The following is a 66,662-nucleotide window of genomic DNA, read 5'->3' as shown; positions in this document are numbered from 1 at the left end:
CAAAGAAAACGTCCATTTTCCAGACTTGGTTATTATTTAAAAATAAAATTGTCTAAAACAAATACCCAATAATCTAACTACTGTGGAATAAAATGAAGATCGATTGTAGACTTTCCTCCAGACACAATTATTTCAAGAATAAAAAAACAATAAAACCCAACCCCCAACAACGAATCTGAGAACCAACAATCCTCCAAATTAAGACCAAGTACAAAAGCACATGTTTAGAGCGTTGCCTCTATTCCAGACCCAGTCATTTACAAATTAATTCAAACAATCTTAAAAACATAATACTTTGTCATATTCTTATTCCTGTTGAATAACATTATTATTATGCTTAGACCTTCGTCTAGACCTAGCTATTTATAAGATAAACAAATATTTTAAAAAATCAAAGCTGAGACCAATCTTTAAAATTAAACCCAGTTAAAATGCTTGGGTTTAGAGAGTTGTCTTTACCCCACATCCAGTTCTCTTAAAATACAAATTAAGCAAAAGATTAATCTAAAAACTTAGACACCAGCATCTCCCAAACTAAAAAACCCTGTGATAAGGCATACCGTAAGTTGGTATACAACTTGTTTTTGTTTGATGGAAGTGAAATAAATAAAATTGAATTGAATTGAAATGAATACCACAAAAACGTCAAATTAATAAAAGGTTTAAATATTCAGATCTGAATGGTACGCGCCTTAAAAACCCAAAATAACAACAACAACAACAACGTTATTCTACATCAATGATATTTTGGCGTCTTTGTTAATATAGTTTGTCTGTTTTTATCGTTTCTAATAATTTCCTATTTTGAAATAACTGCATGGGTCTAGAGCAAAGACTACACCATATTTAAAGACTGGGCGTTGTGCGCCTGTAATCCAAGCTATGTGGGGAAGTTACAATTTGATGCAGAGGTTCGAGCCCTGGTCACGTCTTTCGGATGGTGACGTTAAAGGTCGGTCCCAGACGTAAATAATCATATCTGATTGAGACACGTCTGACAAAACTCAAACACACACACACACACCCACACACGTTTGCCCCCTGCAAAGATTAAACCTCAAGATGTTGATGGACCTGAATCCACCGACGGGACAGCCTAACTCCGTAACTCTGGTACGGGTGTGGGAGGGGGCTCTTCTTTCTTTGCCTGTCTCTCTTTCAGTCATTTCAAATCAGTTTTTTTCCTATCTTATCACTTCTTGATCACATAAATCCTCTCTCTCTCTCTCTCTTTACTTAACGGGTCAATATAACCCCAGAAAATATATCTTAGGCCACTGAGATTGTTGGAATTGTAACTAATTAAAAAAAATGCTGAATATATTACAAATGGTGCTTGGTACACTGAAAATTTAAAGTACCGAAGAACTTGTTAAAACTTTATCCCCTCTTGCTAGAATGATTTTCTTTCATATAATATCTCATAGATCGTCGATCAACAACCTTATCGTTTACGGGAAGTAATCCCCATATTGTGTGCTGATATCTTATTCCTCAGTTTTTTTGTTTTATATGTATTTAAAGGTTTTGTGTTTTTTTCATAAAAAAAAGGAATGAATATACGAGAAATAATAATAATAATAAACAAGTGGAATGCCTCTGACCTGCATCACGCGATTCAACATAGCAGCAGTGCTGACTTTGAAAACTACTATAACTCGCACAAGATGTTAAGTGATACTTGGTTACTCTTATTTCCACGTTTTATGAACTAGACCAATACACTTACAGAGATAGGATGGTAATTCAACAAATACCCCCAATGTGGCCAAAATTCATTGACCTCACATGACCTTTGACCTTGATCATGTGACCTGAAACTTGCACAGGATATTCAGTGATACTTTATTACTCTTATGTCCAAGTTTCAAAAGTCAGATCAATAAACTTGCAAAGTTATGATGGTAATTCAACAGATACCCCATTATGACCAAAGTTCATTGACCTTTGACCTTGGTAATGTGACCTAAAATGCACACAGGATGTTCAGTGATACTTGATCACTCTTATGTCCAAGTTTTATGAACTAGACCAACATACTTTAAAAGTTATGATGGTAATTCAACAACAAAAAATCCCAATTCGGCCAAAGTTCATTGACTCTAAATGACCTTTGAACTTGACCATGTGACCTGAAACTTGCCCAGGATGTTCAGTGATACATGATTACTATTATGTCAAGTTTCATGAATCAGATCCAAAACCTTTTTAAGTTTTGATTGTAATTCATCAGATACCCCCAAATCGGCCAAAGTTCATTGACCCTAAATGACCTTTGACCTTGGTCATGTGACGTAAAACTCATGCAGGATATTTGGTGATACTTGATTAACCTTATGTCCAGGTTTAATGAACTAGGTCTTTATATATATATTTTTTAAGTTATGATGATATTTCAAAATCTTAACCTCAGGTTAAGATTTTGATGTTGATTTCCCCAACATGGTCTAGGTTCATTGACCCTAAATGACTTTTGACCTTGGTCATGTGACGTGAAACTTTAATAGGATCTTAAGTAATACTTGATTAACCTTATGGCCAAGTTTCATGAACTAGGTTCTTATACTTTCTAAGTTATGATGTCATTTCAAAAACTTAACCTTAGGTTAAGATTTGATGTTGACGCCGCCGCCGCCGTCGGAAAAGCAGCGCCTATAGTCTTACTCTGCTATGCAGGTGAGACAAAAAGAAGTAATAAAAATAATACTAAATAAAATTGTTATCCTACTTCTCATACAGTGGGTGGCAAAAATAGCCAATCATGACTTATAGCCAAATAAAAACATGGAATGGAATGGTTATCCCCTCTTGTTAGAATGTTTTTCTTTTATATAATATATCATAGATCGTCAATCAACAACTTTATCGTTTTCGGGAAGTAATCCCCCTATTGTTTACTGATATCTTATTTCTTAGTTTTTTTCATATGTATTTTAATGTTTTGTTATTTAGGTGTTTTCATAGAAAAAAGGAAGGAATATACAAGAAATTTTTTTTTAGAGGACAAGTCCACCCCAACAAAAACTTGATATGAATAAAAAGAGAAAAATTCAACAAGCATAACACTGAAAATTTCATCAAAATCGGATGTAAAATAAGAAAGTTATGGCATTTTAATGTTTCGCTTTATTTCACAAAACAGTTATATGCACATCTCGGTCGGTATGCAAATAAGGAACTGATGACATCACTCACTCACTATTTCTTTTGTATTTTCTTAAATGAAATATGAAATATTTTTATTTTCTCGTCATTGTCATGTGAAATGAAGTTTCATTCCTCCCTGCAACACGTGGAAATTTATCATTTTAACATTTTGTGCTTTAGGCAAGGAGGTCCGAATCGTCAAATTCGTAAAAATTGAAATAATGTATAATTCAAACAATGAAAACCAAAAGAAAGAGTGAGTAAGTGACATCATCGACTCTCTCATTTGGATGTAGCTGGCTCGTTCATATAACTATTTTGTTAAAAATAAACAAAACTTTGAAATGTCATAACATTCTTATTTTACATCCGATTTTGATGAAATCTTCAGCATTGTGCTTGTCTGATTTTTCTCTATTGATTCAAATCAACATTTTTCTGAATAGGTCTTTGTTTTGTTGTTGTTGTTGTGTTTTTAATGACTTTTATAACTGGGTCTGACAGAAAGACTACCCTACATTTTCATGTTATTCAACATAAATAGGATCGTGGGTCTTTGTTTTTTCATAATTGTTATAATTTTTGAAATAAATGGGTCTGGAAAAAAGACTTTGGACTTATATTATACTTTTTTAATTAACCGGGTCTGGAAAAAAGATTTCGCATTTTTGTGCCAAAAACGCATTACTATAAAGTTTCAACTTTTAGTAACCGGGTCTGGAGCAAAGACTATGCTTGATTTTCAATTTACCATTAGCGTCTGGAGAAAAGACTAAGCTCGATTCTCATTTTTATTCCACTGGAATATCATTAATGTATCTCATTTGGGACTAAAATTATAATTTTTGAAATAACCGGGTCTGGAAAAAAGACTTTGGATTTATATCATGATTTTTGAAACAAACGGGTCTGGAATAAAGACTTTTGGCTCATATGATTTTTTTTAAACAACCGGGTCTGGAATAAAGACTTTTGATTTATATTATAATTCTTTAAACAACAAGGTTTGTAAAAAGACTTTGGATTTATATTATAATTTTTGAAACAACCGGGTCTGGAAAAAGACTTTGGACTTATATAATCATTTTTTAAACAACCGGGTCTAGAATAAAGACTTTTGGATCATTTGATTATTTTTGAAACAACCGGGTCTGGAATAAAGACTTTGGGCTCATATTATTATTTTTGAAACAACCGGGTCTGGAATAAAGACTTTTGATTTATATTATAATTCTTTAAACAACCGGGTCTGGAATAAAGACTTTGGGCTCATATTATAATTTTTGAAACAACCGGGTCTGGAGAAAAGACTTTGGACTTATATAATCATTTTTTAAACAATCGGGTCTAGAATAAAGACTTTTGGATCATTTGATTATTTTTTAAACAACCGGGTCTGGAATAAAGACTTTGGGCTCATATTATTATTTTTGAAACAACCGGGTCTGGAATAAAGACTTTGGATTTATATTATAATTTTTTAAACAACCGGGTCTGGAATAAAGACTTTGGGCTCATATTATTATTTTTGAAACAACCGGGACTGGAATAAAGACTTTTGATTTATATTATAATTTTGAAACAACCGGGTCTGGAATAAAGACTTTGGGCTCATATTATTATTTTTGAAACAACCGGGTCTGGAATAAAGACTTTGGATTTATATTATAATTTTGAAACAACCGGGTCTGGAATAAAGACTTTGGATTTATATTATAATTTTTCAAAAAACCGGGTTTGGAATAAAGACTTTGGACTTATATTATTATTTTCTAAACAACCGGGTCTGGAATAAAGACTATTTATTTATATTATAATTTTTGAAACAACAGGGTCTGGAATAAAGACTTTTGATTTATATTGTAATTTTTGAAACAACAGGGTCTGGAAAAAACTTTGGATTTATATTATAATTTTTGTAACAACCGGGTCTGGAATAAAGACTTTGGGCTTATATTGTTATTTTTTAAACAACCGGGTCTGGAATAAAGACTTTGGGCTCATATTATTATTTTCGAAACAACCGGGTCTGGAATAAAGACTTTGGGCTCATATTATTATTTTCGAAACAACCGGGTCTTGAATAAAGACTTTGGGCTCATATTATTTTCGAAACAACCGGGTCTGGAATAAAGACTTTGGATTCATATTATAATTTTGAAACAACCGGGTCTGGAATAAAGACTTTGGGCTCATATTATAATTTTGAAACAACCGGGTCTGGAATAAAGACTTTGGGCTCATATTATTATTTTTGAAACAACCGGGTCTGGAATAAAGACTTTGGATTTATATTATAATTTTGAAAAAAACGAGTTTGGAATAAAGACTTTGGACTTATATTATAATTTGTTAATTAACCGGGTCAGGAAATGAGACTTTGCACGTTTGTGCTAAATGAACGCATTACTTTACGATTTTAGCTTAGAACGGATTTGCCAAAAATCCCTTCAAATTTATTACATTTGTGGGTAAAGTCATTATTACATTTGTGGGCGATCAAAAATTATTACATTTGTGGGTAAAGTGCATTATTACATTTGTGGGTGAAATTATTACATTTGTGGGTAAAGTGTTATTACATTTGTGGGCGTTATTACATTTGTGGGTAAAGTGTTATTACATTTGTGGGCGTTATTACATTTGTGGGCGATTATTACATTTGTGGGTGTAACAGTCCCCCCTAAATTTGTTGTTGAAGACCTTTTTTTTTTTTTTTTTGCTTATCAATTGATTTTCCTACGTCCCCCCCTAAAATGTTTGGGTTGAGACCCTTTTTTTTTTTTTTTGGTTGTCCCCTCCTAAAATTTTTGGCTTCCGCCGCCAATGTTTGTCGGCTCAGATGATAAATGCTATGAAGAATGATTATCTGCAAAGATCAGAAAGAACATAGAGAATAACGGGAAAAGGGTAGAAATAGAAAAGGAGGAGGAAAAAAAACACATTAAAAAACAGAAGAAGAAAGGGAGAAGATCTTGAAGAACAGGGAAAAACAGAAAGAAAGGAATTAAAGAAAGGTAGAAAATAAAGATAAGAAGATGAAGGTGACAATGAGGAAGAGAAAGAGACAAAGAAAGAAAGGACGGAAGTAGAGGGGGATTAAAAAGCAAATGAAAGAAGAAAAGAGAAGAAAAAGCGAAAGAAAAAGAAAGAATGAAAAAATGAGAGAAAGAAAGAAAGAAAGAAGGCCTAGTTATGTTTGTCTCTATTTCTTACGGCACCCCCACTCTCCCTCTCCCCTCTCTGCCCCCCCCCCTCTCTCTTTCTCTCTCTCTCACCATCCCCCTTTTATTGTATTTTGGATTCCCCTAGCCCCCTATGACCATGATTTTTTTTGTTGGGGGGGGTCATACTGTTGAAGCAAGAGCGTTAACATTGAAAATTTGAAAGGGTTAACAAGGTAACAAAAAAATTAATGTTCGTTTGGAAGGATACGCAGCGGAGGAGGAATCAACTACCCCCCCCCCCCCTTCCGCTGCGTATATGGCCTTACAAGCATTTTGGGCCCCCTGTAGCTTCGAAATTTCAATGGCACTTTGAAAAACTTGTATTTTTTAATGAATATTTTTACACAAATCGCCAAAAGTGTGCACGATATCCTCCAATTTCACTTTTTTTAAATGCAAAAGCCGCTCCCTGACAAGCTCGGTCGCTTCGTTGTTTTGCTTTTGAGTTTCCATTTTCTCCCTCATTTGCTTTAATCTTTTCAAATAAAAAATTATTGTTTCCATCAGTTATCTCGATTTAGCACTACCTATGATAAAAAAAATTAATGTGCCATCATAATTTACGGTCGACTGAACATCCATTGTCATTATTGTTGAATCAAAGACCACTTATCTTGACCCGTTCTTCATGTCTTGTGTCATTATTCTGTGAACTTAAGCTTCATGGTAAAATATATATATATATATATATATATATATATATATATATACCCGGATAGCGACAGTATACGCACCTTTATCTTGTAATCTCAATAATAGGTAATCGATCTCTTGTGTGCTATGAAATATGCTGGTATCGCCTGTCATATGGTCTTTACTCATCTAACACAATTACTGATACACAGGGAAAAGCAATACTGAAATGTAATACAGTAAGAAAAATAATAAAAAATACATACACATTACTACCAACGTGCCTCCCTTACTATTCGACGCCTGTCGGTTGACGGGTGTGGATGTGTTTTGCCGGTATTACCTTGATAATGTCATTGCTTCAAGTATCGAGACCTATGCTCTACCAGCTTACAGACAATTCAACAGAGTGACTTTTACTTTATCGTTCATGTTTTGGGTGTACCACAGTTGTATACTTGTATTATTAACCATATCTAGCCGCTTAAAGTGTGTTTGCTCTACTGCAATCCTTGCTGATGGAAATACTTTGGGGGTTGCAATGGGGCAAATCTGTGACGGATCCAACTGTACTGCGAAGATTCAACCAGGATCAAGTTTCAGAAGATTCCTCCAGAGCTACTCCAGAGCTACTTCAGAAATACCATAGACGCGATGATCATAATATAAACGAGGAGACGCAACAATAATTAGCAAAGATGCTAACATCCCATGGATAAGCATCATTCATTTTTATTTGCAAAATTATACTTTGGCTAATGACAAATCGTTTTAATGCAATGTGGACTTTTGATCGACTGGAAAATTGTAAATGGATTTTCGAGACCGAACTCCTCGAGTTGACTACTATCTTGACAAATCGATCTTGCTCTATGGACTTTATGTCCTGATCATATACATTCGAAACTTTCATCATAAATGACTGTCGTTATTTTTGGAACTTTTCTGTACTTCACGCTGGATAACATCCCTTTTCTGGCATCGCATTCCTTATTGAAAAATATTAATCTTATCACTGTTACTTCTGCCTCTATGTGATAAGAAACACGAAATTCTTGGATTTCAGAGATGTGTTATTGCTAGCTACCATACCATGCATACACTGACAGTTAGATGAGTATGAGGGCACAGAAATATGAGCTAAGTCATGAAACACTCCTGAATTAATCTTCAAATTGACATTTCAAAGGATATGATTGCAGATTGCGGTATCTCTTTCTTTCAATGTCTGTGGTATTTTGATCATGCCTTTTATTTTCAAATTTACAATTCTGCGATGACAGGAATATCAAGCGTTCCCATTTAAACAAAATAACACCACTAGGTTGCCCAGGGTAGGCTGAAATAAATCAATAAAAGTCTAGACCACTTTATGCACCTGTCGCTGTTTACATCGTTATGCAGATGAGAAGCATATACATTTGCCTCGCAAAATGCCGAGATTTTCTTAACAATCAATTACCATTTTCACTCTCACTCGATTGACATGACAATTGCCAGCGCATTGCTGTGCCTTTCTATTCGAGTTATTGGAAGTCACAGCTGACAAGAACAATGACGAAAATATTTGAAGTGATTCTAAGGCTTTTGTCTCGGCATTTCGCCTTTCTGCGGATATATCAGGCATACCTGCAACGCTCGAAGAGGACAATATCCACTGAAAACCTTTTAGCGCCCAGAGATTGTGATTCAGAAACGTTTGATCTCAAACGAAGGAGACACACTGACTGTGTGATTAAGACAAGAGAATATCACTCAGCAGAGGTATATTGTCACAATTCTAACAAGAGGAAAAAATCAGTGGGACTACAGAGTGCTTTTATTTTAAAAGGAGACAGTGAATTTCAGATGGAGGAGTCACTTATGAATTCAAAGTTTAGGATCATAACGCACCAGCATGCGTCAAGGACAACATACCACTGTGTCACGGATAACAACAATGATACTGTGTCAGTGAGGCCAAGGGATCTTCTTACGGATGACTTTCATGTGGAAGGTTTGATTGGCAGTGGCGGGTTTGGATCAGTGTTTGTCGGGAAGTACTGCGGTCAACGAGTGGCCGTCAAGGTACTGCGCCCACGAAGGACAAATGCCGCAGCGATGCTTCAGAGCTTTCGCGCGGAAGTCAATGCCCTGTACTTAAAGCACGAGAACATCGTCAACGTGCTAGCCACAAGTGCCGTCGAAGACTTCGACGCTGGTGCTTTTATCATCATGGAGTACGCGGGGAAGCGGAACCTTCAACAACTGATCAACGAAACTTCAGAGAGGTTGCCGCTGGCACGCCGTTCGAATTTCGCTCTTCACATTATCCGTGCCTTGCAATATACCCATGCACATAACATTGCTCACTTGGACGTCAAGCCAGCGAATGTCATTGTCGATGATTACGATGTTTGTCGCTTATGTGATTATGGATGTTCTCAACAAGTCTTTGGCTCGAATGGCAAAGGTCTCAGAAGCCCTACAAATCGATCCTACCTAACTGGTACCTGCGGATATCGTGCACCGGAGCTGTTGTGTGGTGACGCGCCTACGACCAAAGCCGATATCTATTCGTTTGGGATCACACTTTGGCAGATGTTAACGCGAGAGACGCCGTACGCAGGGGAGAATCATCATGTTGTCATCTTCGGGGTCGTCGCCAAGGACATGCGACCAAAGTTCCCCGACAACGAGAACGAGATAGAAAACGACTGGTATCGCCGTCTTATCACGAAGGCTTGGCCGAAACAACCCGAAGACCGACCGACTGCGAGGGAGATCATGAGAGAGCTGGAGATGCGTCTCGGTGTCGATGACGTCGCTTGAACGACAGTACCAACGACCGAACTCCCATCTAACTGCTGACAATCACTGTCAGCTAATTGATGGTTGAAGTTTGGGAATTTCAGAGCAAGATTTTATTTCGCACCTGACACCATTGACCTGCCTTCTTTGGCCAGTGGCAGTCACGTTGGATGACATTCCATTGACCTCATCGATGCCGTCAACCTCGAGTTGGTTCTGCAAAATATAATTTGTTGTATATGATTGCAGACCATGCTGACCTCGAGGTCAGCTTTTTTAATACAAATAATGTATGCTCAATTATTGCAATTTCTTTGTTACATTGTACTTTGATGACATAATAAGGTCTCCATGATAGTCTGATTTTGTTAACTTAATTTGTTTTTAATAATATTACACGTTGTTTGATTTAAATCCTCCTGTAATAATTTTTATATTGTATTGTAATTGACTGCCATTGTTGAAATACTCTCTATATGGAGTCATTGTTATCGTCGATCTTTATGGCAACTTTATGCTGACTAAAGCACGTGCCTTGGGATCTTTCATAGATCCACGAAATCATACAAGAAGTACTTGGTACATAAAAGGCAAGTCCGGTTGTATCTATTTCATAGATTTGATGAAGATGAATAAAGTTATGACGTCACAATAAGGTTAGTTTGATCAATAATTTGTAATGAGTAGGTGTTCCAAGTAATGATGAGAGTGAGGAATGATACGAACTGCCTCACATAGATTTCAATATCCTCAAGGGATGATCATTGAATTATCAAAGGAATTCGATCCACTCATGCAATTAAGTTTGAAATGTAATATTGTAATCTTATAATTTTTACATATTTATGATTTAACTGCATGGTAGATACTTTTCATAAGTGTTGGGCAGGGACCCACGAGAATGACTATATCAACAGTCTATATCAGTCGGAAAAATAGTAATATAATGGACACAGTTCACACGCAATTCAAGTCTTAGCAATATGAATGCAGTCTTCCTACCGTACTAAAAAAGTACATTATCTCTCGAGTATTTGTAAATGGTATCGTCTTCCATATGGGCTATCGGTTGCTTAGTTATGTTTTAAAATTTGCAGACGCAATGATTGGCTCTTTCGCAAATAGCATTTTGTGCATTATAATCCAAATGGTATTCCACTGGGGAGCCTGACTGCTTATTCTTCTATTAAAAATCTAATGCTCCCCAAATTAATCCTACTTACCTTTTTATGCTTAGTAAAATATTTTTTGCATCAATTGAGCTTTTTATTACAAATCAATTTGTTATCATATTTATTTGAACTTTTGGATGGGCCTATAGCCAGATCATAGAGCTAGTAATAGCTCTATGGCCAGATTAAGTGGATGGCGTCAATCTATGCAATAGTTGAATAATTTCCACTAAATTCCACCACTTATCGAAGAAAATGAATTAAAATATGATACTATAAAATAATGATATGACCAGAACTAACTATGCACAATTAAAACGAGTTTCAATGAGAACAAGAAATTATCAGCTATCTGCTTGAATTTGGGTTACTGAGCTAGTTCCCAAGGTCTTGTGTAAACAAATCAATTTATCGATTTGCATAATATCGAGTGAAGCAATCAATCATTGTTTTTAATAATTTGCAATATATCTTTTATCATGAAGTGTTGTTTTCAAAGACGCCTACACAGTCGTTACTCGTTTGTATACCATATGTGTATATCTTTTTAAACAGAAAATGAAAGAAAAAAATCGAAAAAAAACAAACATTGTGATCATATTTTTGTAACCGTTAATCATGTCATGATTGTTCTAATGTTTAAGTTTGAAGGGGAAAAGAAAATTCTCGTTTTAACATGGTTCAAATCTCGACATAATCATGAGAATAGCTAGAGGAGAAGGTATGGATATGGAAGTATTAGATGGTCGTTTGCATGTTAATCTATAGGACAAGTATAACAGGAATCCTAATTCATTAATTGGCATCTTTTTGCGAGGCACATATAAACTTTTACATAATTAGGATAAAGTACATAGAAGTCTGATATTCTCATAACTCACTCTTTTTCATTATTTCTCAGACTTGATCTTATGAACTTCAAGTTTTATCTCGGATAGGCTCTCCCGCTTGACCGAACATTGTCGTAGTTCACGCTTTAATTTTTACTCCCCGGTTGCTCATACTGTCACAATCACCTCAAGTCCACGTACTTTACTACTCAAAATAAATCATTGAAAAGGTTCACACTTGAAGGAATAAAGTTTCAATAATAATTGTGGACTTTTATCAAATTGTGAGTGAATGTTTATAATTTCAACTCTTGACTTCAGTCATCAGTCCTGCTTGATTGATCATTGGGTCACTCTAAAAAAAGCGAATATTATACTCTTTTCCGTTCCAAATTTAATCAAAATTTACTCCCACTACATTTCAGACACACTTTATTTTTTTTTCATTAAAGATTAACTCTGAATTCGTTAACATCTAAAAGAAACACTGGTTGACTTCACACATTACGTTCTTAATGTCGTCATTGTGTAGGGAGCTGGGAGGCGGGTGAAGGTGTTAAGCGACGAGTTTCTTTTATTCACACAGGTTCAACTTAAAAACCATTAAAAAATACCCTTTTTGATATTATCAGTTCTGTTGAAAATTATAGGCTCTTATGCCTACCACAGTCAAACAAGAAGTTGTTCCCTCACATCAGCTCAATATCGAAAGCAATTAAGCCACCAGTAAGAATATTCTTGCTGAACTTCAATTTCTGTGTTCAGTTTTTATATATTTTTTTATCATTGATACTTCTATCAGTCACTGACCGATTTTGACTATGCGTATAAAGTAATTTTGAATACAATCGTGAATGCAATACAAAATTGAAATAAGCAGCAACAAAAACGCTGGCTAATCGGTATTTTCATCACAAACTCGTTAGTTTACGTTAGCACGGTATTTCATATTCAAACTGGTATTTAACTTGGTTCTTTCTAATCAATGTACATTGTTTTGCAGTGTGTTAATCATGTTAATACAAACAAACTGCCCATTACTTGTCTATCCTATTTACCTCGTGCCATTATTCAACCCATGTTTCGGGTCATGTTGGACACCATAATTATGGATGGTATTGTTCATTTGTAATTGCAGGGGTAGTCACTCTTGACTCTGCCATATCATTTAACAGCAGATGTTCATACCATGTTCATAACAGACATTAAATTCAATCTGTATGGACACACCCAGTCTATATACAGTACTATATACGTGAACTGATCGAAAGAATGAACACATTCATAATAATGTAGACGCAACTTTTATATGTAACCTCTAAAACGGATCGTTGCTGGTAGTATAAGGTTCTGGTTCGAGTGTTTTTCAGAGAAACTCTGTCAGAGTAGCTTGTCTGTCGATAATGATTTGAAAAAAGAAGAGGGCATATTAAAATCGGCCTGGGCGTGGGAGCATATTGTATGAAACAGAATATAGGCACCATTACGTGGGCGAGTACGAAGGCTACACAAATCGATCTGCTCTGAATGGAAAAAAATGATTGTATAAAACTGAACGGTTTTTGGTGTAAAGTTGCAATTATAGTAACTCCATTCTGACGAAAAAAGATTATTAATATTAACAAACACCATTAATGGTACGTGCTATATTTGCGAGGTTTTATATCCACTGCCTTCGAGTTGAATATTGTTAATTGCAATTTTAATGCGGCCTGCATATAGGCCTTCATGTAGGACTTCAGTACTTCTACGGAGCGGCCTGGGGTTGTAATGCCTCAAAAATATTGGGAACAGCATTTAGGGGATTTCCGTTTGATCATAATTATTATCAACAAAACTATTGAAACCATGCATAGCACCATTACCAATCATTACCGTTCAGTTACACATTTCAAAAGATATAATTATACAGATAACCGTGCATATATAAAAGTAACAAGTAATCAATATTTTTTATTTCATTGTTTCCAAGTGCATTTTCTGACGGGGAAAAGGAAATAAGGCCCATTTGGCTTTCCATAGAAGGTATTGATAACTCGCAATTCTTTGTGAAGACGGGACCCGAGCACTGACCTATACGGATATCAGAACTGGGCCCGTTGCAGAAAGAGTTGCAATCAATCGCAATTCTAAAAATCATGCGCAACTTGTATTTCAACCAATCAACAGCGCACATTTGGGACTTGCGATTGATTCTTTGACTTGCGTTTAAACGCAACTCTTTCAGCAACGGACCCCAGATCGGTCAGTATGCTCTGGTCAAACACCTGTCTTCTTCATATGTCAACAAAATCATGGTTATGATTAATTGATTATTATAATAATTTTATATTTGTAAGTTGCCTGGTTAATGTCCTATAATTCCCAAATTGATGCAACATTGTCAAAACAATCTTAAGGAAACTAAATTTGTATACGTAAACTGGAATATCATCGTTTGATTAAAATGAAGGATATTTGATAATGAATCGAATTTGGCAAAATATTCCGAGACATGATTAACGGGCGTATTAACTCTTTTAAATGAATCTGAAAAAAAAAAAGTTGTACTTTCTTATCATGTTTGTCTATTTCATATGTAATTAAATGTAATCTTCTATAATGTTTTGTATGTTTCTATTATGTATATTGCTGGTTTTTGTTACACGAATGAATTTATTAAATCGAATACCATTTTCTATTAAACATTTGTCATTCTATCCATTTTTTCATATAATTACCTGGGCAGCAAAGTAACATACGGAATGTGAATACTAAGATACAAGTGTGTTATGAGAGAGAAAGACAGATATTTGGTATAACAATAATATCAAGAATGATTACGTGTGACAAACCTTTACGGAAAACGTAGGTAGACCTAAAAATGATTATCAGTTAATTACTGAAATCCCAGCTGGACAATAAAAACGGTATTTCAGATAATTTCTCTTACTCTAAAACATTTCTTACAATCAATGAAAAAAAATAGGCGCGGGGAGGTCTGTCATCTTAGGGGGGGCAATTTTGTCAAAGTTTGGAGATGGGACTGAGATGGAACAAAATCTATAATGTCCCGTTTTTCAAATTTTGTATAAAACTTATTCCAAAAAAATTCCAATGCTACTTATATTAAAGTTGGGCAGTATTACAGGGGACAGAGGGCGACAGCAGTGCGGTGTTCTCTCTCTATTTTTATTTATTTTTTGGGGGGATGTATTTTACTAAACAAAACCAAGGGAAGAAGGGTTTAAAACATGGAACAATGTTATTTCCCTTTTGTTATAATTTCATCATTCAGATTTGGATTAAAACTCGCCAATATTGGTTGTCATGCTTTATCATGATACATTTATACTAATAAAACCCGACTACAGGGGACTGTTGCAGAAAGAATTGTGATTTCAAACGCCAGTCCAGGAGTTAACTGCATTGTAGACGATGAACGAAGAGGTCTAGAGGAGGTATGTATTAGAACGTAAAGAAATGAGATCTGTGAGATATTTTGGGGATTGGCCATTGAGTATTGTAAAGGTGAGAATGAGAACTCTGAAAGAGATACGGTGATGTATGGGGAGCCAATGAAGAGAATACAGAATTGGAGTTTGTTCAAGATACTTCTAGACGTAAATGCATATATTTACCGTCTTTTTGACAATGCAGTATGCTCCTCTTGGTTTTCCAAGGATATTGAGCAAATTTCCCTAAAGAAAAATTATGACATTGGTAGATCCCATATACTTGAGATTGATCTGATCAATCGTAACTCTTTGTAAGAAGGGGGCCATTGGCCTAGATACCCACTGGAGCCACCTCCATTCCTGACACACCCTGTAGTACATGGGGCAGTTCAATAAAGATGTTCGTAAGCTGAGAGCGACTTTAAGAACGATTGGTGATCCTTTCTTGCCCTAAATGGTATACACCAAACGTTAATTGGCGATGGTTTACCTCGTAAGAAAGGATAGCCAGTCGTTTTTCAAGTCGCTCTTTAACTTACGAACAGCTTTATGAAACGGCCCCCAGGGTCGGAACCATCAACCATTGGGGGAGCAGGAGCGAATGCCCTCTGATTTTTCAAGTTGTGGGAGCAGCAGTAAAGAAGGGGAAAAATGGTAATAAAAATTAAGAAAATAAGAACTAGATGGATCATGTATCTTTGCAGTCTTCCAAAATTATTCAATTTAGTTAATGACGTCCTTGAGGCCCTCCTGCCCAGTATCAAAATAGCCTGGCACCGCCCCCTGATTATTTTAATTCAATTCATCCATATCATGTTTTCATTTTTAACAGCCTACATACCATCATAAAACAATTAAATGCGATTATTAAGTCTAAATATAGCCCCCAAATAATATGGGGCTTTACATGTGGTACAATGATATTTGTGCTGGCGCCATTCACATTTCGTTAACATAGGTACTTTAGTATACAATGCATAAAAAGGGTTAAATTTCGTTCTAAATGTATATACCATATTTATTTAGCTCCTTGTCTATAGTAAAGTTATTTTCTTTTTAATAATTAAGTTTATGATCTGATGACCAATAAAAAATTGTGGGTGTAGATATATACATGAATATCAAGAAAATAAACACACAAAAGTGTATTTTCTCACGACCTTTCCACGGCCCTGCCCTCATTGGAGAAAACAGCAGCTGTGTTGTCTTTTGGTAAGTACTGTATTGATTCTTTTCTCACCAACCATGTCAACAATCCATGAGAATTTCAGAAATAACGAACCAGAAAAAATTGATATGCATATTTTTACAAGGATTATATATATGACATTTATTTTTGCGGAATTATGGGGTGTTGCAAGAAAATATTTTCAATCAATCACAAATATTCTGTTGCACTTTTACTGTTGATTGATCTATTTAGCAAATCAGATTACACTCCGTGTTTCATGGAGCAGATAAGCAATCAATCGCAAATTTGCAATTAATTGCACGACATATGCTAGATTTCGGGAACAAAAATAGACTTGCAATCGATCGCAAGGTTCTTGCAACACCCCATTAGTATATTAGTCTCCTTGTAATACATGAATATGATCCAAACGTGTTGAATTATGAGAATTGCAAAATATTAATATGCAAGAATTAGAAAGCAATATAATTTATTCGAGTTTTAATCAAATCTGGCCTTTTCTGAGATTATGAATTTCTTCTTCTCTTCTCGAGAAGGTTGAAAAGGAATGTCTTTTCTTCTTAAAAAAAACAATAAAAGGATTACTCGGCCGATGTCACAGGGACGGCACTAGGATTATTCGATTACGAAGGGAGTGGACAAGACAGTCATGTTTTTATGAATTGGAGAACTGGGGTAATATGAAAACAATAATAGGCATTTATATTGCGCCATCTATCTAAAAATAATCTATTCTGCGGCGCATTATTATCATTATTACCCCAGATTTAGCCCGAGCTGCCTTCCAGCACTCAAGAGCATTTAAGAAATTGATCCTACTGGGTACCCATTTACCTCACCTGTGTAGAGTGCAGCACAATATGGGTAAATTCCTTGCTGAAGGAAAACATGCCATGGTGGGATTCGAAAGACATCACATTATATAGAGTTACATGACCCAGAAATCTCCTTTTTTCCCTACCCCCCTTTCAATACTTGATATATCATAGAGAGGGCAGTCGCTCCCCTGCCAAGACAAACTTACACCAAGTGTTGGAGCAAATCTTACTAACAGGTCAAAATAATGCCTTGTTTTTGTGTTTGAGAAAAACAAATGGATAAGATTAGAGGTTTACGATGTTTTGCATTTCTGGAATGGAATGACTCACAATAACACTCCTAACTTTCCTCTTATTTTTTCCATAACTTTCGGTTACATGCTTCTTTATACTTTGCTATTATATACAATATAACTAGTTTCAAGGATTTCATTCCCCTCTAATTCAAATACGACTAAAATCTTTTCCAAAGACTTTGGCAATCACATCATCAACTCTTTTTTAATATTCTGTAAAATACAGGTTGATTTGTACATTAGATACTTGGATAAAAGAGAAAGACACCAAAGATTTTCCTGTTTTAAGATCTTTAATTCAGGATCTTACTTTCATTTGGAGTTATTTGAAGTACAATCATAACAGTAATAATCTACAATCTATTATAAAACATTAGAAAGATGGTAAAGCTTCAATATTGCAAAAATTATAATCAAAACACAGAAATCGTGTGAGATAAGAAATTAATAAGAAAGCTGACAAATAGACATCAAATCAAACGTTCATGACGATTTGGGAAAGACAAATTATAAAACAAATTCATAGAAAAGAAGAAGTCATGGAAACCACAGGCTGAATTAAAATATACTGTAATTTGTAGGAAAAATTCTATGTATAATAATCGAGCTTTGCAATTAAGCGATAAAAGAGCATCTAACGACGAATGAATTTGGTCAAGATGAAATGAGCATATTAATTCATTAATTCGGAAATACTTTGGGTGGTGTTCTGAGAACTAATACTTGGTTTAACCCTAGTCTAAGCTAGAATTTTCAAACCACACTCCTATGGTATGCTGGACTTCATCATATTTCTTCTATATTTGTGGCAATCATAATATATCAATTCACCAAAATATATTTGTCTATTCTTCCCATTTTAAGACTAAATTAATCTTCTGAAAAAATTTGCAGCAGGATAAGATTTTTTTTTAAATGTTGAATGACAACCGACACTCCATAAAATTGTGGTCTAAGCTAACCAAGGTTTAAAGGTATCCAGGCGGGGGATATTATTCAGGTGAAACAGTTCTAGGTATTTCTTTATGAATATTCATTAGGTGGGCTGATGATGCTATATCCCCACTTGTTCTTTTCTATTTTATCATACGAAATTAGGTTTATTCAAAAATTTTCTACCAAGAACTAAAACAATTGGATTGACAATTGATTAAGGGCATTAGTTATTTATTGCTGCAATTTATTTCATCATAAAGGAGATCCATCATTAACAAATGCATGACAAAATGAAACAGTTATAATTTCATGTAGTAACATAAGAAAAAGGAAAGTGGGGATGTGAGGTCATCAGCCCACCTAATGAATATTCATGATGTGCATATAACAAAATACTGATAAATTCTAAAATTCAATAACTTTGTTATTTGCTCTCCAATTTTTTATTAAATTTTCAACATTTTGCTCTGTAAATTTTACTCTATTTATTTAGATATAAATATTTTCAGCCCGGAAATACCATGACAGTGACTCATCGATATAGGTCTTATTATATCGTACAGATGAAAGCATTCTTACTACACCACTACCCATGTATTGTGGGGGATAATGCTGAGTATCTCAATACTGTCAACTTTTACTTCAAATAAAAATGGTTAATATATAGCATTATTACAATACCACCAATTAAAGTGCATTTAAATTCGGCAAGAGAGTCATACTTCTCTTCAAAAACGGGGGGGGGGGGTGATCATAAACCAGTAGGTAAAGTTATGCGTAACTGGGTTATTGCATGCCAAAAGTGTCTAATGGGTATTCTCCCAACCATAAGATAATTTATGGAGATGTTAATTGTCTTTTTTTCTGTTCAATCACAATTTTTTTTTTCCAACCAAAAAATACTTCATATGAATGGGGAAGGATGCATCCAATATTGAAAATAAGATTATACATGAGTTTCTTTGAAATTCTACAAAACTTCCAATTCATATGGTTCCTTGTATTAACAAAATGTGCCAAAAAATTAAAGAAAAATATATGAATTTCTTACAAAAACCAAATGCGACCTGTCAATTCTATATTAAAAAAGAAATTGGTGCTCCATAATTACAAGTCCTTTCAGAAATTGCCCCCTGATTTATTATTATATGTGATTTGTACCCCCATTTTGTGACTAGTGAGAAACATCATTTATTGGACAATAAAATCAATTTAATTCAATCAAATGCTGAGGTACATACAACTATATTCTGATTATACATTTTGAATCTACATAAATTTTATATCTGATTTCATAGATTATTCTTAATTTCATAAAATATTTTTCAATTTATATAAACTCTTCGAGCGAATAACATTATAGTAATGAACATGTGATATAGTTATCTCATTAAGCCAGACAAGTAGGTACAATAAATAAACTCTCTTACATGACATAAATACACATGTTCAATCTTTGGCAACCATATTGAATTCATGATTGATGGTAGTAACAAATAATATAATAACATACATTTTGACATACATGTAGTACAAAATAATACACAAGTAAAATGTTGTATTTTTAAAATGGGACATACATATGTGCCATATTTAACTTACGAGGTGCATAAAGTTTATTTTTAAGATTTACTTTATTGCTTATAAAACAATGATCTGGCTAATAAATATATTATCTGAACTATATTATCTGGATAACAGGAATATCAATGCTTTTACACCTGAATATACATTGTACAACATTGAGCATTGCTACCTAGCTAGATTTCTTACAAAAATACAAGTAAAAATCATCTCATACAACATATAATTATTGATCAACACTGTCTGGGCTCTTCAATGCAAAGGCTTGTAATCACTCGCTATGTGGCATTGACTAATCAAGATCAGTCTTGCATGAGCATCCTTTTCAAAGCACTGACAAGGAACCAATCAAAACGGTTCTTTCATACACCATTTGCAATCCATTGAAAACCTTTGGCCCGAATTCACAAAGGTGGTTTTGAAAACCCACAGTTGAGTCCATAGTTTATGCAGATTTCCTGTATTAATTACATCTATTTTATAAAATAACGTATCTAACCATGGTAACAGGCATTAATTTGGCACACTGTGACAAAAGTGCGCATCAGCATTTTTATACACATTCCCGATACGCGCTAAATTAAGCTTAATGTATACATGAAATCTACAGAAACCATGGTTTCAACTGCGGGTTTTCAAAACCACCTTTGTGAATTCGGGCCTTTGTGTTTTGGAGTCCCGGGGTCGGCTACATAAAAACTTACAAATATGTTAATTTGCCATCATGGCAAATACCATGGTAACGAGGCTCAACAGCAAATCACAATCAAGGAATCCATGGTAATCACAATAATGGTTGAAGTTAATTGATTGTAACCATTTATCACACATGTTCCAGGTCTCTCTCTCTGTGTTCCACAGGTATCGATGTCAATCTTAGGAGAACAAGACTCTATATTTTTCATCTTAGCATGGCACTTGGGTTGACCCTGAAAGCTTCTATCTCCTTGATAACGATGCAATCTGGAAGAATGAAGAAAGCGAGTTGAAAGAAATTTGTTAGTATTTCTGATGACAATAGTTAATTTCAAGGTTGGTGCTAGTGTTGGACGCTCAATGCAGATTGCCTTCCCATGCTAAAAAATAAAGTGAATTTACAAACATGATTCAAATGACATTATTTATGGCCAACAAATGAGTGAAATTTATCCAAGGCCCAGCTCTATTTAAACTTCAGTTAAATCATTGATCATCTGTCATTATAAATCCATTTTTATACTCTGAGACAAAGGCTTAAAATTGCTTAAAATATTAATATCAGAAGTCTTATAACTATTCTGAACCTCAAAAAATCTGCAAAAAGGTGGAAAATCGGATTTCTTTGAACATTGGATCGTAGACCAGTAACGAGGTGTGTGGTGCAATGAACACCCTCTGATGTAAATTCATCAAACACATTCTTCATGATATGGCCGTATTGCAGGTTGTTAGGGGGCAGGGCTCAAATCACAAATTCTTGTGTAAAACTTACTTCTGCATGAACAAATGTTCTCTTGGTCATAAAATACATGGATATCTTCTTTGGAATGGGCCAGGACGAGGAAGAAGAGTGGGGGGAAGGGGGATGAAGAAGCAAAGTAGGGGAGGGGTGAGGGTACAAAATTATATTACAAATTCTTCCATGTAAAACTTAAAATGAATAAAATTTCCTCTTGGTCATGAACTGCAAGGAGAACTTATTTGGCATGGGCTTTGAAGAGGGGGGGGGGGGGGGGGAGCGTGAAAGGAGAATCGGTAGCAGATGAGGAAAAGGAACAAGGGGAGAGGGGTAAGGTGATGGTTGAGAAGGAAAGTAGTGGAGGGGCCAAGGTACAAAATTCATATTACAAATTCTTCTCTGTAAAACTTACTTCTGTATGAATACAATTTTGTCCTAGTCATGAAGAGCTTCTTTTGCATGGGCTAGGAGGGGGCAGAGAGCGAAAGCAAGATGGGTAGGAGAGGAGGAGGAGAGGGAAATAAGAGGATGAGGAGGCATATAAAGAGGAGCGAGGAGAAGAAGGGAGGGGAAGGGGTGTTGAGGAGCAAAGGTAACAAGGAGCTACATTAGTGTTAAAAAAACTTACTTCTGCATCAACAAGTTTCCTCCTGGTCATGAACATGGAAGCCTTCTCCTTCTGGCCTGCTTGGAGAGCTTCCTTGGCCTGGGCTAGCAAGCTTGGTGACAGGGCTTGTAACCTTGTTAAATATGCTGTAAAACAAAATTCAAAGTTCACAGAGCATCATATATCTATACTGTGAAAGTCAAGAAAGCTGATTGGACAGCCTCTTTGGCCTGACCTAAGAAGGTTGGGTGACAAGGCATGTAACCTTGTGTAAGGTAAAAAGATGAAGGTCAAATGTCAAAAGATAAAGGTCGCAGCAAGGTGATGAGTTATTGCATTTACAGTGTAAATTTCAATGCATATTTATGGTTCAGTCAGACTTAAAAATATGTTGTGACACACATCTGAGATCTGAACAACATTGTGAACAAGAACAATCCGTTCAATTAACAAGGGATGTCCAAGTTTCATTAAAAAGACCCTTATACTTTTAAAATAGGTTATGCTGACATTTCAAAAACTTAATCTTGGTTAAAAATGTTCAATGTTAATATCCCAAACATGGTCAAAGTTCATTGACCCTAAATAACCTTTAACCTTGATCTTGGCACCTGAAACTTAAGCATGATGATGAGTGATTACATGTTTATGCTTGTGTCCAAGTTCCCCGAAACAGGTGCATCTAGTTTCTCAGTTATGATGACATTTCCAAAACTTAACTTAGGTTAAGATTTCAATGTCAAAACAAACTCCCTTTTTTTTTTAAATAATTTGTTCCAGTTAAAAAGCTCTTTGATAAAAGTAATAATACCATACCATTTCTAGCTTGTGACCCTCCTTCCTTCAAGAATATCTGTAGTTTCTGTAATCTCTCTTGAAGTGTTCTGTAGCTCATAGCAAATTCATTAGGGACCTGCTGCTTGTGTGCTTGCATGTCAGCAATCTGAGGTGTACCATATAGAGATATGGGGCCCAATTCATAAAGAGTTACAACTATCGTAACTTTGCCATTATGGCAACTACCATGGTAACAGGGCTCAGCAGCCAATCAGAATGAAGGTTTCCATGGTAGTTGTCATAACATTAAAGTTACCACAGTTGTAACTCTTTATGAAATGGGCCCATGATCAATATTCACAATTGATTGTAACTTTTTGTACATATTTTTATATGGTAAGGTCCCTTAAGTCTGTGCAGTGCTTTTGTCTGCGCATACGTGTATCTGTGCGAGATTCTAGTAAAAGAAGATAGGCGAGGACCACAAACTTTACACATGCAGTACATAGAAAGATATTCATTAAACAATCTTTAAGCATTTGCTTGGGGTTATTTCAAGCTCCATCAGATCAGCTTGAGCATTTACTTGATCAGGATGTTCACATTTTATAATCATGTTTATGTGCCTGAAAGAGAACCCAAAGGTGTACACTTGTCTACATGTTTCCTTCCTGGTAAGTGCAAACTGAATGCCAAATATAGAGATTTATTAATAAGAAACAAGTTAAAGGAATAGTTTGACACCACGTCTTAAAGGGAAAGATGTTACATGAGAGAAGGGGTATTTTGCACTGCCACGTATTTGCAGTCTAGTCCCACTTTTGTTTTGTGAGTTGCATTCACACCAGCAGGACATCGCTTTATCTCAAACAGTAGCGATTGCTTTCTGAAGGTAAGAAAAGGGTTTACCTAAGCACAAGCAAAGGGTTATGCATACTAAATAAAGCAATTGCTAAGGCATGATATTTTGCTTGGCTAGCAATTGCTTGTCCTTGAAGCAATTGCTACTTTTTATGCATCTGACAGTAACCCAATATCTTTTATTTTAAATCCAAATTTCTTTAAACGACGTCCCTCTATCCCCTCTTCATTAAAACATTGGATTGGAGTCTTTAAATCTACCAGTGTTGGTCCTTTAAGAAAAACTCAACTGACCTTTTTCTTGAGCGTTCCAATCTCCCACTTAAGTATTTCAATGCTATCAGTAGCAGACGTTCTGAAGGAAAAAATAGACAGAGAATTTCTGATAGAGATAGAAAAGCAAGATCTATGAAAAAAAAGGAAATATACTAATAGGAATGGGCGCTTCATCATCTAATGATACTGCAAACACTTTTACTTTTATCATTCAAAATCAAGAGATGGGAGATTTTTTTTAGAGAAAGAAACGTGAGGTTTCAGGTAGAGGAGACTGGTATATCAAACGATACATATGTAGTACTCAAGGAATGGTATTCTGCTAGCCATGGTTTACTTAAAGGAGAATGAAACTTTTGGATCAAGATGGCTTGTGTGAAAACAGAAAAATCAAAGAAACATATCAACGAAAGTTTGAGAAAAATCAGAAAAATAATGAGAAAGTTATTAGCATTTGAATATTGCGATCACTAATGCCATGGAGATCCTCATATTGGCAATGTGACAAAGATTTGTGATGTCACTTTTGAACAACTATCCCTTTAACTTAGTGTATATTTCACTTAAACTGCCTCTTTTACATGTATCACATCTATCAGATCATGTATTCTTTCTATAGGAGGGCATGTAATGCAGATTTTTATTGAATACATCATGGATAAAGAGTTTGTATCACCATAAGAGCAAGAAGAGACATTTTGGGGGTATTTTATAGTCCATCAAAGGGAAAGTTGTTCACATGTGACATCACACATCCTTGTCGCATTGCCAATGGGAGGATCTCCATGGCATTAGTGATTGCAATATTCAAATGCTCATAACTTTCTCATTATTTGTCCGATTTTCCTCAAATTTTCTTTGTTCTAATTCTTTGATTTTCCTGTTTTAACACAAGCCTACTTGTTCCAAAGGTTTCATTCCCCTTTAACCCTGGGTTAATTTAGACCATCCTTTTATGGAGTGCCAATCGTCAACTCATTCCCCGAGTAAAAATTACCATCCACTGTGAATGTGAGACTGTTCCTAAAAAGCAGTAAATCAGGTTTATGGACAGGGAGGAATTTGTATTGTTTAAGGCCAATATTCTGAACTCAGGTATAAGCTAAACTCTGGTCTAAGCTTGTGGTTTAATCTATGGATGGTCCACCGTGACACAAATCTTCAACAATACAGGTTTGACTTATCAGCTCATGTAGATCTGCTACTGAGTTATGGTCTGTAAAAAATATATAGCATAATATAAAAGCGTCACTGGTTCTTGGTAAAGTTTTGCGTAACTTACATTAGCTTTATAATGACACACTCCCACTCCCCCACATCACATACAACAAGTTATTACAAAACATGATTTTCTTTATATTTCTTACTTAAACTTATTTTTATTTACGTCAAGGTGGAAAAAACAGATAAAAACCTTCGAGTACTGAATACATACAAATAAAATGATAGTGTCAATAGCTTATTTACTTACAATATATACAAATATTAGATAAATGCTATTTATTAAGATGGTGAAATAATTGAGGCAGAAGATTTCAACTGTAACTGACAAAACAAAGTGAAAAATAATAGATTATTAATCTGTGTGTCTCTGAATTTATGTTTCGTGTTTCTAACATGGTGTCATAATCATTCATTTCAATATGTTCATTTTTATTCTTTGAGAAGACAAAGTACATGATTTGTATATATTTAACAGTGAATCCAGTACATGTAAGCAGATGAATTGAGATTACAAGAAAACAATGATTGGCAGCTTCATCACACATCATAGACAGATCATAAGTGCTTATGATCTGTCTATGATATGAACTTGAGTTTAATCATAACTCAATTCATGTTTGCTGTTCATCATTATCCATGTTTCCAATGCTAAAAACACAAACCTTCATACTACGTTGTTATGACAAGTATTTGTTCATTAATTGATGTCATGAATATTATATTTTTTTACAAGAAATCATTTGCGTCCTTCTAATAGGTATGAAATCTTTAAAATCTATCAACTTTGATTTTTTAAAAATAAATATCTAAAGCATATTTGCAATTGAATATCTAATAAAAAGAGTTATTCCATTTAATTTGGAATATTACATCCTGTCATGAACAAAAAAACATTAAAATTGTATCTTTTTACTGTATATGTTTTTTTTTAACAAGGCAGGTACACAATACTGTTACTAGTACTATCTTCAACGCCAAGTCGACCCTAAGTCAAGGTAATTCAAATTACAGTCAAGCAATATAACAGCGAAAATTACATCAAAATTTGATGCAAACTTATACAGTCATGGCATTTTCATTTTTTGCATATTTTTATGAAGTAGTGATACATAGCATGCACAGTATGATAACACTCATTTATTCATGATCAAACATTACATATGTACATCATTACTTGAACTACATGGATGGATGCAGACTTTAAAGGTAAAAGACAGCAGTTAAAGCAAACAATTATTTCCTGAGAAAGTATTCAAAATCAAGGTTAACTGCCACCAGTTTATCATAGATGTAGCTCTGGTACATTGAAATAAACCATCTTTATGAAATCATGAAATCTTAGCTGAAAATTGGATATTCTGATGATCATTAGCACAAAAAGGCATACATGGGACAGTGTATCAATATTGTTCGGAAAAATACCAGATTTTCGATGGAATTCTGAGCTTATTTTGCTAATTTCTCGACAATTACACATTTTTTTCCAGAGCAATTTGGCACATATATTTTTTTATTCATACCTACAAACATTTAGATGGTCATTTTATTGGATTCTGTTCAAACTCATTTTGAGATTGTGGTATATATATCTTAATAGAATGTTTTATTTTCTTTACTTCCATTTCTTAATCATGCAGTTCCTATGATGTTTCATGATCATCATTTAAAAGGGAAAGTTCATCCTGACAAAAAGTTTATTGTAAAAATAGCAGAAAAAAAATAATGAAAAAATATTGCAGAAGGTTTGAGAAAAATTCATCAAATAATTAAAAAGTTATTAGAATTTCAATTATTTGATTTGTGATGTCATATGCAAGCAGCATTCCTACATAGTGAATGGTAAAAAATCAATGAAATGTCATTTTCTCAGAAAATTGAAAATGGTTTTCACTGTACCTTATGTACATCAATAGATCATTTCACACCCGATCATGAATAGAAAACAAAATTAAGTCATCAGGAACCATACAAAATTTGAAATTCACGCATTTTATATTACATAACGCATGGGACAGCTGCTCGTTTACGACGTCACAAATCCAAAACTTTCTTACTGCTATTTTTACAACAAAGTTTTCTTCAGGGTGAACTTCCCCTTTAATACCTATTTTTTAATGAAGTAAGTGCAAGTGCTCTATGCGCACCAGTGCCAAATATAATGCCAAAACACATACATGTACCCAAAGATCCCTGTGACCTTTGAACTCATGACCCCAAAATCTAATAAAATCATTGTCACTCTATTAATGAAGTTAATCCACTGATGAAGTTGATCAATGCATTCTTCAGTCATCACAAGAATGAGATATTACAGTGCATTTAATGACCTATGTGACCTTTGACCCTGACATCCCTCCCAGATATATGCATACTTGGACCTAGTTTGAAGTTGATCTGTCCAATGGTTATTTAAGTATCATGAGAATAAAAACAGGACACAGACGGATGGACAGACAGATGACCCCAAATCAATATACATTCACCAACCAACTACAGAGGGTATAACAAAGTTAACAAAACAATTCTTGACTGAACTTTTCATTATTGCAAGTTACTACAAATTCTCCGATAACAAATTCATATGTAGCTTGGTCAGGCAGGGAGACCCTCGGGTCAGTTATCAAGTTAGCTTTTCCCCATACCCAGGCAGCTAAGCTACATGTACCCATCTACGGCTCTGCTTAATATTTATATTTTGTTGAAATTTATTTTATATTGTAATTGCCGAATTGATAATAAATAAATATCAATGTCAAATCTGACATTTCATTTTTAAGGAAAGACATGTACACATTCAGACAGTTTTCAATAACAATATGAAAACCTTACAACACGGTTCATTTTCCCCAAAACAAGCTCACACACCATATCCACATCGTAAGAAAATTTAATCTTAATCTAATTTCAGTTATTAATCAGCTGATATGAAGTAGATGAAAACTTAGTAGGAGTGTCATCGGTGGGCAGCTCTGTTTCTAGTATTCATTATTGGCCATATTTTTTATTTTGTTTTATTTGTCTTCTGGCAGCTACTGTACTTTTAAGCTAGGTGACTTCACATACTTTGGAATCTTTATTTCTGTGTGCACACACATGGACATTACAGGGAGTAAAAACACAAAACATAAATACGATTACATTTATGTTGGTGTGTTAGTTTATTTGTAAGTTCTCAAGCACAGCACACATATTGCACGGAATGATTTTCCTCATCAAATATGATTAGTAATTTGGGTCGAAAGAGAAAAGTTCTCAACTAAATTCTGTACAGTCAAATGTAAAAATCTGCTGCACAAAAAAAATCTTTTGTGTAGCAACCTTTTGAAAATATGGAGCAAATGCGATGGTGTACCAGGAAAACTATTCACTGCATTTAAGACTATTCTGTCTTTTGTTGCCCTTTTGAATGAACGATCTAGTAAAATTACTGAAGTGACCTAATCTAGCCTCATCATAAACATTGATTGCATTATGTGTCCTATGTAGGTTGGTGTTTTAAATTGAATGCACACTCATTAAGATAAGCATGTTTCTAACAGCCCTTCTAATTGAAATGTCTTGTTAGAATACCACACAAACCATTCTTTACCTCAAATAACCATGTTTACATTTCATGTGATTATTTATAAATTATATGTTTTTAGAATTTGAGGGAAGTTGTGGCAATAATATCTGATTTAGCCATGTAAAGGGGAAAATATCAAATCAAGAAGTAGAAAATTCCTTGATATTATTTTTACTTGGTTAAATGCAAAAATTAAAGAAAATGCAATTTTGAGTTTAATTCAATTCAATTTTTATTTGAATAGAAGGCACAATATAGCAAGCAGTTGAACAGCAATGTGCCAATGTATATAACCTAGAAAGTCAACAATTTTTAAACTTGCTATTTGTAATAAAAATTCATAGAATCTCTCCATTTTACACAAATGAATGATAAATATGAAGACCTTGCATATTCCATAAGGAAACTAACCATGTTTTTAAATGACTCCTAAATATTTGAGTAAGCCTGGAAGATAGGGATCCTGGTGATTGTTTCCTAAAGCACTTACATGTAGTAAATTTCTAATGATTTTATGCACCCTTTTTGTGCGCTAAAATATGTAGCCGTTTAGCCAACTTAACACCTTAGAACATGATCCAGTCGCGCATGAAGTTGTGCAAAACTTTACAAAGAGCTTCATGAAAGACCCCCTTGGATTAATTTGAAATGATGGGAATATACCACCACCCAACAAGCAAATACAGACAACAAACTCACCTGTGCCCACTTCCAGATGAACTTCCACTGGCTGAAGATGAGGATGATGTTTTCTATAACAAACAAAAGTGGAAGAGAAATAAATAAACTATAATATTCATCTTCAATACAAATTCTCAATTCTACCCCGCAATTCAATGCTCAATTCTGCCCCTAACATATCTCAACCCAGGTACCTGGCAGGAATTTATTCCTTGAAATGCGTGTGCGCTGTAATCTTAGTAATTACGGCTGCCAAGCTACAGCCAGGGTAATAATATCCAAGTCCTTTGGAAGCACATAGAGACATTATTCATAATTGTGATATGCGCTATACAAGAACTGTTCAATATTATTATTATTCTAACTATCAAATATCTGTATAGACAAACCAATAGATCACAATTTATGCTAATTTCAAACTTTATCCATATTCCAACTTAGTTTGCACAAAGAGGTTAAAGTCAACTAGCATGAAACTGAAAGTTCATCAAAAATGGATGTGAAATTAAAAAAAATGTAAAATACACTGTAGCTTTGCTTAATGTCCAATTACAGTGACATGCATAGCTCTTTTTAGTATAACACATATATCACCAAAAAATGTCCAGAAAGGCTGCATCACAACCCCTTGACATTTTCACAGTAAATTTCTAGTCTAAGGGTATAGGCTCAAAAGAGTTATTTGCTGATTCTGAATCCTCAAGTAGAAATTTCAATATACCACTATGAAAAATCAATGTAAATTTTGCCTAAATTCTTAAATATATATATTTTTGCTAAAGTTGTCAAATCCTCTCTACATTACAGTTTTCAATTTAAAAAAAATCTTTATGCATATTTTGGTATTGAAGATCACAAGCTCATGCTTTCATTGTTTAAATTTTATGTTGCTCTAAACTACCCATGTGACCTATGATCAGTGAATAAAATTTACCTTTGAAGCTGCAGCAGGAGGGCTGGATACCTGGAACAGGAATTATACAAAAACAAACTTATAATTTCTTTTTTACATATCACATATAAATTAGTAAAAGAAGTAATAATTGGTCAAACGAAACCCTGCATTTGTCAAAAGCATTGTCAACTCTTTGTGTGCTGGGCCATGAACCCCTCTGTGCTGAATAATTTTCAATTAATTTCAAGTTTGCGTGGAACCGAGCATGCAATGGTGGGAAGTATGCGTGAAAAGGGTTAAAGGGTCAATAATTTAAATTATACTCAAGTATCATCCAATATTCCAATGTCAGAAAAGTTCAGAGGCAATTGACTCTTTCTTCAACTATTAATATTCGAATTTGAAATTGCATCTTATCTGTTGCACTTTCTTGGTAATCTATTGATTATTATTCCAAAATAGACATTTGAGCATTTACCCTAGCACAAATTCATTAAGTGACTAGAAGAGAGTAACAGACAAAGATTACATATTGACATTTTCAGCCCATTCCATGCCCGAGAAGTGGTTTTAAAAAAAGCAAACAAAATACAAATATTCTAGTTTGAAGTAACATTGATGAATTTTATCCAGTAAAACTATTCCAGGGCATATAATAGTGACATGCATTTTGGGGAGATTTACCAAAATTTAAAATAAGCTTTCAACCACCAATGAGTACTAGCTGACCTTGCATTAAAACAGGGTAAACTCAGAATTATGGATAATTGCAAGGGTAAAGAGCAAAATGTATCATTCCGATGAAGGATTGTACAACCAAGGAAAATCAGTGCAAAAAGGTACTGGAGAGTAACAAATTAGTTTCTTCAAGATAAATCCTCTAAATAAAAACCAGGATTACGTCTTAACATGTCACCAACTGGCACCCCATTATAAACATAACCCCTTGAGAGGTTACATTTTCAGAGTATAAGTCTGAATACAAGATGACTTTGTAATGCAACATACCTTTGTTTTCTTATGAACACTGTCAACAACAAGCCATTTCTCCTTCACAAAATCTTCCTTTAGCCCAGACAGAGGATGATGAAGGCGAATTTTCACTTCTATTTTTCCACCAATTTCTCTCCTTCCATCCATCAACTGAAGAATTTGGAGCGAAAAATATCAAAATAAAGTCATCATAAACATGAAGTACATAATTCACGTTGGGGTCAGTGTAGGTTTGCTCTGCTGACCTGGGCCCGGTCTTACAAAGAATGGCGTTTGATCTGATCAACCACAACTATGGAAGTCCAGCTAAAGTGCATGTTTATTCAAAGTATGTTCTAGATCTGATGCATATTCACATAATCATTGTTTTCTTGACAATGCAGAATGCTTCTTTTTGTTTTCAAAGGACATTGTTCAAATTTTCTACAGAAAAAATTATGACAGTGATAAATTTCCATAAACTTGAGGTTGATCGGATCAATCGTAACTCTTTGTATGACGGGCCCCTGGAGGAAAGGTGCAGAAAATCGATGCTCAAAATCAAGATACTTTTCCCTATGATCAAGTCAATACAAGCCCAAGATGCAGAGAGTGTATCTCTCCATAATTGGAATTCAAGGGTGTATGTCACTGGGTTTGCAACTAGTTTGAGACACGTTTCTGACTCCACATTTGCCTAGCTGCAGAGACTTTTTTGCGATGTCTTTGAGACAATTCCTAAAATGATGGAGTCTTTAATTTTGAAGAAAATGCTTGATTTTCAAAAGACTTTTTTAGAGACTCTTCAGTCTTCACAATGTCTCCAAGACATCTTCATCAGTTGCAGTGACACCGCAGAGACCAATTACGTTCCCAACTGCTGAGCTGTCTCAAATGTCTCTAAGGTACCCACAGACCTGCACTGCACTGATGTTTGACCTACTGTAAGGCCTTATGTCATATTTTGTTGGCCTGTTTCACGTGTATTGTATATTTGTGACATTTAGTATGCACCAAGGAGGCACCTCTACGGATACATTGAAAAAAAAACCACTAAGTAGGGTACTTTTTGTACTTTCGTTAGACCCTCAAGAGATAACACCAATACCCAGGAAGTCAATGGAATGGGATGTGTGCAAATTCCTCATGAACATTAACACGAATCAGGTTGATTATTAGGAGCCATAATTATATCACCTTTTATAAAATAATTTTTTTATCAAAAACACTGGTTCCAGGCCAAAGGCAAATAACTCCCCTTTCTACTTTTTCATATGGATGTCCTCTTGTCATATAATTTTTTTTCATCTATGGAAAGCCCATATGTGAAAGTGAATACATAAAAGTCTTGCCATATACACTATAACTACAATAAAAAGTACTAAAGTTTTGTTTAAAAATTTCATCAGAAATAATTTAGAAAAAAGAGTTGTAAACGTGAGCACACTAAAATTCCAATCAAATTAGACAAGAAATTCCATAAAGGAATCTAAAGGAATCATTCGCAACATTTTGTTTCAATATCTTCAGGTGGAGAGTCATAGCCATCTATAAATAACAGAGAGATTGCTGAAACAATGCAATATACAGAAATTTTAATAATACCAACAATGATTAGATACCCCTTTCCTATCAAGATACATACCGGTATGGATTCATGAAGCTCGCATTTGTTCTCCAATTCAGCAAGTTTGAGGCTGGCAGTGCCTAACGTCTTGTGACCTCGTAATAAACCTCTATAAGAATTCAAAGACAGAATGTACACAATTTAAATAGAGCTATAATGAATCAATAGACTAACATCAGCTGGTAAGGAAGGCAAATTCCATAACGTATGAACCCCTTAATGTGTGACAGTCGTGAAGTGCTTTGTTTCTCTTTTCTAATTCATTGGAAGTTTTGTAATGCTTTCACAAAATAACAGCTTGAGCGGTTCCATTGGGCAAGAAAGAGAAAACTGGGGGTCAGGTTTACTAACAGGTTGATTTTAAAGAACTGCATGAGCTTACATTTGTTTGGGGTGGCTGGTAAAATATGATTTTATTTTATACTAACTTGCTGTAGATGATTTCTAGTTTGAGTGCTTTCCTTTTGACAGCCGAGTTGAAAGCCCTAGAGCCGCGGTTGATCTCTACCATGCAGCTTGAGTTGTATTGAGGATTAACCGCTCCCTTCGCCCAGCCTGTCTTGTGGGTCGGAGGATCATCCTATACAAATTGACAACAAAATGTAAGTACAAACTAGATTTTTAATTTCCTGGTTGTGTTTTACCAATATTTTATAGGTGTGACTACTTCCTAGATGCATACGGTACCCTACGCATCCCAGCATCGATCACGCTCAGATGACGCACACTATAATGCGTATTCTTCGATGAGGTTACCCATTAGAAACCATGTCCTCATTGACATTAAAAAATGACTATAATGGGCCGTTTCAACAAACTTGCGATCAATTGCAAGTCTATTTTCTTTCAACAAACTTGCGAAATCAAGCATATGCCACGCAATTAATTGCAAATTTGCAATTGATTGCTAATCTGCTCTATGAAACAAGGAGTGTAATCTGATTTGCTAAAGGTAAAGTGATCAATCAACTGTAAAATTGCAGAAGAATATTTGCGATTGATTGCAAATATTTTCATGCAACACCCCATTAGTCAAACTTATCTCTTTGTTAAATACCCCACCCCCTCCTGTCTTTTCATTCCAAACCATCGAAGAAAGAAACAATTTATACATGTATTTGAATAAAAGGATTGCCGTGGGCCGTCAAGAATTGCGATAAATTTATACCACACTCAAACCAAGGTTAATTTTTTTTGTAATTAAAGGGATTTTAAGATCACTTTCAATTAGAGTCTGATTTGAATCTATTTCAACTTTATGAGAGGGGCCCTGGCATTTTTTTATAAAAGAAAAGGTTCTCTCTTTTACATGTACAGAATTTAAATATTAATAATTGAGTGAGAAACTGATGGTAAATTACTTATAAACAATAGAATCTGCTAGATTTTTTTTCAAACCAGTCAACAAATATGAGGAAAATAAAAATCAGTTACTTACAGAAGGGTATGGGAATTCTGCCTTTATGTAGGTGTCAATGTCTTTTGAATCTTTCTCTGAAAAACAAAGAGAAAAAGTAAATATGATTATGATTGCAGTAGGTTATGTCTAAGTAGTTGATATTATTGGAAGCCCACAGGGACGTTATATCATAATGTGATATGTGCTTTACAAGAGCTGCTATTATTTTTTTGTATTATTATTGTTGTTATTATTTACTATTATTATCATTACTATTGTTAGTATTTTCATTATTATTATTATAATAATTACTATTATCATTTTATTATGTGTCTGATATCATGATGCAAAGAAGATTTATAGAGCAGTGCTATGAATGACCACCAGACACTACTTCTGCTTATTTCATTTTTAAAAATAAGATAAAGAATGTTCTCCTATCACTTGAATACTACTTCTTCATAATCTACCTCTTCAATCTACTTTTCCTACCTCCTATACTTCAAATACTAATAGTACTTCTAGTTATTCTTCTTCTACTTATACTATTACAACTACTACTATTGCTGCCATTGCTGTTACTACTATCACAACTACTTCTGTGACTACAAAAGCAGGGAATTCCCATTCAAGCAAGAGATCAATTATACAAGGGAAACTGGAGCATGGTTCATAAAGCTGTTTAATAACTCACACATGACTGGTGACCAGATGTATTTGACTAAGCACCTATAAGTTAGAACATGTTCCAGTCATGCGTTAATCAGTGCGTAGCTTTAAAAAAACTGCTTGATGAAAAACCATTTTATAAAAGGAAAAGGTATACCAGAATAAGATTCTCAAATTACCATTAGGGCAATGTAGTTGCAATCCCTGTACAATGGTTATCTCAGCCTCATTCTCCTTTACGTCTGGACAGACCCTGTTGGACAAAGCATGATAAAACATTACATCATGAAAAATAAGCCATTAGCAAAGGAACAGTCTGAAGTTTGGTTGATTAAAGTAGTATCCCTCCATTTCTTCAGCTGTCCCTTTACAATATGAAAGATGAGAAAAAAAATCTTACATTTTGTTTCCGCTTGCCAAACCTAGTTTGTTTTGTTATTATTACATTGCATGTTGTCATGGAATTGAAAATCTATTTGTATGGGTATCATCTTGTTTTGCTGTGAGATGATATGAAATAAACTTGAAAGTTTACCATTGACCCCCACCCCCTCCCCAAACTCACCCTTAGTTCAGACTACTAATAAAAATAATACATAAATTTTGAGGAAAATGGACTACGAAGATACCAAACATGTGCAAAATTTTTCTCAAATAAATGTTAGGACTACGAAGGACTACAAAACTATCCTGCATGTACGCATTACAGATTTGATATGCTCGTTTACTGGCCCAGAACCAAATAGAGGTTCACATGAAAGTTTGATGAAAATATCATGATTACTTGCATGAATAGATTCATTGTGTCAGGACCTTTCTAAACTTACCTGACAGAGGGCAGTGTTCGTTGTTCATAATGGTGCCTCGGGATGGTTTCTCCTCTAGACTGCTTTGAGATCAGTAAATCTATGTCTTGTTGACATGAATCTTTGAATTCTTCAAACCTGTCCAAAAAACAAAAGCAAAAGAGTAACCAATCATATCCAGGGGCCTGGTAATATAAAGCTAAGCAATTGATCTGATTTTTATGACTGATCATACACAATAACCATTGCAATCAATGAAATCAACGATCAATCATTAAGCTTTATTATACAGGATCCAAACGGGGGTATATTAACCCTAATTTAACAGGGCTATTTCAGACCAGGATATACTGTTGGGGTCAATTTGACCCCCTTTCAGAATTTGACACACATTATTGTGCAATTTTTGGAAACAAGTTCCAGTGCGTCGCAAATTTGGTCTCAAACGATGCGCAAAACTTGAAAGAAAAAAGTTGGCGAGCAGTCTGGTAAAAAAAAATCATCAAGGCGGCATAGTGACAAAATTTGTCAGGGGGGGTCAATTTGACACCCCCCCCCCCCCCCAAGTTAAGTAAGGGTTAAAGTCCATAGTTTTCTGTGATAGAGAAAAAAATTTGGGAATTCAAGAAGAACACAGAAGTCACAGAATTTCAAGGAAAACAAAACTGATTAGGCCAAAGAATTGGAAATATAAAAATACAGTGAAATCATTGAAGTCAAGCAAAATCCAATGATGATGGTTATGGTGATGATAACTGCGGTAATAAAAATGATGAAAATAAAAAATAATAACAATAAAACCAAAGAGAATAAAACCAACCATTATTACCTCTTAGCTGATTTGATATTGCCAAGTTTCCCATACACCTTTGCATTAGCTTCACATAACTGCAGATAAAATAAAAAAAATATTTCAAAAGGGTGCATGTAGATGCAATGGGTTGATACAAAGTATAAGTAATAACTGATGGGGTACTCCAGTATGAAAAAGGATATGATTGACCAGAAAGAGTAAAATCAGAGAAATAAAACCTGGACCCTGTCTCACGTTATGATTGATCAGGGCTCCATCTTACAAAGAGTTTGATTGGATCAACCGTAACTCTATGGAGATCCATCCATGTCATATTTTTTTCTACAGAAACTTTGCAAAATGTATTTTGTAAACAAAGGAAAAGACACCAAATTGTAAAGAAATCAATGAATTTATGGTTATACATTTATATCTAGAAAATATTTTGAAAAAACAGGCATTTTATTTGGTGACTTTGCTCGCTTTCCATAGTTGTGATTGGTCGGATCAATCGTAACTCTCTGGAAGACAGGCCCCGACCAACCTCAAATGTCATATTCAGTGTTATATTTTTTTCTACAAAAAATTTGCTCAATGTCCTTTGTAAACAAAAAGAAGCACCCTAACTTTTCAAGAAAGGAGCAATGAATGCATGAACAAGCTGCATATTTAAGAAAATATTTTGAACAAACATGCATTTTAGATGTTGACGTTGCTGGCTTTCCATAGTTGTGGTTGATCGGATCAATCGCAACTCTTTGCAAGATGGGAGTGTTGCATAAATCGTCTTCTGAGCCAATCCGATGCAAGGATTTCAATAGCTTATAACAAATAGTCAGTGAAAATCACTATTTGATTTATTTGTGAAAAGGCTCACTAACCTCAATTTGTTTATTCAAGGTGGCTATCAGTCTTTTATAGACCTCCTCTGCACTGCCATCAGCAACCATCTCAAAATCTCCGTCCGGCTCCGGTGATGTCGGAGGCGAGACCGCTTCAGGCTCCTTGCGAGGAAGCTTCGGTATCTGATTGATTGACGGGCAGGTAGAAGAACATGACATGATGGACACCAAGGACACTATAAGGGGAAGACTGGACACTCAATACAGCAAGAAATGAAATGCTCAAAAATGGGTGCCCAACAGCGTTTGCTAGGTATACCATGTTATATACGTTTCGGGTTGCGTATATAACATATGGGGAAAATGAAAGTGGTGAAGGGTTTGGCGTTTTTTCATATTTCAAGTTTTTAAAACAAAATTAGCAAAAAATAAATCTTTTAGAGATGTCTAGGAAAGAGGTGGATACATGTTCCTATGCCGCTACTGCTTTCCTTCTATCACCCCTCTATCATTTTCTGAATATGTTTTATTCACAAAACTTTGTCAAAATGCAAGTTTACCTACACAATGCTCTTGGGCATCCTTCCCCACGCATGAAAGTGACCGTTAAAAAAAAAAATCGCCAGCGTCCAGTCTTCCCCTTATATCTTTGATTACACCAATGACACCGGCATCTCTTTATGATCACACAGCTAACAAGTCTTACTAAATGATATCACATGATATGGAAATACTGAGGTTGAAGTTGATGTTCATTCAAACATAATGGCCCGGATTCTGAAGTCGGATTTAATTTAAACTATGGTGTCGAGTTGTGATTTAACTATGGATAGCCAATAGTGGCATAAATCTCTAACAGTAGAATTTCGATGTAATATCGGCTCATTTTTCTCTCAAATCATTCTTAACTGTTTTGGAAGGATAAAAACGATAGATTTCTTCACCATTAATAAGTTCGGAAAAAAGCAGAGTAAACATAAGAAACATACAATGTAAGGAAATGTTTAAGTATTTTGCTCTCCATAATTTCAGCACAAAGTTAGACCATAGCCTATTAAGCTAAACCAGACTGTGAAGGATCTTTTAAATCTTTCAACAGTTAAACAAAAAAATGGTACAAAAATGGCTGGCATATATTGGTTGACAGAGCGGTTCCCAATTAATCTGGCAATATAAAATGAAATACATTTTACATAACTTAACGACAGGGTCACAAATATTTCGTCAAGAATTGTACATATCAAATGTCTTGCAAATAATATGGAATCATATCATTGGTTGATGAAGACTTTCAGCATCCTTAAATACTAGTCTGCTTGAAAAAAGAAGAAATTTCTTGATATAAGATAATAGTACTTGGATGGGATTTGAACCCTAAGCCTTGAGGTTCTCAGTCTGGACTCTGGAGTCCTGTCTACAACACCTCTACCGATTCATCTTCATGATTATTCACTTACTGAGTCAAGGTTTACAGGCAGGCCTCCTTCAGCAGCAGTCAACATTGGCTCGATTTCCTAAAGTACAAATATTTGAATTGAATTTATTCTCCAATGAAAAGGAAATTTGGTGCTTGATGGTTACCAACAAATTTACAAATATATTAATACAATGTATACAAATAAATGATAATTGGCAATATATCCAATAATAATAACAAAATGGTGTTATGACTAAATAAAAATTTGAATGGTTATTGAACATATGGATTACAATATTATCAATAATAAGTAACAAGCTGTTCCTAGGGGACAAATCACCAACCCCTCCCATCAAAGATACATCAGCCTACAAGGTAGTTTGACCTCGTCTTGCGACGAGTTTGAATGAGTTAAAATGAAAACATTAAAGAGCAGAAACATGGCAAGTATGGTTTTGATGTAAACTAGGGGAATAGTATTAAATTGTGATAGTTATGGCAATGTTGTTGCTTGTGATGACGGTGAAATCAATGATAATGGTGCTGCAATGATGATGATGGTCATCATGGTGGGGATGATGATAATTATAATGATGATAATGTAGATGAAGACGAGGACAATGATGGTGAAGATGACTAGGATGATGCCAGTTTTCATATTCGGTGAAAAGAAGAAACTCTATTCAACGAGATATAGGAAAGTTGAACAGAGAATCTTTTTTTTTTCACTGAATGCGAAATCTCGCACCATTGCATGAATAAGAATATTCGCTATTCGTGTTGTACAACGCCCCAGAATTTTGCGAAAAAACAAATAATAGATATTTCCTATGTTAAAGAATTATTGAAAGAGAAAAGGAAAATCCCTCAAACGCACATCTGATTTGAAGCAGCAATGCGCATTTAAACCAGTAAGCCCTGAAAAGGTACAAACTTTTGACAATCAGCATCCCATTTGCTCATGTACAACAAGCTAAATAGGCATTGTACAATAATGATGAAAGCTATCCTGATGATGATGAAAGTGGTGGAACAGGAGGGGTATATACTGTTCAATTAACAAAAACTGAAAATTTGTAATATGTCAGATTACCTGGGACCGGTACCTTCAGCATAAAGAAAGACCACAACTTCCATCAAACTCCTATCCCTCTCAGATATTTAACAATTAGGACTTAAAATAACAAATATCGATGGCATTCTTCTCAGAGAATTTCAATCTATACTTCTCAAATAATTTTCCTTGAAAGCATCTTCTAAAATATATTCTAAGCCTTTATTCAATTGATTTACCATCATTATCAAGATGACGATGATCATCATTATCATTATCATCATGAAGATCATCAGCAGCAGCAGCAGCAACAGCATTATCGCTATCATCATTGCGATCATCATCAATAATGCATCAACATTTTGTAAATACATTTTGTATATGATGAAGTACCTTAGATATCTTGAGTAATCTTTTAGCCTCGTATATGTCCCCCCTCCTTTTCGCTTCCAATGCTAGCTTTCTAAACTGTGCTATCCTGTCTTTCAAGATGGCTACATTCCGCTGGTACATGTTCTCTTTAGCTGCACAATACAAAGAAAAAAAACAGAAGCCATTGGATGCAAGCAAGAAATATCTTTACATTATTCAAACTAATCAAACAAGCTTTTAACCACTAGGCCAGAGTTGGAGTATGTTTTTTATTTTTTATTTTTTTGCAAATGACTGCTAAATACTTTTTGTCAGAGACTGGTAGAAATATTACGAAATATGTATGGTCTTCACTCACTATCAGGCAGACAAATTCAAGCTAGAAAATTGGGAAGTTTTGCATTGTGATCTTCCACAGTCCCACTTGCTTGGTAAATGCATGAATCACATAAACCCATCAATACATTGATTTGTCAGTTTTTAACTCAGTAAATCCCTTTTCTTTATTGCATGATTATTGCATGATCATTAATGCCTACATGGTGGCTCAGCTTCAGCCAGTGCAATAATACATTGATGATACCAAGTATTACACAGAGTACAGTAAACACATTCAATGGTCGTGCTAAATATACCTATTGATGTTAATATTATTGACATAATTTTTACGGAATTTTCTTTTAATATATTTCTAAGATAAGTGAATTTACATTTCTTCAGCCACTTCAAAAATACAATTCTTTATGGCATACTCTTTCCTGATATGCACCAACGACTACTCCACAAGGGAGTGCTTTCATGAAACTTATAGTAATTGATTTATGCTATCAACTTTGCGCTGAGCCAATCATATACAAGGATTTGGTAGCTTACAGGGATAACACTAGTTAGTAAAAAAATATCGTTTCCTGTAATGCTCACCTGACATTTGTCTTGTAGGTGCCGGAGGTCTTGAAGCAGCTGGTTGGGTCGCTTGTCCAGTAGTCCTGGAGGGAGGGGCACAAGCCCCCGCTGCAGCTGATACTACAGGGGCTGCTGCTGCCGGGGGTGCCACTGGGGCAGCTGCCTGGGCTACTGATGGGGCAGTCTGGCCGCCAGCTTGGGATGGGAAGGGCGGGAATGTTGGAAGGCTAGGCAGCTCGGACAGATCAACTGGCTTGCCTAACTTTTGCTTTCTGATGGCATCCTCGTATTGCTGTGTTGAAATAATAATGACTTTACTTTGAACATTACAGGGACCTTTTCTTCTCTCTCATTATCATGAACATGAAATTAATTTATGTCAGCAAAAGAACAAGTAATGACACATTTATGAATTAAGGTTTGCATTAGGTTTGAATTTGCATTGGAATTACACATATGTATGAAAACATGTTTTTGAGCAAGTTTGGGGCTGACATGCACTTTACAAAAAAAATTGTGTAAAATTGGAACAGCATACACGCTTGTCACAAATTTATATTTGAAATTTTTGCAAGTCAGGAGACATAGCAGTCAAATGTATTTGTGATTTGGACTTATTGTGCGAATTCACAGACTCCCCTCCAACACATTCCCTTTAGCTCCCAACATGGACAGATTTAAGAATAGTGTTATTTCATATTTAATTAGCTTGTGCTTTAAAAAGAAAATAATAATAATTATTGTTTTTAAGTGGCATGGACAGATTTAAGAATAGTGTTATTTCATATTTAATTCGCTTGTGCTTTAAAACAAATAAAAGTATTGTTTTTTAAGTGGCAGTCATGGGCACTTTTCATCATTTTAGGATGGCAACATCAGGCCCAAAGAACAATCTAATTGTCAAGGAACCAACTTAGGATTCTTTACGAACCTTGACAATGCGACCAATCCTACGAGTTTTGGAGTCGTTATTCTCTTCCTTTGCCTTGTCAGCCATGCTCTTATACACCCCTCTCCTCTGAAGCATGGCCTCAAGATCCGTCTTGGGAGTAGGTGGCTCCTCCTCGGAGCTTGCTGAGGGTCCTGGTCCAGGAGCTGCTGATGGACCGGGACCAGGAACTGCTGATGGACTGGGACCAGGAGCTGTTGGAGCAGGCGCCCGAGGTTGTGGAACTGGAGCTTGCTGAGGAGCTGCTGGTGCTGGTTGGGAAGGAGGACCAGGCATCTCACTGAGGTCAACCTGCTGACCTGATTCTAAGGCTTTGATAACTAGATCAAATTGCTGGGGGTGAAAATAAAAAGGTAACAGGTCGAGAAAAAATATCCTTCAAGCGCCGTCTACTTGTTTTCAAAATTGTCCAAAGTAAATGTACCTATGAATTAGCTGGTGATGCTGCTTTCTCCTCTACCAAACCCATGCTGTGTTATCAACTCCCTCCTCTCTGTAAATCATCACCAACAATGAGGTAAAGTTATTTTGGTCACGAGTCTGGTTTGTGAAACTTCTCAAAGTAACTGTGATTAGAGTAAAGATTTCAACTCTCATAAATGTATACATCATGAACAGTGCATATTACTTTATGCCTTGTCCCTTTTATAAATGCTGGTTAAATCTAAAAGTGCAACACAATCCAATATTCATATACTGCACATCTTTACCTTGGAAACCTTGAGATGTTCTGCGGCAGTCTTCATGTCACCTGATCTCTTGGCAAGTAGTGCAGCCATTTTGTACTGGTCTCTCCTCACACCTATCAACTTCAGCTGATCAGCATCTGCTCAATTCACAACAGTATATAATATCATTATTTAATTAGGGTCTTCTAGGGCCAGGCCTCAACGCCAATCTAGCTAGCTTTGGATATTTTGGGGTCCTTTACCATGGCAACAATGCTCATCAGCCAATCAAAATCAAGGATTCCATGAAAGATATCATTGGATGGCACTGTTACCATAATGGTAACTTTTATGCAACGGGGCCCAGGCCTCAACGCCAATCTAGCTAGCTTTGGATGTTTTTGGGTCCTTTTCCATTTGTGACCCTCCAGCTCAAAACAAATAATAGGTCACCAAGCAAGTTTTTCTAAAATAAGCCAAGAGAGATTTGTGGTATAGGAAATATATACATATTTGAAAGGCAAATTTTGCCCATTTTGTCGGAGTTGGAAGTTACAAAATTAAACCCAAAGTGAGTGGTTTCTTTGTCATCGTTATTTCCAAACCAAATACCAACAGCAGTTTCCCCACATTCTGTGAAGCTCTCACTAAAATTTTTAGTTCAGGAAATAAAATATTTGTGTGATTTATTGTTGATCAACTTAGACAAGCTATGAGTATTTTATTGTTTAGTTATTAATATGTATTGTAAATCAACCATTGGAACTGGGACAGGAGGCTTTATGCCAAAGTAATTAAGTTAACTTTTTCTGTCCCTAGCGTGCCAATGGTTGATATTTCTTATTTTTTATTATTTACACTGAAATGTAATTTTTAATATTATTTGCCGAATAAATAATAATAATCATTTCCAAGCTTATGATCTGCTTTTCAAAACTTAAAACAGATCTCAAAATTCATTCATTCTAGTGATTTACTTGAAGTTTTGAGATGGATGGCCACATTTTGCCAGTGTGTGCTGTAATACAAAAATGTGCTCTAAAGAAAGTGGCCCTCTTGTAAAAAAAACTATCAAATTGTCAGGCCTGAACCAAATATTGCACTTTCACCTTTCCACTCTTCATTACCTGCACTCTTGCTTTGGGCAGTGTCTGGTTGCTCTGGTTGCACTGCTGGGGAAGAGATTGGTTGAGACACTGCTGCTACTGGAGCTGCTTCAGGCACTGGCTGCTTCTCCTGGGGAGGAGGTTGCTGATCTGCAGCTGGTTTGGGTACACAAACCTCAGGGGGAATCTCGTCCTTATCGATGGGTTTACCCAGCTTTATCTTCCTCAGCATATCTTGTAGCGTCTTGAGCTGACGCTTGTACCTCCTGACCTTTGAACTCTCACCCGCTGCCTCAGCGGCAGCGATGGCCTGCTGATAAGACTGTGCACGCTGCTGGAGCACAGTGTTGATGTCTGCTGGCTCAGATGGTTCCTAATTTCAAAAAAGAAAAGAAAATGTGTCAGTAGGATGAATCTACATGTAGATCTACATTTATTATAGTCATAGAGGCAATGCAAATAAAGCTTAAATCATTATGGAAAGTAATTATTCAAATGTAAATATATGATGAAACAAAAAGATTTGATCAAATTTGGTATGTCAGGAATTACAATTGCTGATTGTATGTATACAATACCTGTGTTTGGGCGGGACTTGGAGCTACAGGACTAGGAGCTGCTTTCCGAGCTGGTGAAGGACTCCGATTGACATTAGAGGGACCTGGCCTAAGCCCTGGGGCTGGAGCAGACTGTGAAGCAGGGCTAGGCTGTGGAGTAGGTCTAGTTGTCATCTTTGGGCTAGGAGTAGGACTAGGGGTCCTTTTCTGTTGGGTGCTGGGAGGGGTGAGGGTCTCTGACGACTCCTGTGTGATATCGGCAAGCTCCGCCTGCATGTATAGGACCAAGGAAATATCATACATCATACATGACAGTCTTTTTTCATGGATGAATTAATGTCTTCTATGAAAACAGAAAATAATTTGCTTTATTCACTCTGACAATGCCTTATAAGGCATTTCCAATTTTTCAAGAAGCGTTTAGGTAAAATCAACCCGTAGGTTCCATGGTAACAAAATTATGTAAACAAATATCCTACACATCAAATTCAACCCTCTCCCATAATATTCATGAATTCTTGTTGTATAATAGTAACAGACTTACATGAAGGATATTCTGTATTCAACAACTGCGGTAATAAGCAACAGGATGTGGACCTATTGCATACAGACTTTACAATAAAGGTATCTTTACCATTATGGGAACTACCATGTAAACCTTGATTGTCATTAGCTGCTAGATCCTGTTACCATGGTAGGTGTATAATGACAAAGATACAATGAAAGCCTAAATGAAAGAGGACCAAGGACTATGGAATAGCATTTCATCCTTATAGCTTACCAGAAGAAGATCCTCATCCTCATCATCATCATCAGGATCATCGTCAGTGTCCCTCAGGGCTTGTGCGGCCATTGCATCAATCTGCCTCATGGGATCAGCTTAGAGAGAACAATAATACCGGTATGCAAATATTCAATGTCAAGTGCGATTGTTTTTTATATTACATGAGGGTGCAAGTTGAAAAAATCTATTCAACGACACAAAGCGGAGTTGAATAGATTGCTTCAAGTTGTACCGAATGTAATATTTGAACAGTCGCACGAATGACAACACGTTTAACAGTTGTTTTATGCAACACACGATTCCAAGACATCGTCTAGACCTATTACCAAAATGGATCGAACTATAAAAAGTATTTGGCCTATGAAGGAATAGGGCTAGGAATATCAGGTCTAACTTTTTAGCCTTTTTATTTTGTTGAATATTATTTCATCTGCGCGTGGTGTATGAAGTGCAGTGATTCGGGTAGGCCTTCGCGCATGCAGTTATTGTGGAGGCGCAGGCCATGGTATGCACATTTATTGAGTTTGAACTGCCTGCTCTCTTGCTGGAGTGTGCAATAGTCGACTAGTGCACGGCTGGCTCCTACTGGAGCATGCAATAGTCGACTATTGCATGGATGTCATGTTTTGGCATGCTATAGCTCATTCCACTAAATGTCACGTGATGCGTATACATCCGATCAGCTGCCAAGGATCTATGTGTTGTAATAGCAAATTAACTTTCTACATTGTATACTATATGCTACTAAATTCCCTACAACTTGAGCAAGAAAATACTTCCTACCTCTCCATCAACGTTAAACCTTCTTCAATCTTATAACTTAACAAATATTTAGCTTTAGGAAATACTACCTTGGTTCCTCTGAGTAAACGGTCGATTGGCCTGTGCGGTCAATCAAAGGAAGGTTAGGGGCAAAATTCAGGAAAAGCAGGCTCTTGCAAATATGGAAACAATCTCCCATATTGGATTCTTGATTTTAGAAGAGGATAAAATATACCATTAGTCCATCCATCCCCCCCCCACCCAACCAGAGTCCTACTACGCTGTTGCCCCATCACTCAACCTACCATGTAGGCAAGATAAATGTCCAGTACTGTGTGCGCCACACTGGCGACTGACTGGAATTCTCCCAAGGGAGTGGAGGATGTGCATACATTGTGTGCGAGAATGACTGATTGAATCCAATGACGAGGATAATAATATATCGGTAAAGTGCTTAGACACGCTGTTCTGATGTATTAAGCGCTATATAAAAGCGGGTTATTATTATTAATATTAAATGGGTACCTAGCAGGATTGCTGTGCCAGAGCCTGAATAATATTCAAGTCTCTATGGAAGAGCATAGGGACATTACATGTAAATAGTATACAAATATAATAGGACTCTCAAGGATCTGGCTGATACTATTCAAATCGAAGAAACAGCAACGACACCCTTTGGGAGAAGGGATTCTACTGATGTTCCTGAGTGTGAATAGTTTTTGCCTGTATCGAGAATAAGTCATTGTACATGTAAATTTGTTTTATATACATGTATCCCTTCTACTTGTCTAACCTGTATCATTCATCATTACCTCAAAAAAAAAAAATTCGAGTAACTTGTGAAAAATCTCAGATTTCGGATTTGAAAATGCTGATTGCTTGGCATCCCCCTATCCCCCCCCCCACCCCCTGCAAGGTGCACCCAGTGAGATGCACACAATGCCTTGAGCTGCCATGCGCAGCAGTGTATGGGGGAGGGGCAGGCAGAAAAAATGTATATAGTTCGGTTTTTTTTTCCCTACGGGAAAAATGGATGATGCACGATGTCAGCAAGGAAAATGAACATTTCATGGCAAACATTTTTTTCCTAGTAAAACTATTCATTTTCTCCTTGTGTACACTCTCAAAGTAACAATTTTAAGCAAGGGATATAAACCTTGATATTTTTAAGCTAAACAAGAATGAATATTATTGTTTGTACTATGCGTAGCTGATAATAAAATGAAAGCATATGGTGCAGTTTGAGGTAGATGGGGATCTTTTTTATTACTGGCTGCATATATTGTTAGCCATACATCTATAGTCACAGTGAGTTTGACTTTTACCCGACTTGGTTGGCTGGGCAGGAGCTGGTCTACGTTGTCTGGTCATCTTTGGGGCATCGTCTTCCTCTTCAAGCAGGGCAGCTAGTTCGGCTTCCAATGCCTCGTTGGACACATCAAACTCCTCTTTGACAGCATAGGCTGAAAGGTCAGGCATGCCAAACATGTCAGTAGCCTGTGGCTGTGAAATACAAATCAAAAGTAAAATCTTTTATCACATTTTTAATGACGATATCATGGTACATTTAAAAGAGGGGAGAATGAACCTAATAATATGGCGTGGCACAGGTATCTTTGGTTGTTACCTTTAGTTCAGTCCATATCAATATTAATCATTATTGAATCCAACTACCATAATCCAAGCAACCAGTGACAATGTCTGGCAGTCTGGCTGCACGAGTGAGTAGTCAAAATGAAAATACAGCTGTTCTCAATCGAGTTATTTGGAAAAGCGGTGGGCATATTGATCTTGAAAATATGTGACTGAGAAACTTACCATAACATTTGTGAACAAATTCTGGTGGGGAAATTTGCTCGAAATCTGCCAAAGCGAAACTGCATTAGCGCTACTCATTCAATGAACAAGGTTACGAGATAACCTTGTTCTCAGTTACATCTCTATGACTATATCTGTGTGGCAAAATAAGGTTGACAATGTTGGATTATTTTCTCTCATGCTTTTGGACAAATGCTTGATTTTTTTTACACTGTCAGTTTCCATAACAGATTTTCATTATATATTAACTTGGCTCTTAAGTAAATTTGATTCTTTCAATTAGTAATAAAAATAGAGAGCTCTTGAAAAATAAAAATTTTCTTGCCATATTTACTTTACACCAATAGAGGGCATACAGAAAAATATGCCAAAAAAGGCAAAAATTCAATTTATTTTTAGCGCTCTGGAGAGTCTGGTCAATAAAAAAATTATTCTATGACTATGACTATGTTACTAACGAAAATTGAATTGCAAATGCATGGAAATTAATCATTTTGGTCACAAAAGTGAAATTTTAATGATTTTTTTAAGTGTGTGCTCAATACAGCATTGCCATTGGGATACTATTAATACTATAGTCCTACCTGTCCCACTGTAGTCGATTCTCCACACTCCCACAGGCAGGATGGTGGCTCAGAGTCAACTACTATTATTTGCGCAAGCGAATTTTATACACGCGCAAAGCGTGTATTTTTTACGGTTCTGTGATACCCGATATTAGAATTGCACCTCGCTATATCGCTAAAGTTGAGCATACATTGTGCTCACGGTATACCGTATAGATCGATATCATTTAAATTAAGGGTACGTACCTTTCGAACTTGATCAGACTTTGGTGGACCGCTGCTTTTCTTCCCTCTTCCGAACATATTGTTGAGATATTATGACAGAATGCTTGTAAAATACATCTGGGTTTAATCTGGTCCTGGAACTGTAGTTGTCGTCCGCAAATTATGGCATGTATGAAAATCTGATGACACAATGCACAATCGGTGATCAACATAATTCGCCCATCCCACAGCGTAGTCTTATATTACCACATATAAGAAAGAGAAGAATCGCAATCTTAGCTTTCTGATTCAATAATGGATTCCAGAAGTTATCGCTTCCTCTCAAGTTCCCCCAATTAAAATAGAAAATATAATCAAGGTAAATTGTAAATCATGACGCGATTAGGGTACAAATTATGGAATTATCGTAAATCGTATCTCCAAAACGGTCCAGTTTGTGCTGGCAAAAGACTAGTCGGGGAGGGGGACGGTTACTGAGGAAGGACCGGTCCAATGTGGTACTTTTAGGGACCCTGATATAGGGGGTGGGGGCGGCTGGTGCGGTGCCGAACACTTCTTAAGAGGTAACCGAAAAGAAATCAGAGACTAAAAAGGCAGGTGCGTAGCCAGGGGGCGGTGGGGGCGGTAACCCCTCCCAAAAACGTTCCCAAAAAGAAAAATAAAAGGAAAAGGAGAGGAGAAAAGGAAAAGGGAAGAAAGGTAGCTTTGTGTTTTTTATTCTTTTTTTTCTCAAAAGAGAAACTCCTTCCCTCTTGCTCTAAATTAATATATGAATTTTGCTTTCGCGCTGCGCGCGCAGTTAAATTATAATATTGAAGTTTTCAATTATCCCCCCAACCTTTCTTTAACCCTATTTTTCCACCTCAGCTATATGTGTTTCTTGCCAGTCAAAGTTCAAATGTATACTTTATAGCATGGAATTAGAGTAAAAATTAGGCCGAAGTACATGAAGTTATCTTTTTTTTTTTAATTGATCGCGCAACTTCTGGACGGGTCGGTTCCAGGCGGGTAAAATCTTTATATCAATTTCTGCCGTCACCTCCATAAAGTCAACTTCTCCCGCTTTTCAGCTCATTACTAAACAACCATAATTCGGGGGCAAACAGGTTCCTAATTTAAAAAGAAGGTATAAAATTCGTGTCATATAAAAAAGTACAATATTTATATTAAACTTCAAGTCACTTCCCTGCACGTTCATCTCCAGTCCTATTTTGTGCACTCGGTTTGAAATGTTGAATGTTTCTTTATAATTCAAAATGAAGCGCTTCAGGATAAGTCAAAGAAATTAGGCACGCCACAACTGGGCGTTGTGGCGTGCGCCTGTAATCCAAGCTGTGGGGAAGTTACAAATTGATGCAGAGGTTCGAGGTTCGAGCCCTGGTCGCGTCTTTCGGATGGTGACGTTAAAGGTCGGTCCCAGACGTAAATAATCATATCTGATTGATACACTTCTGACAAAACTAAAATACACACACACAATTATATAATTTCACTAAATCACAGAAGTCTCGACTTTTTGCCCACTATTTTCCTTGTAATGAAGTTCAATAATCTTAGAAAATCAATTGAATTAGAGCCGATGGGGTAGAGATATATTTTGATGAAACATCCGCCCTTTGAAATTTTAGAGTTTCATTGCTCTGCACGGGGAGGAATATCTTTCTTCCGGCATATACACTTCTTCTCGATCTGTTTTGCGAGTTATGCACTGTCGCTAAATTGTTTGTTATCAAATCTGATCTTTCCAAGGGAAATATTCAATATATATTTGAGAATATCTTTTTACGGGACCCTCTTAATGGCGAAAAATTGAAGAAACGCTTTAGCTTCCGCTCTTCGCGCAGGGTTATTATTTTAATTTCCTCCATTGTATTCCCTTTATATGTATTCGCTCACAATCACTTTTGAAAAAAAGGTTCGAAATCACAATATTGTCAACTGAATTGGAGCTGATATAGGTACTATAGAGACAAGAGAGACGTTTCCTTTTCATATTAATTTTATATGAAACACCAAAAACTCCGCGCTACGCAGGAAACAAAATTGACCATAAAAAAAGGTTATCAAGAAAAAAATTAGGGGGGATCGTCCCCCACCTCAAATTTAGTGGGGATATGTCCCCCCGCTTCCGCCGCCTATGGGGGGGGGAGTGAACTCTCCCCTGCTTATAGATATTATGTACTACAGCAAGGGCAGATCCAGCTTTCGCTAAAGTATGAGGGGCCCGATTTCCCGGAACGGGGGCTCAAAGTTAATGCTTGTTTCTCTAACAGGGGTAATTCTAACACTTCTTAGATATAATGGGTCCGACCACTTGACCGAAGGCCCGCGAGACCTACTTTTTTTCCTTCATCAGGTGACGAGTGGTTTAAAGCGCCTCGCTGCAGCGGCGTATGTCTGTTTTCGGGGGGGGGGGGGGGGGTAGAGTCAATATACGGAGTCCCGGCCGGTAACTAAGTCCAGAAGGATTTCATTTTATTGGGCTGTGGTGAGCACGCGAATCGTGCGAAGCACCAACCATACTCCACGCATAAAAGCGCTCTCCTAGGGGGGGACGTAGACAAAATCACGAAGGAAAAAAAGCGAAATTATTAAGATGTTAACAAAATTAGAGAGGAACAGAAATGTAGAGATGGGGGGGGGGGGTTCAAGAGGAACGATAGGAGAAATTGAAAGTAAAAGAGCTATGAGAAAAGTACAGACATGACAGAGGAATAGAACTTGAAAGAATATCCAATTTATTTGAATGTGGTCTGTGTCTATCAGTGTGTGGGATGAGTGTGTGCGTTTCTATGCAAAATATGGTTAGGATATTTCTGATTTTTCTTTTTTTTTAATTTGCAACAGCCCACCTCGGATGCGGCGCCACTGTATTTGGGTTCATCAGTCTAATTGTTGTAACATTTTTGGTTTCACCTCGGTGGTGTAGATTTCTTCAGAGATTTCATTAGACGATGAAGTGAGAGGGGGATGGTGTGTCCGATTTCGTAGTATTATGAAAAGCATTTTTGCAAACTATTCCCAGTCTAATTATACTCCGGCAGAAGCTGAAATGTTATCTATAAAAAAAATAATGTTAGAAATGAATCTGTTAAAGAATAGTTGAATGAATGAATTAATTTATGAATAAATGAATAATTAGGCCTCTATTATCTTATTAACTGATTATACATCCTCGTAGCAAAAAAATGCCACCCCCCCCCCCCCGAAAAAAGGGGGAAACGTGAAAGAGAAAATAAAAATGTATAGGAGAACGTAAGACGAGCGAGAGCAGACAAGGAATAGTTCAAGGGATCGTCACATGCAGCTTCTCCCTCCAAGCACCCCCCCCCCTGAACGCGGTGCGCTCACTCAGTAATTTCACACGCGCTTCGCGTGCTGACTACCTCCCCCTTGAATTCCTAGCTTTGCCACTAATTTTAGAATTAGTTAACGGGAAGTTTTTTGTTGTGCCCCCGGGTGTGCCCCTCCCCATTTTAGGCAGAAAATGTAAGAAGAGCGGATGCAGACAAGGAACGATTCAAAGAAACGTTGGAGCTTCCGCAATTCGAATCTGTCCCCCCCCCCCCTCCTCCCCTCCGTTAACAGGCAGAGGACGTATTAAAGATGAGCGAGAGCAGGTAAAGAACAATTCAAAGGAACGTACGTCGGACCTTCCGCGCTTTTCGCGGGGGGGTGTACACTCCCCGCCCTGCACCCCCCCCCCGGAACACACTTCCCGTGCTCACTACTGCCCCCTAAACTGCAAATCCTAGTTATGCCACTAATTGTACAGACGAATTACTGGGAAATATTTGGCTCTGCCCCCTCCCCCTCAGAAAACAGGCACCTGTTACGCCGCTGCAACGAGGCTCCTTAAACACACACTCGACCGCGGCACCTGATGAAGGGGGGGGGGAGTCGGTCTCTTCGGCCTTCGGTCTCGCGGACCCTCGGTCTCGTGGGCTGTCACTTATATCTATATAGTGCGAGCACGGAGAGCAACCTAAATTTTTTTGGAAATTTCATGTACTTTGTCCTGAAAACATTCTTGGCAATGTTTGAAGTTATACGATATTACGATCGGATTACGATACATACTTCAAAAGTTAAATAATGCGAGAGCGAAGCGGGAGCTGAAAATTTTTGACATCCCGACTTAAACAAAAAAAAATTGAACAATTTTTGCAATCATGAACAGGATAGAACAATTCGAGCGGAAAAATGAGAGTTTGATGGATGTTTCAATATCAGAATTCATTCTGAAAATCAAATGGGTTTTATTGTTTGTTTGTTTGTTATTAAAGATGGGCTCAAAATGTTATTAGTTTCTTGGAAATTTGATTTTCACGATATTTACTGGTTCAAGTCTTCTTGTCTCAAATTTCTAAGCAACTGCATGACTGAGGGTGATTGATAGCGTGGGTGAGCGTCACGGGAAAGGTAGAAAATACATGACTCATGTTAATATCATTCGTTGATGTTTCATTTTCTCGTTACACGTGTCGCCTGCCCTTTAAACTGCAGGCTTTCCTGATCCTGAAATATCACAATTCCAATTTCTACTGGTAAATCTGCGTCATAAAATATAAATATAGACTCTGAATTTATTTTATGACGCAGATTTACCAGTAAAGTAATTGGAATTGGGATAGTGAAAAGGCCTACATGTCTTCTATAAAAAAGAAAGAAAGAAAGAAAAAGAGTGCATCCTGATCTTTTATCGACTATAGGTTTTGTCTCCCCCACCATGCCCACATTGATAATTTCGATCACTAGTGTACAGGTGGGGGGGGGGGGCTTGGGGGCATGGACCCTCACGACCAAGAACGAAAGGAGAAAAAAGAAAGACACGGAAAATGGGGGAAATATGATATTTTTTTAATATTATGTCGAAATCTCTCACAAAATTAGATTTGTGTCGAGGAGCCCCCGAAACCTCTCGAGATTCAGTCATTCTATTTCAGCATGGCACTGCACATGTATATATTTTAGGTTTTACACAACATCAACGCCGCATCAACGCAGTGGGAAACCCCGTAGTAAACCAAACACTCATAATATGGCAAATGTGAAAAAAAAAACTCAGGAGCTAGAAAAATGTTATGCCTTTTAAAGATGAAGTTACAATTACATGATATATTTTGGCATTATATTGAGCAATTTCACCTTTTTCCTTTTCGTTTCCTTTAGTTTTTCTTATTTTTTTCCGCCCCCGGGTACTTTGATATCTTCTTTAATTGGTTGTGGAACCATAACCCCCCCACCTGGCCTCCCACGCCCTCTGTACGCCAGTGCTTTAAAGAAATTCAAAAAAAGTAAGGGTGAAAGAACTGAAGAAGTAAAAGCATTGGCGTAGCTAGGATTTTTTTTCCTGGGAGGGCACTGGGTGGTCCTTGCTTTATCAGGGGGCACCATTTTTTCCGGTGTGTGTGTATATAAGGGCTGATCCGACTCTCGCCAATAGGGGACGGGGCCCGAAATTATCTTCACCTATATTTTTCCCGATCAGTCACTTCTTTTTTTTATTCTTATAAACCAACATAAACACGAAATAATCTCCTAAGCCTTATAAAAAGTGCGAGCGCGAAGCGCGTGCGATTTTTTTTTTTACTTTCATGTATCTTGTCTTGAAAATTTAATATTCTGGGCAATTTTATGTGTGATCCTGAACAAGATTCGTATGTAACTAAATGGTTACTGCGAACGCGAAGCACGAGCAGAAATTTAGGCTGTTCTAGCATTTTCGAAAAGGGACCAGTTAAGGACTGCTTACAGTTACCCACAAAGATGGTATATAATAATGCGAGCGCGAAGCGAGAGCAATTTTCTTTTGACATTCCAACCTAAAAAAGGGTAAGTTTAAGCACGTTTTTAATTAATGAATGGGATAGGTATGTAACTAAACAATTGATGCGAGCGCGAAGCGCGAGAGGAAGAAAATTGAGTTTTTAGACCTAAAAGTGGGACACTCTGCTCATATTTTGTAAATCATAAATAGGATATAGTTAATTGGGTATCATTAATAATGCGATCGTAAAACGTGAGCAGGTAATTATTGATATTCTGATGTGAAACTGGATAATTTAAGTACTTTCTGAATAAAGATCATGCAGGGTATCGCGCATGTTTTAGATTTAGACCTAGAATCTGGGCATTCTGAATACATTTGTTTAATGGAACATTATGGAATACATGTACACAATCATGAAAATAGGAACTTGGCAAATCAAACAATGTGACAACGCACCGTGAGCTTAAAATGCTGTAGATCATAAAACGGACATTTTAGAGAGCACTTAAATTTGTTATTGAAAAAAAATAATAAAAGCTTGATGTCCGAGCTAAAATATGTTTTATATTGACTTCAAAACTTGCTCCATATCAGCTTATTGAGCAAGATATGAATCTCATCGACAAGGTAATTCTGGCGAGAAACGCAAGCAAAAATTTTATGTAGCAACATGAAAGATTTGGGGGTTTTTTTGCAAGTCTTCCCCTCACATTATTTCATTCACTCGTCTTCCTTTTCTTATTTTCCTCTTCTTTTGTTTTTCTTCTTCTTTTCCTTTTTTCTTTTTTTTCTTTTCTTCTTTCTCCCTTTTTCCTATTTTTTTTTGCTCTGCCAATTTTTTCAGGGGGGGGGGCACCTGGGGGCACACCAAATCTCAGGGGGGCACGTGCCCCCCCCCCCAGTAGCTACGCCACTGAGTTAAAGAAAGAAAGAGAAGTGCAGCTGCATAGAAAGACGTGAACTTGAACTTGAAACAGAGATCTACCATCAAAAGGCGTGCCGGGTGGTGTGGTCCAATTCTTGTACCTGATTGGTCCATTCTCGGGGGCTTGGCCGACGTGATACCGCCGCGCCGGCCGCGCCGCCGGATCGTATTGATCATGATTTCTTACTACGCAACAATCCATGTGTGGTGCTTAATTTTCCATTCACTTGATTTGCGGGGGGAAATTGTTGGTGTTGAGCTTTTCAGAAAAGAAGGGCACAATCTGTATCTGTTCAAGGAAGTTGGATTTGTGTTATTGTTGTATAAGAAAGACTCATTTTGGGTAAGCTAAAACTAAGCAGTGCATTCAACTGAGAGCTGTTTAATTCTAATTCTCTTAATTTCCTTCAATCCTTGTATGGTACCGGTACCTGCCGAACTCGAGCGATAGTCGAACTGTGTACGTGATCGCGACCAACGCCCGAGCTCTGGGACGTTTCCCGGCCCGGTGGTCTTGGGTGTACTGACCCAGTGTGTTCGCCCACGTAACTGACAAAATAAAAACCTGAAACTGATCCTATCTGTTTTATTTCCTATGTCTTAAAATCTATGAATCAGATAGATAAATGTTTTTATAGTGATAATTCATGGATTTACTTTGTCTTTGCAACAATTGATCATTTGAATTTTGATGAAGTGTGTGTGTGTGTATAAACTAGATCTATTTGAGTTTTGTCAGACGTGTATCAATCAGATATGATTATTTACGTCTGGGACCGACCTTTAATGTCACCATCCGAAAGACGTGACCAGGGCTCGAACCTCTGCATCAATTTGTAACTTCCCAACAGCTTGGATTACAGGCGCACGCCACAACGCCCAGTTGTCTAACTAGTCTAACTAGGCCTAGACCCCGGGGGGGCACTCAGTATATAATGCATAGTGGGTATGTGCCGCGGAGGGGACCCCCATTTTCACACTCAAATTTCCGTTCCAAGGCATAGCATTTTTGCCTTGTTGAGAAAAAGAACAAAGGAAGCCGCTCCAAGGCATAGCATTTTCTTCTTATCGAGAAAAAAGAAGAGGGAAATCCGCTCCAAAGCTTCGCATATTTTTCGTTACGCCGCTCCGATCGCATTGAATGAGTCGAATTTTGGTGAAAAGCGGCCGCAGAGCTCCCCGGCGGAGGCCGCGCTAGCTGCATCATGCACGCATGACCGTTCCATAGGGATGCATACGCACTCACACGCTGGCGATCCGTTCCAAGGACCCCCGTTTTCACAAACATTTGTCGTTCCGAAGCCCGTTCCGAGGACCCTCCTTTTTACAATAAGCCCGCTCCAAGGCCCCCGTTTTTTGTCTCGCCCGCGGCACACCCCCACCACATTTTTGGTCGAGTGCCCCCCCCCGGGGCCTAGACTATATACATGTAGGCCTAGTCTAACTCTAACTTAGGACCCGGCGTTACGTAAGATCTAGATCTATTCTAGACTAATCAGATCTAGTCTAGATGTACAGTAGATCTACATGCACTTGGACTTGAGTTGGGCTTGAAGTGTGAAAGAACTCGAGAGTGAAATTTAAAGTTTAAGGACTTGTCTTGTCTTTCCGTTAATGCCTACAATCAGTATCTACATGTACATGCACTTTGTTTAATTTAGACTTACAGGCTACATATACCATATTCATTTGCGGTCAGCTCTCAGGAGGGTGAGGATTCTTTTTTTATTGTCTTCTTTTCTTCTGTTTATTACATCAGCATCAGCAATATACGGAAGAGAAGGTAGTCCTGAAAGTCTTCCGGTCGCTTCTTACAGATGCTACAGCTTTGAGGGTACGCTAAAGAAAGAGTTGGATCACGTGCTACATAGTGAAAGTTGGACCAATGAATGTCCAATAGTCTTTTGAATGTATTTAGACTAGACAGGGGGGGGGGTTGTAAACAGGTACTGTACTAGACCAAAAGTTTGGTCTTTGTTATTTGTTCTTCTGAACTCTGTTGTCTGCACTCACAAATTACAGAGACCGAATTTCTTACTTGATTTTGTACAGGGACTCAATGGCAGATATTGCAAAGTTAAAAAGAACCCCCACAAACAAGTTTAATCTGATCATTATTACCAAAGTACATAACCTATTATGAGGGCCATATTTGTATGGTCCCTTTGAACTAATTTCTTACCCTATATTACTGCCTGGAAAATGGTTAACATCAATTTCTTCATGAGATTCCAATCACTTTTTGTAGCCTGTAAGCTGCCATCTTGGTTCTGAATATTCATGAAAGTGACAACAGACTCCACCCCTCGTCACTTACAGTGCCCGGATGTTTCCATGAGTTGAATGTTTGTTGCTTGCGTATGATGGACAAGCAATTCAACCCGAGATAGAAGGGATGATCTGATTGGCCAATGGTTTCGACCCAAAAGTTTTTCCAATGGCCATATGTTTGTGTATTATAACACCATCAGATATACTGGGAGTTTACGACAGCTGAACTCGAAGTAAGGCACTGCTTTTTTTTTCCTTTTAAGTGTATTTTTTATGTTTTGGTGCTTTTAGGACCAAAAGGGAATAATTATTAGCTTTACTGGGATCTAGTTCTTTTTATTTAAAATTTAGAATAAAGTGAAAAATTAAAGATCTCGTGGCGGGTTTTATCGAAGAAATTAATTACTAGCCATTTATTGCAGACTTACATGTACTTTGGCCAGTCAAATAGTTGTCCATGGACACTTTAGAACCTACAACGACCAGTAAAACTTGCTGTTTTACGTGTATCATAACCATTTTGCAGGGCCCAGATTTAGTATAAGTTCATTGCAGTCACTAAACAAGGATCAGTATTTTTCTCTAATTTTCCTGCTTTTATATAACCAAAATATCATGCAGGTGAACTTCCCCTTTAATATCTTTCTTTCTGTAGAGTAGAAAGCAGGATGTTAGATTAATTGATCGCAGACCTATCTTTGAAACAACAAATGTGGTGTATGACTGATACCATGATGACATTATTCATAGGTTATAACTGGTACCATGAACACACCATGTGTCTTTGTGGACTCATCAACTCTCTGCACCCCTAATTTATCGCTTGAGATCTGAATTAGCTCTCTTACACACTTGCTGGTATGACGATAATGATCATATACATGTATATTCAGAATGTGCTATATATGACTGATACCATGATGACATTATTTGAATTTTTTAATTGAAAAACGATTTTGTGCAAAGTTTGTGAAAAAAATCACCAATCATTCTCTACTTATTTTTTTTATTATCAAAATTTATTCGATTTTTTAGAGAGTACATACATGTACAATGTACATGTATATAGATTTGTCTTCCATTGTTTTCCTTTCTTTTTTGTACAAGTTTTTTTTTATTTGAATGATCTTGTACATGTAGTTCATTCAATTTGGCAGTATATTGATGATTTTAAATTTTGTAGTTTGTACAGTGTCTTAATTTACAAAAGAATTATCATGAACTATTTATCATTATTATTTTGTGTATTGTATTCATTACCTTTATTGTGGGGCGGGGGGGGGGGGGGGGTTTGTTTCTGCACTTCATTCAAAATTAATTTATGTTTGTATACATTTATATGTACAGTGTGCACATACAATAATAAGATTTACTACATGAAATCACTCAAGATATAGTTTGCGATGTGATATATGTTCTGTATGATTTCCAGGAATTAGTAATTTAATCCTAGGGCATTATTTTCTTTTTATTTTCAACAGCCATGCAGGATGAGGAAAATCCTGTTCTTGAAAGCAAAACCAGTTGTTCAAAACTTTTTTTTAATCTATCTGGAATAGTCTCTGTGTCAATGTCTGTACATGTTATGAGTTTTCAAAAATAAGCCAAAAACATATTTTCTCAATATTATCCCTAAGTAAGTTATATTTTTGTAAGCACTTTGAGAGCAGAATTTTATTTATTGTCATTGTGAAGTGCTTTGAGCATGTTAACGTAAAGCGCTACATTATGTATATTTAATGTATACTAGTCATACAGTCTCATTATGTCTGCAAAAATGGAATTTCTGATATTGTGGTCTGCAAATAAACATTATAACAGTATGCTTGATACTACTTCATTAAATGGCTTTTAAAGAATTTTGATTATTTTTTTCAATAATAACTCTTTGCATGTACCTGTTGAATTTGTAAGCCTGCACTAAGTAAATACATGTAAACCAACAATGTTTATCAAGAAATGTTTACAGAGTATACAAGATCCCATTCACATTATTTGCACAAAGACCTTAGCCACTACTGTACCGATTTGGTTTGTAAAGTTTGTATTAGCTTATTTTCTATACTTATCAATCAAACATTTCAAACATTGCATTCTTTGGTTTTCAAAATTAAGAAAAGAAAAAAAAACATACACTGTAGAATGAAACACTACCATGCGCAGTTGTAAAGAAATATTGCATATGAATTATAGATTTCCTTGGATATTTTTACAGCCTGCAATTTTATTTTCATTAATTGAAAAAAAAAAACATTTTTCTGAATCTCTTCTTACATGTAGATATCAATCTGCAGACAGGATGACATCAACGATGTGGAGGTCGGCACTGCGAACGTTTACCAAAAAGATTCTCCACACCAACAGTGTGAGGGCGCCCCAGATCCGGTTCCTTTCAGGGTCTACTGCGTTTTGTCAGTCCTACTCCCCTATCGGTAGTCTAGACCAACCTAGAATTCTTATTACAGGTGAGAGATACTAGTGTGATAAATGGCAGAAGAATGGTTTGGGAGGTAAAAACAGAGCCATTTTGCCTTCGAGTGATTCCAAATTCTATGCAATGTTACTTTATGATGCAATGTATGTCTTGTCTAAGTTAATTCCCATGTCTTAGCTAAATTGCTAATGTGGTAACACAAAGTTTCTTGCTGCTTACATACATGTAAGTCCACTCCTTTCTGCCATGTTACCTGCTGTAGCTATGTCGACTTATCATTTTCTTCTAACTTGACCTGGCCAGATACCTTTTGTCGTCATATTGACTTGGTGACATGATATGGCTAGATGTAAAGATGTTTGATGCTATCTGGTGTGTTCAACAAATATACATGTATACTGTTACCAATGCTATTCATCTCCAATACATGGAGATACAGTGCACGTACCAGTATTAACGCACAAAGTCATCAATGTGGGTATTGACCGGGGGGGTGTCACTACATGTAGTTGAAGTTTCCAATTGAATTTGGTAGAGTTGTACAGTAGTCCAGGGGAGAGGGTACTTACGTGTACATTGCAGCACATCCCTAGCATTGTGCATTATCTCCCAGTAAATTCTGCTGTCATTGAAGTTTCAATTATCCAATCATAATAGTCATATCCAATTTTTAAATTAAATTTGCAGGGGGTCTTGGTCAGCTTGGTCAGGGGTTAGCGAAGGTGCTGAGAAAGAGATACGGTCGAGACAACGTTATTCTGACAGACATCGTCAAACCTCCCAGGCACATTGTGGATGCAGGTGTGTAAATTTTGTTTGGAATTAAATTTTACCATTTCTCTGAATATCCTAAATGCAAAAAAAAAGTGTGGATGAAGAAAAAAAATTTACAGAAAAAAATTAATCCATTTCCAGTGCATCATGGAAGTGCTGTTTCTGAATAAAACCAGCCATTTATTGAAAGAGGCTAAAATGTGAGAAGTCATAGAGAAAGCATGCATTGCTTGGATTAGATTTTACAAGGAATAATCTATTATTTATATATGATTTAATGCCCAGGTTTTGAAATATTGCACTGTAATGTACACGAACCCGTACTTACATATATGCACAAGCAATGACAAGTGTACTCCCAGACGAAGCCTTGAGTTGTGTTATGTAATTGGTGCTGGTATGTCTAGATTGTCCTGTAAGATGATAGTCTCACCAACCAGTCAAGTTTTGAACTTAATATTAATTTTTACCATATACTCCTGATACACTGATACAGGATGTTACTTTGGAGTTAACAATCGTGAGACTTGTAGGTCGAATTATGATTGATCTACAGAACTTTGGAAACCTGAAGTACATGAAAACGACCATCTTGTGCTCTGTCAAATTTACGCTTTCTGATTATTTCATTTTTTAAAAATGTACTAGTATATTTGGTACAATTGTCGCAGAGTTCATTAATGAATGTTTGTCCTCCATTTAACATAGATGAACACACTATGACTGCGTTATTTTTTTATACAGCAAAATTCAAATTAAGTCACGCTTGTAGCTGGCCAGTCTAGTGCAGAAGCCAATCCAGAATTGACAGGGGCAGTTGTATTTATCAAATTCTCTCAAGGTTTCTGTGCTGAAAGCATTACACTGTATATAGTATCTTCGGCTTGAAGTCAAATTTTCTAGGTGACCACTTTGAATGGCTATGAAACCAAATGAAATTTTTTATTCATGTGAATCGCAAACAAAGAAACTTTTAGAAACACCTGCATGCACAAACTGAATTGTAAAATGTGAGTTTTTAAAGTGAGAGCTGATAGCAGTGAAGTTGTTACATTCATGAGTGATTTTCTGGTATTTTTTCTTTGAATTCCATTGTCATACTTCATTGCATTTGCATTTACTACAAAAGAAATAAGAGTGCAAATGAAAAGGCTTTGGAGGATTTTACGGTTCATTTGGTCCAGTGACAAGGAAAATCTGCAAAAGGCAGAGCCAAACATGAAAGCTGTAACCTCGAAAACTTAATAAACCCTAATCCTTATATTTACATTGTACTGAAGGCTGAACCAATAACTTTATTCCAATGCTAACTTTAACCCTAGTATGCTCTCAGAAATCTTATGGGAGCAATTTTCGCCGGGACAAATGTTCGTGTCATCAATTTAAATACAAACAAGACATTGCATTTTGAAGTGAATAGGCTATTGTGATCAACATCTAAAGAATCATCACAGCCAAGATTATCATTTAAAGATATCCACTGATAAATACATGAAAAAGAAAAAGTGAATTTGCTGTCGTTTCAAGCACATATTTTCTTGACAAAGGGCAACGCATATGTGCTTGAAACGTTGAGAATAACAGTTCTTTTAAGGGCCATTATCAGAAATACAAGCCAACCATCTTTTTCAAGACTAACTTAAATCGTATAACCGCAAATCTCTCCATCCAATAATGATAGGGGGAAAAAAAGAAAAGAAAAATACAGGCTATTAATGGCCTTTAGAATTTGTAGGTTAAACAAATCTACTTGATGAATGACCATCCATGCACTTTTAAAGATACTTGTGTACTTGTTTTTACCTAGCATTGATAATATTATGTGTATTCTTGCAGGTCCATATGCATTTGTTGATGTACTGGATTTCAGAAATCTCCAAGAGATAATCGTCAATGAGAGCATCGACTGGATGGTTCATTTTAGTGCAGTTCTTAGTGCTGTTGGTGAACAGGTAACCAATGTTTAACCTTCAGTTAACTGGGGACTATGCCACAACGCAAAATTTTTATTACTGCGTTGCTGGCTGACTTTTTATCTTGCACATCGTTTTAGACTATTTTTTTTTTATAAAAATAGGATTCACTGTTATGCTGCTGCATAACTCTTTATTGATGCATGTCAAGCTTGGGCGTAAATCCATGACGTTATACTATTCAAGTGGAGGGGGAGACAAGAAATCATCACCCCCCCCCCCCCGAACTATACATGAATGTTCACCTCTTGGATTTATGCCAGTAAAGTTAACCCCCAAATTGCTCAAAAATATGTTTGGGTGTATAAAATCAATGTGCATTGTATTTTCAACAAAAAATCATAAATGCAAGGGTATTTTTTACTTTTGCTGATTTAAATGGATTTGTTTTATGATTGTATATGATCGCAAAAGGGTCCCAGAAAAGTTTCATCAAAAAAACAAAAAACAAAGTTCATGTTATATAATTGTACAGATCAAGATTATAAATGATTATGTGACAATTCATCTTGGTTTTACAAACTTTCTCTTTCTCATGAAATCAGTGTTCAATACAACTACTTCAATTTATCTTATATATGTTTCAAAATTTTAAAAAGCATGGGCAAACTCCTTTTATTGATGTCTTATTTAGAATGTTCCATTGGCCATCAAAGTCAACATCCAAGGTCTTCACAATGTGATGGAGCTTGCCAAGATGTATGAGCTCCGCATCTTCTGTCCCAGTACCATCGGTGCCTTCGGACCACAGTCGCCCCGTGAGTTGACCCCTGACCTGACCATTCAGAGGCCCAGGACAATCTATGGTGTGGCTAAGGTCCATGCAGAACTCTTAGGAGAGGTAAAGATATTCATTTTAAATGATTGACTCATTGTGTTTAATTCATTTCAAGTAACATTTCAACAACCAGTACTGACCGCACAGAAACGTTAGCGCTATCAGTGGACTAAAAGAGGCCCTGTTACAGCAGGTAATGTGGCGGCTATGCCTAATGTTACAACAGTGCATTGCTTAACATTGAAATAAATGTTTTGACGTAACAATCATAAAGTTGTGACTGAGCTTACTGTTTGTGCTCTTTTAGGCTAACAACGTGTCTGTGCGGTCGGCACTGGTCAATACAGCAATAAACCAGCAAAACTTGACACTTTGGTTTCATTTTGAAAAAGCAGCCCTTCTATTTCTAATTTACCATAAGTCTCTGACTGCTCTTATTATGATTTAACCTCCTGAATCAGTATGACATGATACTGCCCCCCTTCTCTCTTTCATACTGTTGCTATCATATATGTAGGTTTGATGGAAGACATCATATCTCTGACAGTCTGACTGCTCTTATTTTGAATGATGTAACAATTTGAACCACTTTGACATGAAAATGTCCCTTTTCCCTCCTTTTCTTCGCAGTATAACCATCATAGGTTTAGTGAAGACTTGAGCTCTATGAATGCTCTTATAAACCTTCTGAATCACAATATGATTCTCTTCTTCTCCTGTTCTCCTTCATAGTATTACCATCATAAGTTTAGTGTAGACTTCAGATCTCTGACTGCTCTTATTAAATCAAATGTCATAAACTTCTGAATCACTGTGAAATGATTCTCTCAATTTCTCACGTCACAAGTTTGGTGAAGACTTCAGCGCGATGAACACTCTTCTCACCATCTGTATCACTTAATGTGACATGTGATTATATTCTTCTCTTGTTCTCCTTCATAGTATTACCATCACAAGTTTGGTGTAGACTTCAGATCTCTGAGGTTACCAGGGGTCATCTCTGGGGACACTGCCCCAGGCGGGGGTACAACAGGTAAATACAGTGAGACCCTGAGGGGGTGTGCACTGCCTATACATAAGGTGGACAGTACTGGACACTATATTTGTTTTGTACAAAAGTGCATTAAAGGTTTTTTTTTCATGATCACCTGCATTATTTAGGGTGGAGAAAGTGTGACAAATACTTGTTCAGTGTATAAGTACTCTGAGATTGAAGCAAAATTACTATGAGTTTGGTGTCCTCCTTGTAATGACAGTTTGCCTTTTTTCTTCTTTGTTGTATAGAGCTTAACTAAATTAAGAATGGGCCATTTCATCAATAACCAATAACAATCATGGTGACATGGGCTGTCAGGCAATCAAGGTCTCCAGACAGCCCTTACCATAACGTCAAGGTTACACATTTGTAAGGCTTTATGAAATAAGACCCTGGACTTGTCTCTTAGTTCTTGCAATGAAATAATTCTTTTGCTGTCATTGAAACACAAAAAAAGTGGTGAGTGCTTTGAAAAAATAACAAATGTTTTTCCAGGGCTTAAATTCAAGATCATGATGCCCTGTTGACTCACCTTGATGCCCATTAGCCGTGGATACTTGTTGTGACCTGTTTATTTTTCCAAATTTGATTCGATTTGATTCATTGATTTCTGTTTCACCGTTATGACATACCAATGTCAAATACATTACAAGACATACATGTAATATATATAACACAATTATAGATTTTAAGGAACACAATTCTTATAAACCTCTACTGCCATCCCCTACATTCCAGATTATGCTGTTTCCATATTTGACCATGCTCTTCAGTCCGGCCACTTTGACTGTTACCTGCGTTCGGACACCGTGCTCCCCATGATTTACATCAAGGATTGTCTCCGAGCCATCGTTGAGATGCTGGAAGCTCCGGAGGAGTTGCTCGGGTTACGGACCTACAACATCAATGCCATCAGCTTCAATCCTGAGGAGATAGCGGAAGCCATCAGGAAATACATCCCAGAGTTCACGGTGGACTATAAACCAGATGACAGACAGAGTATCGGTAAGATATAAACTCGGTGGGTGTTTCATACAGTTTTGTAGAGGCGTTGTGGCACGTTGGTAAAGTCTCTTAACTCCGAACCATAAGGTCTGGGGTTCTAATCCCACAGCAGCACTTGCTTCCTTTTGGCATTCATATACATTTGCCATTAACCATGCCGAAGTAAATGGAATTCCCTGAATGTATTAGTTTTGAAAATGTAGCAAGAATAGCCCAGTATGAATGTGAAGTTGAATCATTTATTTCCAAACCTTATTGGTTGATTAAACGTTTATTTTTCTACTTTTTTTTCTAGCGGACTCATGGCCCAAACGCCTTGACGACGCCCAGGCAAGGCAGGATTGGAAATGGACCCACAGATACGACATGGATGCCTTAGTCCAGGTCATGTTAGAGGTCGTCAGCAAGCGTCTTGGGATCTCGACATCAACGACCACCACAACGAAAGCTACTGGAGTGCAGTGATTAAAACTGAAATATTTATTCACTTCTTTGGTGTGAAGTCTTCTGCATAAAGTATTTAAAAAAGTTTTGCAGACACACAATGGCTTTTCATCCTTTAATACAAAGCAACTGGGACTTGCCACTAATGTTATGACTATGATGACCGCTGCAGTGGAAATCACATATATGCAGAAGATCGAGGAGTTAGTCATGTGTGAATGATATGAAGAAGTATATTTTTACAAGGTAGAAATCAAAGAAGAAATGAAAGTTATGCATTTATGCTCTTTCTTTTTATACACTTCTGTACAGAATATTGTAATATGATATTTAACAGGGTGAGTAGGTGTAATCAGAATTATAGTTCATCTACTGTTAGTGGTGTCAAGACCAGGTGGGTGTTTCATTTAATAGCTGGGGGCCATTTCATAAAGCTGTTTGTAAGTTAAGAGCGACTTTAAGAATGGCTGGCGATTCCTTCTTACCCGCTAAAACATCGCCAATAAATATACCATTTTCGACAAGAAGGGATCACCAGTCGTTCTTAAAGTTGCTCTTAACTTACAACAGCTTT

At 36.4% G+C, this 66,662-nt stretch overlaps 3 protein-coding genes across 6 annotated transcripts in view; 2 read left to right on the top strand and 1 right to left on the bottom strand.

The window, feature by feature from the left end:
- The first annotated feature begins 7,901 nt into the window (after window positions 1-7,901).
- Window positions 7,902-13,329, top strand: LOC121430936 (serine/threonine-protein kinase mos-like). The gene has a single exon (XM_041628371.1). The coding sequence runs from the start codon at window positions 8,562-8,564 to the stop codon at window positions 9,816-9,818; it is 1,257 nt and encodes a 418-aa protein (XP_041484305.1). The 5' UTR covers window positions 7,902-8,561; the 3' UTR covers window positions 9,819-13,329.
- A 7,623-nt stretch (window positions 13,330-20,952) lies between these two features.
- Window positions 20,953-48,897, bottom strand: LOC121430757 (coiled-coil and C2 domain-containing protein 1-like). 2 transcript variants are annotated; one of them, XM_041628144.1, is made up of 24 exons: window positions 48,697-48,897; window positions 47,392-47,569; window positions 45,302-45,399; window positions 44,542-44,790; window positions 43,985-44,336; window positions 42,900-43,015; window positions 42,172-42,522; window positions 41,259-41,532; window positions 40,359-40,489; window positions 38,952-39,008; window positions 37,534-37,677; window positions 36,689-36,747; window positions 35,881-35,997; window positions 35,233-35,306; window positions 34,424-34,479; window positions 33,414-33,565; window positions 33,004-33,094; window positions 31,395-31,529; window positions 30,426-30,455; window positions 29,510-29,562; window positions 24,040-24,100; window positions 22,924-23,050; window positions 22,129-22,253; window positions 20,953-21,025 (listed from the first exon to the last, which is right to left on the bottom strand). In XM_041628144.1, the coding sequence occupies exons 1-24, from the start codon at window positions 48,751-48,753 to the stop codon at window positions 21,002-21,004; spliced, it is 3,111 nt and encodes a 1,036-aa protein (XP_041484078.1). In that variant the 5' UTR covers window positions 48,754-48,897; the 3' UTR covers window positions 20,953-21,001. The 2 variants fall into 2 exon arrangements, with proteins under 2 accessions (XP_041484078.1, XP_041484079.1); XM_041628145.1 differs by lacking the exons at window positions 20,953-21,025; window positions 22,129-22,253; window positions 22,924-23,050; window positions 24,040-24,100 and adding an exon at window positions 27,303-28,324.
- A 6,659-nt stretch (window positions 48,898-55,556) lies between these two features.
- The window catches only part of LOC121430654 (L-threonine 3-dehydrogenase, mitochondrial-like), a 12,498-nt gene continuing 1,392 nt past the window's right edge, over window positions 55,557-66,662 (top strand). Inside the window, exons 1-9 of one of the 3 annotated variants that reach the window (XM_041627986.1) lie at window positions 55,557-55,716; window positions 57,133-57,207; window positions 59,925-60,109; window positions 60,766-60,879; window positions 62,689-62,804; window positions 63,460-63,666; window positions 64,546-64,636; window positions 65,378-65,644; window positions 65,940-66,662. The exon at window positions 65,940-66,662 is cut by the window's right edge and continues 1,392 nt beyond it. In XM_041627986.1, the coding sequence (XP_041483920.1) occupies window positions 59,944-60,109; window positions 60,766-60,879; window positions 62,689-62,804; window positions 63,460-63,666; window positions 64,546-64,636; window positions 65,378-65,644; window positions 65,940-66,109 (1,131 nt within the window). In that variant the 5' untranslated portion in view covers window positions 55,557-55,716; window positions 57,133-57,207; window positions 59,925-59,943 and the 3' untranslated portion in view covers window positions 66,110-66,662. Of the gene's footprint in view, window positions 55,717-57,132; window positions 57,208-57,306; window positions 57,878-59,924; window positions 60,110-60,765; window positions 60,880-62,688; window positions 62,805-63,459; window positions 63,667-64,545; window positions 64,637-65,377; window positions 65,645-65,939 lie in introns of those variants that run through there. The other 2 variants (XM_041627985.1, XM_041627984.1) reach the window with 2 other exon arrangements.

The sequence above is a fragment of the Lytechinus variegatus genome, chromosome 17 (genome assembly GCF_018143015.1).
Source record: "Lytechinus variegatus isolate NC3 chromosome 17, Lvar_3.0, whole genome shotgun sequence".
NCBI lineage: Eukaryota > Metazoa > Echinodermata > Echinoidea > Temnopleuroida > Toxopneustidae > Lytechinus > Lytechinus variegatus.
This window is presented reverse-complemented; position numbering and strand designations above follow the sequence as displayed.

What these genes read in the sequence shown, in the direction of transcription:
- LOC121430757 (XM_041628144.1), bottom strand. Translation starts at nt 48,753, where the DNA reads ATGTTCGGAAGAGGGAAGAAAAGCAGCGGTCCACCAAAGTCTGATCAA. An exon ending in TGCCTGTAAACCTTGACTCA is followed by an intron (nt 37,678 to 38,951) that starts GTAAGTGAATAA and finishes TCAATCAATCAG; the next exon opens with ATACCGAAGCTTCCTCGCAA. An exon ending in CTAGAAATCATCTACAGCAA is followed by an intron (nt 33,095 to 33,413) that starts GTTAGTATAAAA and finishes GAATTCTTATAG; the next exon opens with AGGTTTATTACGAGGTCACA.
- LOC121430936 (XM_041628371.1), top strand. Translation starts at nt 8,562, where the DNA reads ATGACGAAAATATTTGAAGTGATTCTAAGGCTTTTGTCTCGGCATTTC.